This window comes from Procambarus clarkii, chromosome 55 (assembly GCF_040958095.1).
Source record: "Procambarus clarkii isolate CNS0578487 chromosome 55, FALCON_Pclarkii_2.0, whole genome shotgun sequence".
Taxonomy (NCBI): domain Eukaryota; kingdom Metazoa; phylum Arthropoda; class Malacostraca; order Decapoda; family Cambaridae; genus Procambarus; species Procambarus clarkii.
The window spans coordinates 32218950-32291038 of record NC_091204.1 but is presented as its reverse complement, the minus strand read 5'-3'; the positions used below and the strand labels follow the sequence as shown (position 1 = coordinate 32291038).

The following is a 72089-nucleotide window of genomic DNA, read 5'->3' as shown; positions in this document are numbered from 1 at the left end:
GTTTTAGGGGTTATAGACTCCAAGGGGGGTCCAAGGAGTTCCAAGGGGGTCCAAAGAGGTCCAAGGGGGTCCAAAGAGGTCCAAGGGGGTCCAAGGGGATCCAAGGTTGTCCAAGGAGGTCCAAGGTTGTCCAAGGAGGTCCAAGGGGGTCCAAGGAGGTCCAAGGGGGTCCAAGGTTGTCTAAGGAGGTCCAAGGTTGTCCAAGGAGGTCCAAGGGGGTCCAAGGAGGTCCAAGGGGGTCTAAGAAGGTCCAAGGGGGTCCAAGGAGGTCCAAGGAGGTCCAAGGGGGTCCAAGGAGGTCCAAGGTTGTCCAAGGAGGTCCAAGGGGGTCCAAGGAGGTCCAAGGTGGTCCAAGGAGGTCCAAGGGGGTCCAAGGAGGGTCCAAGGGTGGTCCAAGGAGGTCCAAAGGGGGTCCAAGGAGGTCCAAGGTTGTCCAAGGAGGTCCAAGGTTGTCCAAGGATGTCCAAGGTTGTCCAAGGAGGTCCAAGGTTGTCCAAGGTTGTCCAAGGAGGTCCAAGGTTATCCAAGGAGGTCCAAGGGGATCCAAGGGGGTCAAGGAGGTCCAAAGTTGTCCAAGGAGGTCCAAGGGTGTCCAAGGGGGTCCAAGGGAGTCCAAGGGGGTCCAAGGGGGGGGGGGGGTCCAAAGGAGTCCAATGGGCTGTGGGAATCCTATAAACGTTTCCCAGGGAAGGTGGCAACGTTCCAGAGCAGGGATGCCAGATTGTGCTACTTGTAGCCCAATTGGGTTACCAATTAGGATAATTGCATTCAATTACAAGGCCAGCTATGTATATCATTACTTATTACTTTTTCAGCGACAGTTAAAATAAGCTGTTTATTCTGAAAAACGAGTCAATCGGGAAAAAATATTTAGCTACTTTTATTGTAAAGTTTATGACATTTAGTTCTTCAGCTCGCGACTTTCGGCAATTCAAATCTGGCACCCTTGTTCCTGTGAGAACCGCGAGAACGTTTCTATCATCGACAAGTCAGAAACGTCCAACAGGAAGCTGGAAGTTCGAAGCCTCCAGCGGTCTGAGAGTACTTTACGCTGTTCCAGGAATATTTTCAGTGACTTTTCGGCTCAGGTTCCAGTATTTTCTCTGGCTTCGTACTGTTTTAGTCCATAAATTTTTGCTCAGCGATATCAGCAAATAATTTCAGCACCTTACCAGATAGTGAATAATGTTTGAAGTTGTTGATATATGTTTTGATGATGATTTATTGGGAGAAAAGTTGATTGTTTATAAGTTTAGTTGATTGTTTATGAGTTTTTCGGAGTTCTAATTTACCCCTCGTAATCTCTAACCCCCTTGTCCTAGACAACACTGCGTCACAGTCGCGTCACAGTCGCCGTCAAGGGCTGTCAGGTCGCTCTCCTCGGCGCCCTTTCAGGCACGTTGCTTGAGCTGCAAAGATTTTTATCTTTTTTGGCGCGTTCTCCCAGTTTCCATTTATCCAGTTCCCCCGTGTAAGGTGTCTCAGGTTCTCTAGCTACGCTCCGGTGCCTTCCTGTTCGCTTCTGGGAGCACGGAAATGGCTTATTTTGTCGTTCTTGTTGTATTTGTGTATTTTGTTGTATATTTTTGTTGCCCGTGATGTAAAGATAATCAGATATGGGACAGAGTAAGTGCTGGGATATGAGACAGACTAAGAGCTGGGATATGAGGCAGAGTTAGTGCTGGGATATGAGACAGACTAAGAGCTGGGATATGAGACAAAGTGCTGGGATATGAGACAGACTAAGAGCTGGGATATGAGACAGACTAAGAGCTGGGATATGAGACAGATTAAGAGCTGGGATATGAGACAGACTAAGAGCTGGGATATGAGACAAAGTGCTGGGATATGAGACAAAGTGCTGGGATATGAGATAGACTAAGTGCTGGGATATGAGACAGACCAAGAGCTGGGATATGAGACAGACTAAGTGCTGGGATATTAGACAGACTAAGTGCTGGGATATGAGACAGACTAAGTGCTGGGATATGAGACAGACTAAAATCTAGGCCTTGAAACAGACTATGTCGTCCGTCGAAGGAGAACGTCGTTGCTATGTCGACTAAATCAACGTGCGCTAAAAAAATACTCAACACCTTGAGAAGCTCAGGAAACATACTCAACGCCTTGAGAAACTCAGGAAACATACTCAACGCCTTGAGAAGCTCAGGAAACGTACTCAACGCCTTGAGAAGCTCAGGAAACATACTCAACACCTTAAGAAGCTCAGGAAACATACTCAACGCCTTGAGAAGCTCAGGAAACATACTCAACGCCTTGAGAAGCTCAACAAACATACTCAACGCCTTGAGAAGCTCAGGAAATATACTCAACACCTTGAGAAGCTCAGGAAACATACTCAACGCCTTGAGAAGCTTAGGAAACATACTCAACACCTTGAGAAGCTCAGGAAAATACTCAACGCCTTGAGAAGCTCAGGAAACATACTCAACACCTTGTATTGCTCAGAAAACATACTCAACGCTATGTGTAGCTCAGGAAACGCACAAACCCAATCATCAGGGTGTGAGTTTTCAATCGCATATAGTCCTGGAGACCATTCAGGCTTGTTTGCATTTGTGTTCCTCACGTGTTACCCCCAAAAATGAGGTGATTTGATAAAATGCTATGCCCAAGATTACCATCCGAGTGCCGGCGGGGAAGTGGTTCAAATAGCTTCGGCTATCACTTAATTATGTCCGGTCGTGATGGTCAAGTGCATTAATTAAGGCATCCTGTAGTTACCAGTTGCGTTGCTCCTGGGAGTATGGGTTCGAGTCACTTCTGGGGTGTGAGTTTTCAGTCGCATATAGTCCTGGGGACCATTCAGGCTTGTTTGCATTTGTGTTCCTCACGTGTTGCCCCAAAAAATGAGGTGATTTGGTAAAATGCTATGCCCAAGATTACCATCCGAGTGCCGGCGGGGAAGTGGTTCAAATAGCTTCGGCTATCACTTCCTTATGTCCGGTCGTGATGGTCAAGTGCATTAATTAAGGCATCCTGTAGTTACCAGTTGCGTTGCTCCTGGGAGTATGGGTTCGAGTCACTTCTGGGGTGTGAGTTTTCAGTCGCATATAGTCCTGGGGACCATTCAGGCTTGTTTGCATTTGTGTTCCTCACGTGTGCCCCAAAGAATGAGGTGATTTGATAAAATGCTATGCCCAAGATTACCATCCGAGTGCCGGCGGGGAAGTGGTTCAAATAGCTTTGGCTATCACTTCCTTATGTCCGGTCGTGATTGTCAAGCGGATTAAGGCGTCCTGTAGTTACCAGTTGCGTTGCTCCTGGGAGTATGTGTTCGAGTCACTTATGGGGTGTGAGTTTTCAGTCGCATATAGTCCTGGGGACCATTCAGGCTGGTTTGCATTTATGTTCCTCACGTGTGCCCCCAAAGAATGAGGTGATTTGATAAAATGCTATGCCCAAGATAACCATCCGAGTGCCGGCGGGGAATTGGTTCAAATAGCTTCGGCTATCACTTCCTTATGTCTGGTCGTGATGGTCAAGCGGATTAAGGCATCCTGTAGTTACCAGTTGCGTTGCTCCTGGGAGTATGGGTTCGAGTCACTTCTGGGGTGTGAGTTTTCAGATATATATATATATATATATATATATATATATATATATATATATATATATATATATATATATATATGTCGTACCTAATAGCCAGAACGCACTTCTCAGCCTACTATTCAAGGCCCGATTTGCCTAATAAGCCAAGTTTTCATGAATTAATGTTTTTTCGTCTACCTAACCTACCTAACCTAACCTAACCTAGCTTTTTTTGGCTACCTAACCTAACCTTACCTATAAATATAGGTTAGGTTAGGTTAGGTAGGTTTGGTTAGGTTCGGTCATATATCTACGTTAATTTTAACTCCAATAAAAAAAAATTGACCTCATACATAGAGAAAAGGGTTGCTTTATCATTTCATAAGAAAAAAATTATAGTAAATATATTAATTCAGGAAAACTTGGCTTATTAGGCAAATCGGGCCTTGAATAGTAGGCTGAGAAGTGAGTTCTGGCTACTAGGTACGACATATATATATATATATATATATATATATATATATATATATATATATATATATTGGTAGCAGTCTTTCCTGTAGACATATATTATTAAATATGACAGTAAATGAAAAATCAATTCTCCAAAATTCATTTTTATTTCTAGTCTGACGCGACACTTGAGCGCGTTTCGTAAAACTTATTACATTTCCAAAGACTTTAGTTAACACACACACACACACAACTATAACAGAATAGAGCTTAAACATCTTCGATTTTTTATACCTGCATTTGGGTGAGGTGATATGTTACAACAGTTTTGGATGAGGTGAAAACAAACTTTCAACACAAGCCAGAACACGAAACAATGGGTATTGAAGGTAAGAATGGAAATAATTGCAGAGGGCCTATTGGCCCATATTTCTTGATGCTTCTATATTGGAGCGGAGTCTTGAAGTGGGTAGAATATAGTTGTGCATTAATTGGCTGTTGATTGCTGGTGTTGACTTCTTGATGTTGTTACGGCCCTCTCGGGTCGCAACTGGGTTCATACTCTGATGTCGCTAGAGGAAGGGTATCCGGCCCTAAGCCAGTAGTGGCTTTCAAGGGATGAGATCTGTGACGCAAGTAACTTAAAGGGGAAGGGAAATAAAGTTAAGAACTTAAGATTATAATTGTTTCCATCACCAATAAATAATATATAAAAAGAGTGCACAGGGGGAGGGGTATTAACACTGTACAGGGGAATTACACAATCGTCTTCTCCTGAAGACTCTGGATCCAAGCTCTCGGTGCTTTCGTGGCCTCACAACGAATCCTTTGAGAAGCTGAGTCTACCCCAGCCACAGGTCAGCCAAAACACAGTTCCACTGGGGGCACCGCCGTGGAGGCCGTCAACCACAAGTCCAGCAGGTCTGCTGGCAGGTTCCGGATCAGCAACGCTGGTCAGGCCACTCCACGAGCGATACTAGGGTAGCGCCCTAGTCAGGAGCCTCGTGTGATACCACAAATCACTCTCCTGTCCTCAATACCCCAGTGGTTAATCGTCTCCAGCAGTCGGTCCCGGGTACGACAAGCTTTCACTGCCGCTTCACAGGCAGGGTAACAGCACAGTGTTCCTCCGGGAGACGACTCACAGCTGCTGCAGTAAAGCACAAGGTATGGAGACGGCTGCCTTGGGTAGACTGACTCAACTTCCATCACAGCAGTCCCAGGTCGACTCTGTAAGCAGACACGTCATCAATAACAGGGACACACTAAAGCACCTCACTTACAGGCTCAGACACAAACGCCCGACGTATCCACTCCATAGATGGCGCTGTCGTCTGAGTACCACCTCACCAGAGGTCAGCAGCGGCGGTGTTGTGAGTTGAACAGGACTGGAATCTGGCCCTTGTGGCCAGTACGCCTTGTCCTCACCAGGTGTCGTCGTCCATTTGGTGGGGGTTTCGGGAGCTGACCCACAGATGGCGCGGTCGTCACTGCTCCGTGCTCGGACGCCGGATCCGGGTCCGTAACAGATGTGTAGTGCCTTGCAGATGTCAAGCCGCCTGCTATCGCTGTATCTATCGATGATTTCTGTGTTGTTTGCTAAGATTTCTCTGGTGATGGTTTGGTTGTGGGAAGAGATTATATGTTTCTTAATGGAGCCCTGTTGCTTATGCATCGTTAAACGCCTGGAAAGAGATGTTGTTGTCTTGCCTATATACTGAGTTTTTTTAGGCTTACAGTCCCTAAGAGGGCATTTGAAGGCATAGACGACGTTGGTCTCTTTTAAAGCGTTCTGCTTTGTGTCTGGAGAGTTTCTCATGAGTAGGCTGGCCGTTTTCTTGGTTTTATAGTAAATCGTCAGTTGTATCTTCTGATTTTTGTCTGTAGGGATAACGTTTCTATTAACAATATCTTTCAGGACCCTTTTCTTCGTTTTATGAGCTGTGGAAAAGAAGTTCCTGTAAAATAGTCTAATAGGGGGTATAGGTGTTGTGTTAGTTGTCTCTTCAGAGGTTGTATGGCATTTCACTTTCCTTCTTATGATGTCTTCAACGAAACCATTGGAGAAGCCGTTGTTGACTAGGACCTGCCTTACCCTACAGAGTTCTTCGTCGACTTGCTTCCATTCTGAGCTGTGGCTGAGAGCACGGTCGACATAAGCGTTAACAACACTCCTCTTTTACCTGTCTGGGCAGTCACTGTTGGCATTTAGGCACATTCCTATGTTTGTTTCCTAGGTGTAGACTGCAGTGTGGAAACCTCCGCTCCTTTCCATGACTGTTACATCTAGAAAGGGCAGCTTCCCATCCTTCTCCATCTCGTAAGTGAAACGCAACACAGAATTCTGCTCAAATGCCTCCTTCAGCTCCTGCAGATGTCTGACATCAGGTACCTGTGTAAAAATGTCGTCAACATACCTGCAGTATATGGCCGGTTAAAAGGTTCATGTCGACTAAGACTTTTTACTCGATGGTACCCATGTAGAAATTCGCAAACAGGACACCTAGGGGAGAACCCATGGCGACCCCATCTACTTGCTTATACATGTGCCCATCCGGGCTCAAGAAGGGTGCCTCTTTAGTACAAGCTTGGAGTAGTTTCCTTAGAATGTTTTCTGGTATGTCCAGAGGACATACATGTAGGTCAAAATGTCAAAACGCAACTACTTCATGCTACAAACGAATGGAGAAACAGCAACATCGACGAAAGTCTCCGTACTCGCATCGAGCAACACCTCGATATCCTCACAGACCGACATCACCTCAGCACTGAAACAAGGATAATCAAGAAACTAACAACATTATATGGAGGACCTATGGCAATTCCACGACCAAGAGACGGTTTCCTGAACCTTGCAGGAATCAACCTCAATGACGACCAAGTCACTCTCCTAAATCTGGGTATAAACTGTCACGTTATGTCCAGACCAAGTGAGATGGCCCTGAAAGTGGAGTTGAAGATTCTGTTGGACGACATATTCGACCTCGAGGCACAAAAGAAGGTCACCACCAAAGACACCTTACAAGCAGAACTTATTGCGGAAGGAGGAAAGAATCGAGGCAACTACAGAAGCACCATACTGTCCCCCGAGCTCAAAGCGGCAGCTAAGAGCCTTCGTGAGAATAAGGAGATAGTTGTCAGGAGAGGTGACAAGTCACCAATATACGTTATTCTAAAAAAGACGAATATCTGGCGAAAATGAACCTCATACTCTCTGACCAAACTAAATTCCAAAGGGTAACGAAGGACACTACAGCCGAATTGAAAACAAAGGTCAACAAATTGATCGAAACTGTGAACGCCAAGAAATCCTTGACTCCACCTGCCAAAGATTATTGGGGAATATAAACCTGTATCGAGGGCTGGGGTTGTTGCTGTTGCGAACTCGTTGGAACCAGTGGTTAGAGGTGTTTGTTTGGGTTTAAACTGTTAGTAGATAGTGGTATGGGAATTGATTTGGAGGAAGGAGGTAATAAAAGTATGTGTTCGTGGGAGAAAAGAATTGGCAAAATGATCAGGGGAAAGAGAAGGGCCTCAAAATAACAATTCACTTAGGGTATATTACACTAACACTAGAAGTCTAAGAAACAAAATAAACGAGTTAAATGCTCTTGTCTGCACAGAAAAAATAGATATTATTGCACTTACCGAAACGTGGATGAATGTAGAAAACAGAGAACTATTAGCTGAATATCAAATCAATGGATTTAAACTATTTCACACAGATAGATATATTAGACGAGGAGGGGGAGTAGCCATATATGTTAGGGACAATTTGAAATGTAGTTTCAATGAGGGAATCAAAACTGAGCCACATACAGAAACTATTTGGACAGAATTAAACGAAAAAGCAAATAACATTATAATAGGAGTTATATATAGGCCACCAAATTTAGACAGAATGGAAGCAAAGCATCTATGGGATGAAATATCTAGAACATCTAGATCTAACAGTATTTATGTCATGGGTGACTTTAATTTTAGTGGAATAAACTGGTTGAACAAAACAGCGAATAATGAAGCAGAAGATTTTCTAGAATTAATTGACGATTGCTTTCTTACGCAACACATTAAGGAACCAACGCGGGGAAATAATATTTTAGATTTAGTGTTAACTAACAGGGAGACACAAATTAAGGACATCGAAATAGGGTGTGAGCTAGGGAACAATGATCATAAAGAAATCAGATTTAGCGTTCAATGGAATAGATCTGTAGGAGAAAATTCTGTTAAAGTGCCTGATTTTCGAAAAGCTGATTTCAATAGCTTTCTTTGGTCAAATAGATTGGAAAGTCTTAGGTATGGGGTGTGGGCCGGTATTGGAGCTAGACGTGAACCCAGCGATAGGTGACGTAAAAGGGGTTTTCGATGTGGATTCAAAATATAACCTATTTAAAAATATTCTAACCAAAGCCCAGGAATGTAAAGTACCATATAAATTGAATAGATCGAATACTAATGATCCAAAGTGGATAACAAAGGATCTGAAGAACCTTATAGGTAAAAAGAGAGCGTGGTACAACAGGATTAGGAATTGGGAAGTCAGTTTAGAACAGGAATTCGTACAACTGGTTAGAAATACTAAAAAAGAGATAAGGAAAGCAAAAAGAAACTATGAAGTTCGCATAGCAGAGCAAGCAAATACAAATCCTAAAGGGTTTTTCCAGTTATACCGGACAAAGATTAGGGAAAGTATAGATCCATTAAAAAATGAGACAGGTCAAATAACAGATAGTGATGAAGAGATGAGTAGTATTTTTAATAAATATTTTATATCTGTGTTTACTAAAGAGGAACTTAACAATATGCCTTCAGCCGAACAAGTCTATGTGGGTGGGGACGAGGACAGGTTAACTAGTTTAGCAGTTACCAGGGAGGATGTAAGTAAACAAATAGTTAAACTCAAACCAAACAAATCCCCAGGGCCGGATGAAGTGTTTGCCAGGGTGCTTAAAGAATGCAAAGAGGAGCTTTGTGACCCACTGTCAACCATATTTAATAAATCAATTGAGTTAGGCAGAGTGCCAGAGTTATGAAAAGTTGCTAATGTGATACCAATTTTTAAGAAAGGAGATAGATCATTTGCGTCAAACTATCGACTAATTAGCCTAACGTCTATTGTGGGAAAGTTACTTGAATCGATAATTGCAAATAAAATTCGTCTTCATCTTGAAAAACACAAATTAATAAATGAGTCGCAACATGGTTTTACAAATGGCCGTTCATGTTTAACAAATTTGTTATCTTTTTATTCCAGCATAGTTGAGGCAGTTCATAGTGGTAAGGATTGTGATGTTGTGTACCTTGACTTAAGCAAAGCTTTTGATACAGTGCGACATGAAAGACTGATTAAAAAAATAGAGCCTCATGGTATTGGAGGTGCTATATTAAGCTGGATTAGGGCATGGCTATTCCAAAGGAAACAGAGAGTTAGTATAAATGGGGTTAAGTCAGAGTGGGAAAATGTTGTAAGTGGAGTGCCTCAGGGCTCTGTCCTGGGACCTCTGTTGATTATAATATATGTCAATGATTTAGATTCAGGTTTGAGTAGCAACATTTGCAAATTTGCCGATGATACAAAAATCGGTAGGGAAATTAATACGGAAGAAGACTCACTATCACTTCAAGTTGATCTAAATAGGGTTTTGAAATGGTCAAAGGATTGGCAGATGCAGTTTAATGCTGATGAATGTAAAGTTTTGAGGCTAGGTAATGATGATAGAGTTACAAGATACGAGCTAGATGGTGTTGAGATTGCGAAGTCGAATTGCGAAAGGGATCTGGGAGTTATGATAAGTAAGAATTTAAAACAAAAGGATCAATGCATGAATGTTCGTAATAAGGCAAATAGGACACTGGGATTTATTAATCGAAGCGTTAGTAACAAGACACCTGGTGTGGTTCTTCAGCTATATCTTGCTCTGGTTAGGCCCCATTTAGATTATGCAGTTCAGTTTTGGTCGCCTTACTATAGAATGGATATAAATTCACTTGAACGTGTCCAGCGTAGGATGACTAAGTTAATTTTCCAAATTAGAAACCTTTCATATGAAGAAAGATTAACACAGCTTTCACTGGAAAGGCGAAGAGTTAGGGGTGACATGATAGAGGTTTACAAGTGGGTGAATGGACATAACAAAGGAGATATTAATAGGGTATTAAAAGTATCAACAATGGGTATAAACAATGGTATAAATTGGATAAGTTTAGATTTAGGAAAGACTTGGGTAAATTACTGGTTCGGTAACAGGGTTGTTGATTTGTGGAACCAATTACCGCGTAACGTGGTGGAGGTGGGGTCCCTCCATTGTTTCAAGCACGGGTTGGATAAGTATATGAGTGGGATTGGGTGGTTATAGATAGGAGCTGCCTCGTATGGGCCAATAGGCCTTCTGCAGTTACCTTTGTTCTTATGTTCTTATTTTCTAACGTATATGGCTACTCCCCCTTCTCTTCTAATATATCTATCTGTGTGAAATAGTTTAAATCCATGTGTTTGATATTCAGCTAATAGTTCTCTATTTTCTACATTCATCCGGCCCTGGGGATTTGTTTGGTTTTAGTTTTACTATTTGTTTAATTACATCCTCCCTGGTAACTGCTAAAATAGTCACCTTGTCCTCGTCCCCACCCACATGTACACTTGCTCGGCTGAAGGCATATTGTTAGGTTCCTCTTTAGTAAATTCAGATATAAAATAGTTATTAAAAATACTACTCATCTCCTCGTCATTATCCGTTACTTGACCTGTCTCAGTTTTTAATGGACCTATCGTTTCCCCTAGTCTTAGGTCGATATAACCGAAAAAAAACATTTAGGATTTGTCTTCGCTTGTCCTGCTATGCGAACTTCATAGTTTCTTTTTGCTTTCCTTATCTCTTTTTTAACGTTTCTAACTTTCTAATTTCTTGTACGAATTCCTGTTCTAAACTGACTTCCCAATTCTTAATCCTTTTGTACCACGCTCTCTTTTTACATATAAGATTTTTCAAATTCTTTGTTATCCACTTTGGGTCATTAGTATTCAATCTATTCAATTTGTATGGTATACTACGTTCCTGTGCTTTGCTTAGAATATTCTTAAAAAAGTTATATTTTGAATCTATATCGAAATCCCCTTTTATGTCACCTATCGCTGGGTTCAAACGTCTGTTGTGGGAAAGTTACTCGAATCGATAAGAACAAGAACATTAGAACAAAGGCAACTGCAGAAGGCCTATTGGCCCATACGAGGCAGCTCCTATTTATAACCACCCAATCCCACTCATATACATGTCCAACCCATGCTTGAAACAATCGAGGGACCCCACCTCCACAATGTTACGCGGCAATTGGTTCTACAAATCAACAACCCTGTTACTGAACCAGTATTTACCCAAGTCTTTCCTAAATCTAAACTTATCCAATTTATACCCATTGTTTCGTGTTCTGTCTTGTGTTGATACTTTTAATACCCTATTAAGGGGGCATATCAAACGACAAAATTCGGAAAAATCGAATATTTTTGAAAAATTTATAAAAATACTACAACGTTCTGGCAACACTTTGGCGCAAACACGATAATGTTATGATATAAATTAAAGTATTTATGGTACATTTCCATGCGTAATTGTGCAGAATCCGGTGCCCCGCGGCTGTGGCGCGCCAAGAGTATTGCGTCATACGTTCTAAACGTCAATTTTTTCGTAATAACGTCGGAAATAACTATGTATATATGACAACAAATATACACTAATTGGCAACCGTCTCCTAGTGAAGGTGAGTGAGGTACCCAGCTACAGTCACATGGTGTGTCCTGTTGAGAGAGGAGGTGTTGACGCGCGCTCCATTTTGGCTCCTGAAATCTCGCCTGTTAGCGTCTAGTGCACAATGACCTATAAACGGAGGACTCGGAAGACAAAGGAAGCCAATTTGGCACGCGGTCGCCGTCTTTGGCAGGAAAAAAAGCCGCTGTAGCACAAGGGAGAGTTATATCAAGTGAGGATGTAGGCGGCCTCCCCGCCTCAGCTGTGAGAGGCCTGACGCCGCCGCCACACGCCTTGACCCTCCTCACACACACTCCTCAGCCCCTCGATGTGTATGGACTGGCCACGACAGTGCCATCTACATCTACTGGTGTGGCAGTGCCATCTACATCTACTGATGTGGCAGTGCCATCTACATCTACTGGTGTGGCAGTGCCATCTACTGGTGTGGCTGGTGTTGCAGTGCCATCTACTGCTGTGGCTGGTGTTGCAGTGCCACCTTGAGGACCCACAATTCGGACCAATTTCAATAGGTTAGTATCTTTTAGTGTTATAATTTGGTATTTTGTAATAATTGTAATATGTATGTGCAGGATATATATATGTATCATTTTTTTTTTTTTTTTTATTTTTTTTTTTTTTTTTTTTTCGTTTGTTATCAGGGGATGTGCATGGAACTTGCACACCTTGCTCAATGGATGCTTATCTGCAAGGCTGCCAATTATGAACAAAATCTGTCGAAGTCAAGCTCAGCAACAGGTGGCCGAACTTTGATCTTATTTTACTCAGGTAAGTAATTTACAACTTCAAAGTATTTCATAGCTTTCATTTATTAATCAATTTACATGCAAATTACACCTTATATGTAGAGTTTGTGCTTCTACAAAATCTAGTAGACATTTTAGTCCAAAGTCCATTTGTTGATTTTATAAACATCATATATTGCATATTTTTCGAAGGGTAACTTTGAAAAATTATATTATTGCACTAAACACTTTATTGATAAAACTGATCACTACAATCCTTTATTATGTGCTAATTTTAATATCTGAGTGTTATAGAAATGATTTTAGTTAACAAATGTGGTCCCTAAAATTATTTGAAAATGTTGAAAATTCGTTGCATAATACGTTGTGTATTTTGTTTCTCCTTTTCTGTTTAGGGTGTGATGGTGAAACTTGGACCAGTTGCAGCCCTTTCTATAACCATTTCATAAATAAATTTATAAGCAAATTGAACAATTTTTAATTTCACCTTGATATGCCCCCTTAATATCCCCTTTGTTATGTCCATTCACCCACTTGTAAACCTCTATCATGTCACCCCTAACTCTTCGCCTTTCCAGTGAATGCAGCTTAAGCTTTGTTAATCTTTCTTCATATGAAAGATTTCTAATTTGGGGAATTAACTTGTCATCCTACGCTGGACACGTTCAAGTGAATTTATATCCATTCTATAATATGGCGACCAAAACTGAACTGCATAATCTAAATGGGGCCTAACTAGAGCAAGATATAGCTTGAGAACCACACCAGGTGTCTTGTTACTAACGCTGCGATTAATAAATCCAAGTGTCCGATTTGCCTTATTACGAACATTTATGCATTGATCCTTTTGTTTTAAATTCTTACTAATCATAACTCCCAGATCCCTTTCGCAATTCGACTTCGCAATCTCAACACCATCTAGCTCGTATCTTGTAACCCTATCATCATTACCTAACCTCAGAACTTTACATTTATCAGCATTAAACTGCATCTGCCAATCCTTCGACCATTTCAAAACCCTATCTAGATCAACTTGAAGTGACAGTGAGTCCTCCTCCGAATTAATTTCCTTACCGATTTTCGTATCATCGGCAAATTTGCAAATGTTGCTACTCAAACCTGAATCTAAATCATTTATATATATATATATTATAAACAACAGAGCCTTGAGGCACTCCACTTACAACATTTTCCCACCCTGACTTAATTCCATTTATACTAACTCTCTGTTTCCTTTGGTATAGCCATGCCCTAATCCAGCTTATTATAGCACCCCCAATACCATGAGACTCTATCTTTTTAATCAGTCTTTCATGTGGCACTGTATCAAAAGCTCTGCTAAAGTCAAGGTACACAACATCACAATCCTTACCACTATCAACTGCCTCAACTATGCTAGAATAAAAAGATAACAAATTTGTTAAACATGAACGGCCATTTTTAAAACCATGTTGCGACTCAGTTATTAATTTATGTTTTTCAAGATGGAGACGAATTGTATTTGCAATTATCGATTCGAGTAACTTTCCCACAATAGACTAATTACGTCATCGGCTAATTGGCCGATAGTTTGACGCAAGTGATGTATCTCCTTTCTTAAAAACTGGTATCACATTAGCAACTTTCCAAAACTCTGGCACTCTGCCTGACTCTATTGATTTATTAAATATGGTTGACAGTTGGTCACAAAGCTCCTCTTTGCATTCTTTAAGCACCCTGGCAAACACTTCATCCGGCCCTGGGGATTTGTTTGGTTTGAGTTTTACTATTTGTTTAAGAACTCCCTCCCTGGTAACTGCTAAACTCGTCAACCTGTCCTCGTCCCCACCCACATAGACTTGTTTGGCTGAAGGCATATTGTTAAGTTCCTCTTTAGTAAATACAGATACAAAATATTTATTAAAAATACTACTCATCTCTTCATCACTATCTGTTATTTGACCTGTCTCAGTTTTTAATGGACCTATCCTTTCCCTAGTCTTAGTACGATATAACTGAAAAAAACCTTTAGGATTTGACTTTGATTGCTCTGCTATGCGAACTTCATAGTTTCTTTTTGCTTTCCTAATCTCTTTTTTAACATTTCTAACCAGTTGTATGAATTCCTGTTCTAAACTGACTTCCCCATTCTTAATCCTTTTGTACCAAGCTCTCTTTTTACCTATAAGGTTCTTTAAATTATTTGTTATCCACTTTGGGTCATTAGTATTCGATCTATTCAATTTGTATGGTATACTACGTTCCTGTGCTTTGTTTAGAATATTCTTAAATAAGTTATATATTAAATCCACATCGAAATCCCCTTTTACGTCACCTATCGCTGGGTTAACGTCTAGCTCCAATACCGGCCCACACCCCATACCTAAGACTTTCCAATCTATTTGACCCCAAAAAATTCTTAGGCTATTGAAATCAGCTTTTCGAAAATCAGGCACTTTAACAGTATTTTCTCCTACAGATCTATTACATTCAATGCTAAATCTAATTTCTTTATGATCACTGTTCCCTAGCTCACGCCCTATTTCGATGTCCTTAATTTGTGTTTCCCTGTTAGTTAACACTAAATCTAAAATATTATTTCCCCGCGTCGGTTCCTTAATGTGTTGCGTAAGAAAGCAATCGTCAATTAATTCTAGAAAATCTTCTGCTTCATTATTCCCTGTTTTATTCAACCAGTTTATTCCACTAAAATTAAAGTCACCCATGACATAAATACTGTTAGATCTAGATGCTCTAGATATTTCCTCCCATAGATGCTTTGCTTCCATTCTGTCTAAATTTGGTGGCCTATATATAACTCCTATTATAATATTATTTGCTTTTTCGTTTCATTCTATCCAAATAGTTTCTGTATGTAGCTCAGTTTTGATTCCCTCTTTGAGACTACATTTCAATCTGTCCCTAACATATATGGCTACTCCCCCTCCTCGTCTAATATATCTATCTGTGTGAAATAGTTTAAATCCATTGATTTGATATTGAGCTAATAGCTCTCTATTTTCTACATTCATCCACGTTTCGGTAAGTGCAATAATATCTATTTTTTCTGTGCAGACAAGAGCATTTAAATCGTTTATTTTGTTTCTCAGACTTCTAGTGTTAGTGTAATATACCCTAAGTGAATAGTTATTTTGAGGCCCTTCTCTTGCCCTGATCATTTTGCCAATTCTTTTCTCCCACAAACACATACTTTTATTATTTCCTTCCTCCAAATCAATTCCCATACCACTATCTACTAACAGTTTAAACCGAAACAAATGCCTCTAACCACTGGTTCCAATGAGTTCGCAACAGCAACAACCCCAGCCCTCGATAGATGCACTCCATCCCGAGCATACATTTCATTTCTTCCATAGAAGTTGTCTATGAAAGATATTGCATTTGATTTGCAATATCTTTCCAGCCGGCAATTGACACCAAGTGCCCTCGATATCCATTCATTTCCCACTCCCTTTCTTGGAAGAATGCCACATATGATCGGGATTCCTCCCTTGCTCCTAACTAATTCTATGACTGTTTTATACCTTTTAATCAGTTCCTCACTCCTAACTCGACCAACATCATTTCCTCCCACGCTAATGCAAATAATGGGATTGTTCCCATTTCCAGCTATAATATCATTCATGTTGTTCATAATATCACCAATACCAGCTCCGGGATAGCAAACCCTTAACCTGTTCCCCCTATCTCTGGCACAAAACGTTCTATCCAAATACCTTATCTGGGAATCTCCCACAACTAAGGTTTGCTTAGCTACTTCCTTTACTCTCTGAGGGGTCTGTGCTTCCTTGCTCTTCGTTGCTTTCCCTTTTGTGCGATCCGCAGTCTCACCACAGCACTCGTCCTCCAAAACGTCAAATGAATTAGAAGTTGCTATGGCGTTTGAAGGCGGCTTTATCAAAGTCTTCTTAAGGCCCCTGTCTTTCACAACTCTCCAAGACGAGGTCCCTTTACTACTGGTCTCCTCCTTCGTTACTTCTCGTTGTTCTTTCAGCTGACGCACCTCCTCCCGCAGAGAGTCCAACTCTGTCCACAGGGCTCCCACTAGAGTCACCAGGTCCTTCACTACAACTTCCATATTGCTATGATAATATAACAACACTCAGGACCTCCGGCTAACACACCCTCTCACTGAGACTGTCTGCGCCTGACTGAGACTGTCTGCGCCTGACCTGTCTCAGTTTTTAATGGACCTATCCTTTCCCTAGTCTTAGTTCGATATAACTGAAAAAAACCCTTAGGATTTGACTTTGCTTGCTCTGCTATGCGAACTTCATAGTTTCTTTTTGCTTTCCTAATATCTTTTTTAACATTTCTAACTAGTTGTATGAATTCCTGTTCTAAACTGACTTCCCCATTCTTAATCCTTTTGTACCAAGCTCTCTTTTTACCTATAAGGTTCTTCAAATTATTTGTTAATAACTTTGGGTCATTAGTATTAGATCTATTCAATTTGTATAGTATACAATGTTCCTGTACTTTGTTTAGAATATTCTTAAATAAGTTATATATTAAATCCACATCGAAATCCCCTTTTCCGTCACCTATCGCTGGGTTCATGTTAGTAGAGTGCCTCAAGGCTCTGTCCTGGGACCTCTGTTGTTTATAATATATATAAATGATTTAGATTCAGATTTGAGTTGCAACATCTGCAAATTTGCAGATGATACGAAGATCGGTGGGGGAATTGGCACGGAAGAAGACTCACTATCACTTCAAGTTGATCTAGATAGGGTTTTGAAATGGTCAAAGGATTGGCAGATGCAGTTTAATGCTAATAAATGTAAAGTTCTGAGGCTAGGTAGTGATGATTTGCAGAGTTACAAGATACGAGCTTGATGGTGTTGAGATTGCGAAGTCGGATTGCGAAAGGGATCTGGGAGTTATGATTAGTAAGACTTTAAAACAAAAGGATCAATGCATGAATGTTCGTAATAAGGCAAATAGGACACTGGGATTTATTAATCGATGCGTTAGTAACAAGACACCTGGTGTGGTTATTCAGCTATATCTTGCTCTGGTTAGGCCCCATTTAGATTATGCAATTCAGTTTTGGTCGCCGTACCATAGAATGGATATAAATTCACTTGAACGAGTCCAGCGTAGGATACCTTAAGGTTACCTTGAGGTGCTTCCGGGGCTTAACGTCCCCCGCGGCCCGGTTGTCGACCAGGCCTCCTGGTTGCCGACCTGATCAACCAGGCTGTTGGACGCGGCTGCTCGCAGACTTACGTATGAGTCACAGCCTGGTTGATCAGGTATCCTTTGGAGGTGCTTATCCAGTTCTCTCTTGAACACTGTGAGGGGTCGGCCAGTTATGCCTCTTATGTGTAGTGATGTAGGATCTTCTTGAGGTTATCTTGAGATGATTTTGGGGCTTTTTAGTGTTCCCGCGGCCCGGTCCTCGACCAGGCCTCAACCCCCAGGAAGCAGCCCGTGATAGCTGACTAACACCCAGGTACCTATTTTACTGCTAGGTAACAGGGGCATAGGGTGAAAGAAACTCTGCCCATTGTTTCTCGCCGTTGTTGTTGAGAGAGAGGTTTTGAGAGGAGAGTTGTAGTTAAGAGAGGTTTTAGCATGTTTCTTTGAGGGTTTGGTTTGTATGTTCCCAGATTATCCACTTGTTAATCCCATGCTCACCTTGGGTGGAAGATGACATGAAAATTCAATGGGTATGGAGCTAAGTATACTTATGCTTTCTGTCCGTGTCCTTCTCATGCCCGAAACGCTTTGCGTAATAGTGGCTTTAGGCATTGTATGTACTAGCTCTACCTATAAGTCAACCAATCTTTGTAAAAATTTATTGTATGTATGTACCTTATCTAAATAAACATTTTTTTTCTTCTTTTTTTTTATTCTTATATTATTATTATTTCAAGTTGTTAGTGATGTTTGTATATTCATGTTGAATACTACATATATGTAGTAATAAAAGTACTGTTTTTGTGCTTCAAAAATCAACTTAGCATTTTTCTAATACTATAACAACTTTGTACCAACCAATTTCCATTTACTGTATCTGGAATTATTTTTGACATGTCAGAAAATACAATCTTAAATCTAATAATGCAAAAAAATTGCATAAAATTAAAATTAGCTTACAAACAACTTTCTCAAATTTATTATCACATTACCTGAGGATGACAATGATGCCATCAAAAACATTGAAACCATTGCTTATGTAACCAAAGGGTCCCTCGGCAATAACCTTTAGCAACATTTCGACGGCAAACACGGCTGAGAAGCCGAAGTTGCTCAGTTCCACAATAATTGTCAACATCATTGGCTGGTTATGGTACTCGACGCCCATGCTGAGGGTGTTGATGAGGATAGCAATAAGAATGCCCCGTGGAAAGTATCGGTGATCCACCAGCTTCTTCATACGAAGAAGCTGGTGGATCCGTGTGGATATACACACGAATTTGTGAACAAAATCTGTGGGCTAAAGAAGGCTGTTTTGTCCCCTCATCCTTCCAATCTTCATCACTCCAGTCAGACTCTGAGTCACAGGAATCAGACTCTGAATAGTAATTTGTGAAACTTGCAGGGGCTTGATCAGCAGAAAAGAATAAAGTTGGTGCTGAAAAGTGTTTGACTCCTTTGGCCAATGAAGAATAAAGTGTGTGGACGGAACGGGAGTCAATGCCCAAGTGTGTGGGCAAAGCAGCAGAAAGAGCACCACTAAGTGCCAGTAGTTCTCCACAAGTGAGAGAACCCTTTCCCCCTGAACCATTATTTGAGGGTGTTCGCGAGACAGAACGCAAGGAAAATTTATTCTTGTTAAGGGGTAGGAGGGCTGGGGGTAGTAGAGCAGGGGGTAGTAGAGCAGGAGGCATAAGAGAAGGTGGTCCTGGTGTGTGAGGTGATGGGGTAAGGGCTCACGGAAATATGATGGATCTAGAGGTTCATCGTCAGTTTGCGTAGTCTTCTCACTGTGACAGACATTTTTTGTTGCTGTCTCCCCAGCATGACCATGGAGAAGCACTACATCACTGAACATGACAGAGCTACGTCGATGCTGTCGTGGGGTACAGGTGCCCTGACCACCTGGTGATGGTGGCAAGAGCTCATTGCTGCCATCCCCACTTGTACCGCTTGAGATTTTGAGGAGAACAGGACGATGTGTGGAGGCTTGAGGATCTATGTCAGAAAATTCTGGGCTAATGCGGGGATTATTATTGTTTCTCGAGTCGTCTGGAACTTCGTGTACTTCTGGAGGTGACAAAAGCTGTGGACATGTTGAGCTTATGTTATTCATCACAGTTAAGGCTCCACCAGGTCCAATGCCACCAACAGTAGGAGCCATGGCTACTACAGTGCTTGGCACTCCAGATGCTCCACCTTCCCGACTGATAATGGCACTCTGTGCTGCCTCATATTGTCGACGACGACGCTGCTTCTTGAGGCTCAGCTGATGAGGATGATCAGACTTGTTTCTCCGGCGAAACTGTTTGTACCGAATGTAAAATTTTCTCTTTCCTCGTCTCCATAAGTGAGCAATATATTTTATAATTTCTGCATAGCATGAATTTGGTTCCGAAGTGGAACCAGATGCAAGTGTACTAGTTGACTGAAACCTGGCACGCTCCATTTTCATTCGCTCCATTTCTCGCTTCTTAGTCTCTGAAAACTGAGTAGCAATAACAACCAGGCACAAGTTGATCATGAAAGAATGACCCAATCACAATTAGTAGCATAAAATATATCCAGTCCCAAAAGGGGTGAGTATCCCCTTGCGTATGGTATGCTCACCCCAAAAGGGGTGAGCATACCATACAAATTGAACAGATCGAATACTAATGACCCAAAGTGTATAACAAAGAATTTGAAGAACCTTATAGGTAAAAAGAGAGCTTGGTACAAAAGGATTAAAAATGGGGAGGTCACTTTAGAACAGGAATTCGTACAACTGGCTAGAAATGTTAAAAAAGAGATAAGGAAAGCAAAAAGAAACTATGAAGTTCGCATAGAAGAGCAAGCAAAGACAAATCCTAAAGGGTTTTTTCAGTTATATCGTACTAAGACTAGGGAAAGGATAGGTCCATTAAAAACTGAGACAGGTCAAATAACAGATAGTGATGAAGAGATGAGTAGTATTTTTAATAAATATTTTGTATCTGTATTTACTAAAGAGGAACTTAACAATATGCCTTCAGCCGAACAAGTCTATGTGGGTGGGGACGAGGACAGGTTGACGAGTTTAGCAGTTACTAGGGAGGATGTTCTTAAACAAATAGTAAAACTCAAACCATACAAATCCCCAGGGCCGGATGAAGTGTTTGCCAGGGTGCTTAAAGAATGCAAAGAGGAGCTTTGTGACCCACTGGCAACCATATTTAATAAATCAATAGAGTCAGGCAGAGTGCCAGAGTTTTGGAAAGTTGCTAATGTGATACCAGTTTTTAAGAAAGGAGATACATCACTTGCGTCAAACTATCGACCAATTTGCCTAACGTCTATTGTGGGAAAGTTACTCGAATCTATAATAGCAAATAAAATTCGTCTTCATCTTGAAAAACATAAATAAATAATTGAGTCTCAACATGGTTTTATAAATGGCCGTTCATGTTTAACAAATTTGTTATCTTTTTATTCTAGCATTGTTGAGGCAGTTGATAGTGGTAAGGATTGCGATGTTGTGTACCTTGACTTTAGCAAAGCTTTTGATACAGTGCCACATGAAAGACTGATTAAAAAGATAGAGTCTCATGGTATTGTGGGTGCTATATTAAGCTGGATTAGGGCATGGCTATACCAAAGGAAACAGAGAGTTAGTATAAATGGAGTCAAGTCAGAGTGGGAAAATGTTGTAAGCGGGGTGCCTCAGGGCTCTGTCCTGGGACCACTGTTGTTTATAATATATATAAATGATTTAGATTCAGGTTTGAGTAGCAACATTTGCAAATTTGCCGATGATACGAAAATCGGTAAGGAAATTAATTCGGAGGAGGACTCACAATCACTTCAAGTTGATCTAGATAGGGTTTTGAAATGGTCGAAGGATTGGCAGATGCCGTTTAATGCTGATAAGTGTAAAGTTCTGAGGTTAGGTAATGATGATAGGGTTACAAGATACGAGCTAGATGGTGTTGAGATTGCGAAGTCGAATTGCGAAAGAGATCTGGGAGTTATGATTAGTAAGAATTTAAAACAATAGGATCAATGCATAAATGTTCGTAATAAGGCAAATCGGACACTTGGATTTATTAATCGCAGCGTTAGTAACAAGACACCTGGTGTGGTTCTCAAGCTATATGTTGCTCTAGTTCGGCCCCATTTAGATTATGCAGTTCAGTTTTGGTCGCCATATTATAGAATGGATATAAATTCACTTGAACGTGTCCAGCGTATGATGACTAAGTTAATTCCCCAAATTAGAAATCTTTCATATGAAGAAAGATTAACAAAGATTAAGTTGCATTCACTGGAAAGGCGAAGAGTTAGGGGTGACATGATAGAGGTTTACAAGTGGGTGAATGGACATAACAAAGGGGATATTTATAGGGTATTAAAAGTATCAACACAAGACAGAACACGAAACAATGGGTATAAATTGGATAAGTTTAGATTTAGGAAAGACTTGGGTAAATACTGGTTCAGTAACAGGGTTGTTGATTTGTGGAACCAATTGCCGCGTAACATTGTGGAGGTGGGGTCTCTCGATTGTTTCAAGCATGGGTTGGACATGTATATGAGTGGGATTGGGTGGTTATAAATAGGAGCTGCCTCGTGTGGGCCAACAGGCCTTCTGCAGTTGCCTTTGTTCTTATGTTCTTATGATTCAAAGTGCAGCCAACCACTCAATCCCACTGAAAAAACAGTCCACCGGACACCATAAAGATCATTGGTACTATTGCGAACGTGTCAAAGAACTCAACCATAGACTCAATAGAACAAGAAAGCTATACAAAAAGCAGCCAAGTGACCGCAACAGGATCTTACTTTGTGAGGTCAAGGAATATGTACATCGAGAGACCAGACAAATAAAAGAACAAAAGTGGCTGGAATGGTGTTCACACCTGAATGAACCAACCCGTTCTCACACAAGACAGCACATATATGACTTAATGCTTAAAGTCAATATGTTGAATATGAATTAGTAAATATGTGATATATTCCCAGTTACTTTTTTTACCAAGGCCCAAACTCTTCCTCACGTACCAATTTACGTGTCACAGTACCCGTCCGTCAACATAGATAGCAGAATATTCGTGATTGGTTCAATTATAAGGAAAACTTGTAGTTTTCAGGTCCCACATGGGTTGTGAAATTTACCTACTGTTGTCCATGCTCTTATAATATTACAGATCAGCTATATCCTATTGAAGGCTCGTAGTTTTGTTTTGAGAAATATTAGTTGTTCTTAGTAAATTATAATAAGCACTATAAATTATTACATAGAATAACAGTGCTTCACCAATCAATATTATATACCATAGTTTGGCTTTAAAAATCTTTAAAGAATGTTTTGTAGGAACGCTAACAGAAAACGATGTTACATTTGAATGTCTATGGGGTAAACTACTGCAAACAGGACGGTATTGTGTCTACTATACCAACTATAGCTAGGATGGGTATATTGTCACCTACCGCCTGTTAGGTGGGAAAGGGGTCCAATACCACCCTCAGGATGGGTATGAGGGTCACATCCACCCACAGGATGAGTATGGGGATCACATCCACCCACAGGAAGGGTATGGGGTCCAATACCACCCCACAGGATGAGTATGGCGTCCACTACAACCCACAGGATGGGTATGGGGCTCCAACCACCCATAGAATGGGTATGGGGCTCCAACCACAAATAAAATGGGTATAGGGTCCAATAATACCCACTGGATGTTTAAGGCGTCCATTGCCGCGCGTCGAGCTCGAAAACCGCAGCATTCATCTCAGAACCATGCCTATTTCACACAGATTCCTTAATAAACGTAAGAGTTTTATATGTCACAAGAAAGATAGAAATATAAGCTTCATTCTAAATACCTTACCATGGGCATATTTAAATTTAAAGCGAAGATACGTGTACTTTTATAATAGCCGAGCTTTAACCCCGGACAGATTGATCGACCGAGCAACTCTCTCTCAGAACAATGTTTATTTCACGTGAATTCGTTAATAAACATATATGTTTTATATGTCTCAAGAAAGGCAGACATATAAGCTTCACTTTAAACACTTTACCATAGACATATTTAAAGTTCTAATGAAGATACATGTATTTTAAAAATTACGGAGCTCCCACCCCGTACAGACTGAACGACAGAGCAACTCTCTCTCAGATCAATGTTTATTTCACGTAAATTCGTTAATAAACACAAATGTTTTATATGTCTTAAGCAAGATAGAAATAAGAGCTTCATTTTCAATACATTACAATAGACATATTTATAGCTCAAGTGAAGATACATATGTTTTTATAGTAGCGCTCAGTAGCTTGTCGGGCATGGAGTGCAGACGCCTACGCACTTGCCGATATATTGTATAATTATCAAAGATACGCTAATAAAGCCTAAAATCTTATATGCCTCCAGAAAGACCGAGATATGAACATTATTATGATTTCACCAAATGAAATATATCATGTTCGAGAACAAAGATATATCAATTTTAAATTAAGTTTCGATTCTTGCTCGGGCGAGAGAGAGGGAGCGGCTCTCGCCCCATCTATTGGAGATTCTGTCCACTAAAGACCCAAAGCTACTCAAACCCTCCTAGCATTATTTAAGTAATGAAGTAATATGGTATATTTACTATAATGTGGGTGCTGAATGCAGAACATGAGAAAACATATATTTACTCCAAACTAATATAATTTCATTATGAAATAAGTAAATAAGTAGCATCAAAGGAAGTCGACGGTCCAAGCGTCAATGTTGTGGAACGACTTATCCAAGATATATCGTTGTTTGGAAAGTGTTTGTTGGCATATCCAGTTGTCGCACTTCTCTGCACAAATTATCACAAATTTAAATTATAATGTTAACAAGTAGAATACGTATTTTTAATAAAATCTAACATAGCTAGCCAGAAAACATTTAACATTTATTAAAAAAATATATGTTTGGAAGTTAAATCGACTTCATAGGACAATAGTGTTGTTATATATACTCGTTATTCGTTGACATGCGTTCGCTACTTAAACTACCATGTACTGTACTTATGTGAAATCTCCCATGTCTCTTCGCTCATCTCACCGAACCCTACAGGCTCTGTGATATACTGCTTAATTAATTGAGATTCACAAATAAAGCTTATAATTGTATATGTTATAAAAAAGGCAGAGCTTATTTTAGTTCATTTATTATGCACCCCATACCCATCCTATGGGCGATAGTGGAGTGTTACAGAGGCGCATAATGGGCTCAGGGACTGAGCCCCACAATTCATATAGCCAAGGAAGTTATAATCTTGATAAGCTAGTTACAAAAGTCAATGCACATTGTCACATCAACAATGGGCTCGAGACCGACCACAAGTACAGTTTATAATTTAAGCAACTGACATATATGGAGGGCTAGTGTCACAATTGATTTGTTTTTCCTACACATAACCCCCTCTCCCCCATCCAATGGGCAGCGGTGGATAGGTTACAATCAAGTCGTTTTTTGCGTTTTATTCAGAGATTAGATCTTATTGGGTGAGGAAAGATATTCATATTTTAAAGAAGGCTTCTTAGCTGATGCTCTCCATTGATGGAAAATATACAAATTTTTGAAAATCAATGTTAGTTTGATCTAATATTGTAATTAACGCAGTTACCTGATGTTATTCTTCACCTATATCTTTTTCTGGTTAATCCCTATTTACATTATGCAGTTCAGGCTTCGTCGCCAGACTATAGTTTTTAGTTTAGTTAATTTATCACATAATGGGTTCAGGGACTGAACACACAATTTATTTATCTAAGCAAGTTACAATCTTGAGGAGCTAGCCACAAAATTCATAACACATCGTCACATCAACAACATGGGTTCGAGATCGACCACAAGTACAGTTTCTAAATTAAGCAAATGCCATAAGTGGAGAGCTAGTGTCACAATTGATATGTTTGTCCTGCACATTTCCACAGTGGTTTGCTTGGGTTCATTTAATTATCTTAGATATCATTGAAGAGAACCTCCTAGGTACTATACTGTATATATGCTGGTAAGAAGTATAATTATCCTGAGAAATCGTGTAAATTATGTTGTACGAGTGCTTCCAGTTAAGTAACATTGTTCATTTGTGTGCGCGTGCTTGAAGAGGAAATGTTATCCCACCCCCCCCACCCCCCATTGTAAATATTTGTGGGTTTCAGACCATACGGCCACGGCTTACCCTCGCCGCGGTCGAGGGTAAGAACACCGGATGTATACCCAGTATTACAAGTAAACATTAGCAATAACAATTATGGAAAGTTCCTTCACCTATACATAGACAAGAGACTGAACTTCAGCACCCACATACAACACATAAGGGGATGCTCTGAGAGAGAGAGAGAGAGAGAGAGAGAGAGAGAGAGAGAGAGAGAGAGAGAGAGAGAGAGAGAGAGAGAGAGAGAGAGAGAGAGAGAGAGAGAGAGAGAGAGGGAGAGAGGAGAGAGAGAGAGAGAGAGAGAGAGAGAGAGAGAGAGAGAGAGAGAGAGAGAGAGAGAGAGAGAGAGAGAGAGAGAGGGAGAGGGAGAGGGAGAGAGAGAGAGAGAGAGGGGGAGAGGGAGAGGGAGAGGGAGAGGGAGAGAGAGAGAGAGAGAGAGAGAGAGAGAGAGAGAGAGAGAGAGAGAGAGAGAGAGAGAGAGAGAGAGAGAGAGGGAGAGGGAGAGGGAGAGGGAGAGAGAGAGAGAGAGAGAGAGAGAGGGAGAGAGAGAGAGAGAGAGGGAGAGTAAAATTATCCACTGAGGTCTGATTAAGTCCTTTTGGGGACCTTAATCATTAGGACGTCCAATGATTAACGCAAAGTGAAGCGTATTCAGATGGTATATTGACAACATTCAGCATATCTCATAATGACCTAGTAGTACTTGGTGCACAAATACCTTTTCCATAGGAATCGCAAAACATAATTAAACACAACTGTACCGTACAGTGTTATATATTTATTTCAGTTTGAACAATTTTTAACATTAACATTCCAACATTCATTTTAGCAAGTTCTCTCATAATGACGTGTAGGTTAGCAATGTCAAAGGCTGACTTAAGATCTAGGAAAGTGGTATATGACCTATCAGTATGCAGGGTGAGGAATGTGGTAATACAGTGATGTACACTCTTTCCATGCATAAAGCCATATATCTAGGGAGACAACATATTATTAATTTTGTAAAGGAGACGGTTGAGAACCATCTTCTCAAGACACTTATAGAGACAACTAGTGAGGGAGACTGGGCATAAAGCACTCGGCTGGTGAGGTTTAGGAATGGGAATAATAACACTGTTGGTCCATGACTTAGGAAGCTCCCCAGTTACATAGCTCATATTATACAATTGAAGAAAGGTATTCCTTGGAACTAGCAGAAGCATAAGCAGTATGCCGTAAGTAACTCCATCCTCCCCGGGTGATGTAGCTTTGCCTTTATGTAGAGCAGAATCTAGTTTGTATTCAGTAAAAAGCATGTCACAGTCATCCTCTTGATGAAGCATGAAGTCAAGGAACCTTGCCCTATCAGTATATCTATCATTTAATTCATTCTGTGAGGGTAGAGGAAGACTGTCAAAGCTGAAAGTCGTGGCCCAAGCATCAACAAGATCATTTGCTCTGTGCAGAGGATTAGGGTACGAGATCTCTGCAGCATTTTTCCCCTTGATCTTGTTGATATCCTTCCATGCCCGACTTAGTGGCGTGTGAGAATTGAGACCACGGACAAAAGTTTCCCAGTCTGTCTGCCTCAGCTCCACCATACGTTCCCTGGCCTTAGCCAGAGCCGCTTGAAAGAGCCTAAGCATTTCAGCAGTGCGGGTCCTTCTACAAGCTAGTCCAATTATTCTGGCAGTGCGTTTTAGTGCATGCAATTTAGAATCATTATAATAAGCATAAGTGCTATGACCAGTGTAATTTGGGTTACGTGGCCTGGACGATGAATCAAGTGATTCTATAAACTGCTCGATAGTACCTGTGAGCTCATTGTTAAAATCTTCAACTGATGAAGGCTCAGATGAACTGCACCAATCTGACACACATGAGCAACAAGATTGTCTCGTTGATCGATGGGCACAGCCAGCCTCTTCCGCTTGAACACTCCACCAGGGAGGATAGAGCTTCCAATGCTTACAGTGGCTAATATGGCCAGATGATCAGACGCCATAACTGGCACTATTGACGAGGCGCACACGGTGTGGGAGACGTTGACACCGAGACTAGATCAAGAATACCTCCGTAGATATGCGTTGGTTCAAGGTCACCCACAATCTGTGCATCATCGTGGCTACCTAATAGTGACACCAGTTGGTTGCCGTTACGATTACTGAACTGCGAATTACCAATATTCCTATGGCTAGCGTTATAATCACCTTTAATGATGGTAGGCTCAGTCTGAATACAGATAGGAAGGTCAGCATAATTAAAGTTACAAGGAGTTGATTATTTAGTATAGTTGTTTTTTCTCTTTAACTGGATGATAGAGGGGGAGTCTTTAACGTGATTGGGAATACATACATACACACATGCATACATACATAGATACATACATACACACATGCATACATACATACATACATACATACATACATACATACATACATACATACATACATACATACATACATACATACATACATGCATACATACATACATACATACATACATACATACATACATACATACATACATACATACATACATACATACATACATACATACATACATACATGCATACATACATACATACATACATACATACATACATGCATACATACATACATACATACATACATACATACATACATACATACATACATACATACATACATACATACATACATACATACATGCATACATACATACATACATACATACATACATACATACATACATACATACATACATACATACATACATACATACATACATACATACACACACATGCATACATACATACATACATACATGCATACATACATACATACATACATACATACATACATACATACATACATACATACATACATACATACATACATACATGCATACATACATACATACATACATACATACATACATACATACATACATACATACATACATGCATGCATACATACATACATACATACATACATACATACATACATACATACATACATACATACATACATACATACATACATACATACATACATACATACATACATACACGTCCAGTCAGCATATAGCTATTTCGGGACAAAATCCAATACAGTTTATATTGGTGAGACGCCACTGTGATGAGGAGTTTAAATATCACAGGAACTGTAGGTTAATGTGTGACATAAGTGAGGTTAGATGAGGCATCTACAAGCATCAGCTGGAGGCTGATGGAGTGTTGTGGAGGCTGGTGGTACTATGTCCAGATGTTGGAGGGTGGATTTGACTCTCCCACCCTCCCTCCCCCTCCCCCCCCCCACATTGACCGCAGTGCGTCTAAGGTTACTTTTCACTCTCGCTTACCAAGGGTATAACCCCCGCCCCCCTCCCAACACAAACACATGCATCAGATTCTTAACTTACAATATTTATTATTTACCAATTTATGTTACTACACTGACTCTCAATTTCACAATATTGTATAAACTTTGATGAATCGCTCGTCTATGGGTCATCCAATAATGTTAGCAGACTTCTAGATGTTACCACTGCTAGGTTTAGGCTCAGCTACAAGTACCTCTGGAAGTTTGTAACATCTGATGATCTAGATTTGACTAAATGTAAACTCTGTCAGCAGAACTATTCGCATACTTTGCGTCATTATATAATGGAATGTGAAAAATCGCGGAATTTAAAGATAACAACATCAATAGTGTCCATGAAATGTGTAAGTACTTCATTCATAATGATGTGCTGCCCGAAATCTTAGCGAAGTATCCAAAATTTGCTTACTGTAGGTAATGCATACACATGACTGTAAAGCTGCCGCCCAGTTGGGTGGGTGTGGAGCACATGACTGTAAAGCTGCCGCCCAGTTGGGTGGGTGTCGAGCACATGACTGTAAAGCTGCCGCCCAGTTGGGTGGGTGTGGAGCACATGACTGTAAAGCTGCCGCCCAGTTGGGTGGGTGTGCAGCAAGACTAGTAACTGTGCGACTCCTCATAAATGTAAAGTGCCTTGTATAGTGACTGTTGTGAGCCTCTTGTTGAATCACTTGTGACACAAAAGATTACTGATGTGTGTATTTGTGGTGGTGATTAAATATGTATGTGTATGTATATATGTATACGTATGAATATGTACATGTATGCATAAGTATGTGTACATTAATAATTTTGTAACTAGCGTCAAAAGATTGTTATTTGCTTAGCTAAACGAACTAGAGGGTTCAGTTCCTGAACCGATTATGTGCCTCTGTAATCCTTTACACCACCGCCCACGGGATGTGTATTATGGGGTGCATAATAAAGAAAGAAAATGAATGGACCGAACCCCACAAATCATTTAGCTAAGCAAGTTACAATCTTGATGAGCTAGTTACAAAATTCACTATAAGTCGTCACATCATAAATGGGTTCGAGATGGACCACAAGTAGAGCATTACATAATTTATCAGTATTGTGCAGCCTGTGATCCCCGCCTGGCTGGATACTGATACCTAGGTAATTTTTATGTGTCCGGACACCGGCGATAAGGTGATATTATTTATTTAACTTAAGATATATATATTTTTAAATGTTGTCACATTAACGGCTACATCTTCCTTTCTTCTGACATATAGATTTTTAAGATTAATTAAAATATATGGAAACTAATTATACAATTTATTGGCTGGTGTGCAGGGCTTCACACTCTCAGAGCTAGCCATCAAGTAACTATCAAAACGCATATATCTTCGTTTTCACTTCAGTTATATTTATGACAAAGGATTTTAGATGTAGCCTATATTTCTACCTTTCAGATGACATAAATACTTTCGTTAATTACAATATCTAGATCAAACTAACATTGATTTTCAAAAGGTTGTATATTTTCCATCAATGGAGAGCATCAGCCAAGAAGCCTTCTTTAAAATATGAATATCTTTCCTCACCCAATAAGATCTAATCTCTGAATAAAACGCAAAAAACGACTTGATTGTAACCTATCCACCGCTGCCCATTGGATGGGGGAGAGGGGGTTATGTGTAGGATAAACAAATCAATTGTGACACTAGCCCTCCATATATGTCAGTTGCTTAAATTATAAACTGTACTTGTGGTCGGTCTCGAGCCCATTGTTGATGTGACAATGTGCATTGACTTTTGTAACTAGCTTATCAAGATTATAACTTCCTTGGCTATATGAATTGTGGGGCTCAGTCCCTGAGCCCATTATGCGCCTCTGTAACACTCCACTATCGCCCATAGGATGGGTATGGGGTGCATAATAAATGAACTAAAATAAGCTCTGCCTTTTGATAACATATACAATTATAAGCTTTATTTGTGAATCTCAATTAATTAAGCAATATATCACAGAGCCTGTAGGGTTCGGTGAGATGAGCGAAGAGACATGGGAGATTTCACATAAGTACAGTACATGGTAGTTTAAGTAGCGAACGCATGTCAACGAATAACGAGTATATATAACAACACTATTGTCCTATGAAGTCGATTTAACTTCCAAACATATATTTTTTTAATAAATGTTAAATGTTTTCTGGCTAGCTATGTTAGATTTTATTAAAAATACGTATTCTACTTGTTAACATTATAATTTAAATTTGTGATAATTTGTGCAGAGAAGTGCGACAACTGGATATGCCAACAAACACTTTCCAAACAACGATATATCTTGGATAAGTCGTTCCACAACATTGACGCTTGGACCGTCGACTTCCTTTGATGCTACTTATTTACTTATTTCATAATGAAATTATATTAGTTTGGAGTAAATATATGTTTTCTCATGTTCTGCATTCATCACCCACATTATAGTAAATATACCATATTACTTCATTACTTAAATAATGCTAGGAGGGTTTGAGTAGCTTTGGGTCTTTAGTGGACAGAATCTCCAATAGATGGGGCGAGAGTCGCTCCCTCTCTCTCGCCCGAGCAAGAGTCGAAACTTAATTTAAAATTGATATATCTTTGTTCTCGAACATGATATATTTCATTTGGTGAAATCATAATAATGTTCATATCTCGGTCTTTCTGGAGGCATATAAGATTTTAGGCTTTATTAGCGTATCTTTGATAATTATACAATATATCGGCAAGTGCGTAGGCGTCTGCACTCCATGCCCGACAAGCTACTGAGCGCTACTATAAAAACATATGTATCTTCACTTGAGCTATAAATATGTCTATTGTAATGTATTGAAAATGAAGCTTATTTATTTATTTATTTTATTTATTTATTTATGCATATACAAGAATGTACATAAGGAATGTGAGGATACAATTATGGTAATTACAGTCTTGTAAAGCCACTAGCACGCGCAGCGTTTCGGGCAGGTCCTTAATCTAAGAAAATTTTAAGGAGGTAAATACTTGCAAAATTTATAGACAAAAAAATGATAACAGATTACATGGAATGAAAAAAAAAAGATGAGAGAAAATTATAGGTACAGTATATTAAAGCACATAGGTAGCTATGATTGATTGCAATGACATCTTAAAATGGTAGTTGACAACAAATTGGTAGGCACAATACAGCAGAAACAATATAAGATTGATTGCAATGACAGCTTGAATGGTAGTTGACAAAAATTGGTAGTCACAATACAGCATATGGCTAGCACATAAAAGAAGACAGCAATGAACACAATGATAAGGTTGTTTGATATTACATAAAAATTAGGAGATTGGGTACCACTAGGTACAGAGCAAATTTAAAGCTCAGTGTAGGAAACTAAATAGATGAAGTTAGGTACTTTTTGGTTTTGCTTTTAAATAAGGCAAAAGTTTTACAGTTTTTCAATTCACTAGGGAGTGAGTTCCATAGACTAGGTCCCTTAATTTGCATAGAGTGTTTACACAGATTAAGTTTGACCCTGGGGATATCAAAGAGATATTTATTTCTGGTGTGGTGATAATGGGTCCTATTACATCTGTCCAGGGAGAGTTTCAGAGCATGGTTTGCATTTAAGAACAGGGTTTTGTAAATGTAGTTGACACAAGAGAATGTGTGGAGGGAGTTAATATTTAGCAAGTTTAGAGATTTAAACAAGGGAGCTGAGTGTTGTCTGAAAGCAGAGTTAGTTATTATTCTGATAGCAGATTTTTGCTGTGTGATGATGGGCTTAAGGTGGTTTGCAGTGGTAGACCCCCATGCACAGATACCATAATTAAGATAGGGGTGGATTAGTGCATAATATAGTGAGAGGAGAGCAGAGTTAGGAACATAATATCTGATTTTGGAGAGTATACCAACTGTCTTAGAGACTTTCTTAGTTATGTGTTGAATGTGGGTGCTGAAGTTGAGTCTCTTGTCTAGGAATAGGCCAAGAAACTTGCCATCATTTTTATTACTGATGTTAATGTTGTCTATCTGTAGCTGAATTGCATTTGATGATTTGCTTCCAAATAAGATGTAGTAAGTCTTTTCGATGTTAATGTTAGTTTGTTCGTTGACATCCATAAGTGGACTTTTTTTAATTCATTATTCACAACATTATTTAGTGTATGTGGGTTGAGGTTTGAGTAGATAAGGGTAGTATCGTCAGCAAACAATATAGGTTTGAGAATATTAGAGACATTAGGCAGATCGTTTATATATATAAGAAATAGAAGAGGTCCTAAGATGCTGCCCTGTGGCACTCCAACGGTAATTGGTAGAGTGGAAGAAGTTGTATCATTGATGGTTACATATTGGTGTCTGTCACTAAGATAGGATCGGATGTAGTCAAGGGCAAGGCCTCGGATTCCATAATGCTGGAGTTTAAGTAAGAGGTAGTTGTGATTAACAGTATCAAAGGCTTTTCTTAGGTCAATGAAGAGTCCAATCGGAAACTCATTTTTGTCAAGGGCTGAGTAGATAATGTCAAGGAGACTAATGATTGCATCATTGGTACTCTTTTGGGACCGGAAGCCAAACTGGCAGGGGCTGAGTATGTCGAATTTTACGAGGTAGGAATAGAGCTGTTTGTAAATAATTTTTTCAAATATTTTTGATAGAATGGGTAGATTTGATATTGGTCTATAATTGTTTATGTCCGCCGGATTGCCTCCTTTATGGACTGGCGTTACTCTTGCTTTTTTGAGGATATCAGGGAAGGTGTGACACTCTATAGATTTGTTGAACAGTAGTGCTATGGGTGGGGCAAGGGTATGGGAGGCTCTCTTGTACACAATGGACGGAATTTCACTGGTGTTCCCTGCCTTGGTTTTTAGAGAGTGTATGATGGACACAACATCTGCCGGGCTGATTGGTGAAAGGAGAAGAGAGTTGGGATAGCTGCCTGAGAGATATGTGTTAATATGTGTCTGAGTCTGTGGGATTTTACTGGCAAGATTAGCACCAACCGATGAAAAGAAACTATTAAATTCATTTGCCATTTCTAAATCAGTTGACGGTATATCCCCATCCTTGTAGAGTTTTATTTGGTTATGTGAGTGTTGTTTAGTTCCTAGGATACTAGAGATAGTTTTCCAGGTGTTTTTCATGTTGCCTTTTGCTTCATTGAATCTATTCACATAATATGCAAGTTTTGCCTTTCTTATGATACTGGTAAGCATTGATGAGTACCTTTTAGCTACTTCCTTTGAAACTAGGCCAATCGTAACTTTCTTTTCATATTCATGTTTCTTGTTGATTGAGTTGAGAATGCCACTTGTGAGCCATGGATTGTTTAATCTTTTGTCAGTTACTTGCTTTGTAAGAAGGGGACAATGAAGGTTGTAGAGGCTTAGAGTTTTGGAGAGGAAGAGGTTAGCTAATGAATTTATATCATGGGTATTATTGAATTCAGAATCCCAGTTAATATTGTGAAGCTCTTATTTCTATCTTGCTTAAGACATATAAAACATTTGTGTTTATTAACGAATTTACGTGAAATAAACATTGATCTGAGAGAGAGTTGCTCTGTCGTTCAGTCTGTACGGGGTGGGAGCTCCGTAATTTTTAAAATACATGTATCTTCATTAGAACTTTAAATATGTCTATGGTAAAGTGTTTAAAGTGAAGCTTATATGTCTGCCTTTCTTGAGACATATAAAACATATATGTTTATTAACGAATTCACGTGAAATAAACATTGTTCTGAGAGAGAGTTGCTCGGTCGATCAATCTGTCCGGGGTTAAAGCTCGGCTATTATAAAAGTACACGTATCTTCGCTTTAAATTTAAATATGCCCATGGTATGGTATTTAGAATGAAGCTTATATTTCTATCTTTCTTGTGACATATAAAACTCTTACGTTTATTAAGGAATCTGTGTGAAATAGGCATGGTCTGAGATGAATGCTGCGGTTTTCGAGCTCGACGCGCGGCAATGGACGCCTTAAACATCCAGTGGGTATTATTGGACCCTATACCCATTTTATTTGTGGTTGGAGCCCCATACCCATTCTATGGGTGGTTGGAGCCCCATACCCATCCTGTGGGTTGTAGTGGACGCCATACTCATCCTGTGGGTGGTATTGGACCCCATACCCTTCCTGTGGGTGGATGTGATCCCCATACTCATCCTGTGGGTGGATGTGACCCTCATACCCATCCTGTGGGTGGTATTGGACCCCTTTCCCACCTAACAGGCGGTAGGTGACAATATACCCATCCTAGCTATAGTTGGTATAGTAGACACAAAACCGTCCTGTTTGCAGTAATTTACCCCTTAGACATTCAAATGTAACATCGTTTTCTGTTAGCGTTCCTACAAAACATTCTTTAAAGATTTTTAAAGCCAAACTATGGTATATAATATTGATTGGTGAAGCACTGTTATTCTATGTAATAATTTATAGTGCTTATTATAATTTACTAAGAACAACTAATATTTCTCAAAACAAAACTACGAGCCTTCAATAGGATATAGCTGATCTGTAATATTATAAGAGCATGGACAACAGTAGGTAAATTTCACAACCCATGTGGGACCTGAAAACTACAATTTTCCTTATAATTGAACCAATCACGAATATTCTGCTATCTATGTTGACAGACGGGTACTGTGACACGTAAATTGGTACGTGCGGAAGAGTTTGGGCCTTGGTAAAAAAGTAACTGGGAATATATCACATATTTACTAATTCATATTCAACATATTGACTTTAAGCATTAAGTCATATATGTGCTGTCTTGTGTGAGAACGGGTTGGAATGAACACACCCCTCTCGGGGAGATGTGGCAGCAAATTCACCGGGCCAAAGGGAATAAAACACCTAAAGCTCCACACCCCAAGGATCCTCAACAGGAAGCCGAAGTACTGGCAACCAGGTTTGCAGAGAGAGCAGCCAGCAATCAACTTCCACCAGGTGTATTAGCAGTACAGACCGGACTAGAGGAAGAAAGGTGGCACAGAATCCTTACAGCATGTGAAGAAGTCTCTGACACTAATGCCCCCTTCACACTGGATGAACTCAATAGGGCTAAGAAAAACTCCAAGGATACATCCCCTGGAGCCGACAAAATAACCTATAAAATGATTAGAAACCTCGGCCCAGAGGGAGACGCTGCATACCTAAGGATAATTAATTGAGCCTGGACTTCTCAAACTAGACCTTCTGCTTGGAATAGAGCAGACATAGTGCCGATCCCAAAACCCAAAGATCCAGCGAATCCCAGGCCCATCTCTCTCCAAAGCTGTGCAGCCAAGACGGCTGACAGAATGGCACTCAACAGACTGGAGTGGAAAATGCCTAAACTGCACCATGATATGTATGCCTATAGAAGAGGGGTTGGCACAGTGGAATGTATTACAACTCTGTTAGCCCACTTGAATGACAGACCAGGAATGCTGATATTCCTGGACCTCGAAAAAGCCTTTGAACTGGCTAGCGCCCCAGCTATTCTCTGCTGCCTCATTGACAAAGAGGTCAGAGGCAACCTGCTCTCCTGGACCAAAAAACTGTCTCATAAACAGAGAAGCAAGAGTAAAACTTCATGGCACAGTCTCTGAGTACAAAAGACATGAAAATGGTACACCGCAAGGAGGTATTCTTAGCCCTCTTCTCTTCAACTGTTTAATGGAAAGAATAATGAGGTTGAAACTCCCACATCACTGCAGGCTGCTAAACTACGCGGACGACTTTGTCATCATCATAAAAGGAAGGGATGCGGCGCGCCTTGCACCCAAATGCTTAGACTGCATCAGTAAAGAGGCAAAAACAGATTGGGATCAAACTCAACCCCTCAAAGTCAAAGGCCATGCCCATAAAAATAGCGAAGCCCAACATCCAACTCACTGTACAGGGTCAACCAATAGAATGGGTCGACACCTATCAGTATCTAGGAATCATCCTGGACACACACATGAATTTTAATGCTGAGGTCACTTACTTGAGAGAGCGAACTGCGGCCCAGACGGCAATCCTCAGGTCGCTAACCTCCCTTTCTGGAGGAGCCAATCTGCAAGTCCTTCGCACATACTATGTACAGGCAGTCAGATCAGTGATCGATTATGCCGCACCTGCACTCACAAATCTATCACACAAACAGTGGAAAAAGCTTGAAGTTGCCCAAAACAATGCTATGAGAGCTGCACTGGGAGCCCCCATGTGGACCATGCTTGAAACTCTTAGACTGGAGACGGGTTTGCCCTCTCTACAAGAAAGAATATCACAAAGGACAGCTACAATTATCAGTAAGATAATTATTTCTTCTGATCCAATCCCAGTACGGCAGGCCTTGGTGGTTGGACTAGGCCAAAACAATGGAAACTCTTGGGTTGCAAGAGCAGGAAAAGTCCTAAACAGACTACGTTTAAAAAACATGATTCTTGATAGAGAGGGTGATCATCCACACCCAAATTACACTCCTTCTGCGCCGTGGGAAGAGCCTACTTTCAAAATAGTAATAGAAAGTCTCCCAATGAAAAAGGCTGCCTATGATCCGACAATCCTAAGGCGCATAATAGAAGAGCAAATGTATAGCATAGCAGTAGCAGGAGCCACCCACATCTTCACAGACGGATCGGTGGACACAGAATATGAGAGTGCTGGCGCTGCTCTTTGCACGACCAGCGTTCAGGCATATTGGAGACTGGGAGGACTATAGTATCATCAACCCAAACTGAGCTGTTTGCCATACAACAGGCATTCGCATATGTGATTGCACAAAACACTCAAAAAGCAATCATACAAACAGACTCAAAAGCTGCACTTCAAATACTAGGACAAAAACAGTGGAAAGATAATGTGGAAATAATTACCACCATTTTGTATCTTGGAGCAGTCGCTAAAGGCAAAGGACTCAACATAACTTTAAACTGGATCCCATCCCATATTGGAATCCCATTAAATGAAAAAGCTGATGAAATTGCTAAATTGGCAACTCGTCATCCAGTGATACATAAAACAATTCAACCCAGCCTAGAGAACATAAAAAACATCATCACCAAAAAACTCTCACATCTCAACAAAGCCTACCTACACCAGAGAATAGCTGAAGGTTTGCCATCTGCAACATGGTATCTTCAGGCAACCAAATTAGAAAGGTTAAATATCCCACAAGGAATCCACAGGGCAATAGCAGTTAAATAAAATAAATAAATATGTTTATTCAGGTAAGGTACATACATACAAGTGATGTTACATTAATGGATTGATATATAGATAGAGCTAGTACATACAATGCCTAAAGCCACTATTACGCAATGCATTTCGGGCAAGAAAAACATTAATATCTAGAACTTAATACTAAGTGAGAATAAAGAATAAAAAGTGTTGAGAACAAATACAAATAAAGATAAAAAAAAAAGGGGGGGGAACATGACTGAAAAAGCAGCACAAATACAATAGGTTGACAGTGTTGATTAAAAAAATAGACATGGGTTGACAATAGAGGAGTGAGGTAGGTTACAGGGAATTTATTAGGTAGTTTTTAGTTTTATCTTAAACTGGTTGAGAGAGGTACAGTCTTTAACATGGTTGGGAAGGTCATTCCACATTCTGGGTCCCTTGATTTGTAGAGCATTTCTAGTTTGATTAAGTCATACTCTACGAATATCAAAACTGTATTTATTTCTGGTGTGGTGCTCATGGGTTCTGTTACAACCTTCAATGAAGCTTTTGAGGTCAGGATTGGCATTACAGTTCAGCGTTTTATATATGTATAATACACAAGAGAGAATGTGCAGTGACTTAATATCTAACATATTCAGAGATTTGAGTAAGGGTACCGAGTGATGTCTGGGGCCAGAGTTGGATATTGTCCTAATAGCAGCTTTGTGTTGGGTAATTAGAGGACGTAAATGACTTTGGGTAGTAGAACCCCAAGCACAAATACCATAGTTGAGGTATGGATAGATGAGGGAGTAATAGAGAGTTACCAGGGCAGAGCGGGGTACATAATATCTGATCTTAGAAAGAATGCCAACAGTTTTTGAAACTTTTTTTGATATATTTAGAATGTGTCCCTGGAAATTCAGCTTGTGGTCGATGAGAACGCCAAGGAATTTGCCATCTAATTTGTTACAAATTTGGGTATTGTTTATTTTGAGATTTATCTGATTAGAGGATTTATTGCCAAACAGAATATAAAACGTTTTGTCAATGTTAAGGGTGAGTTTGTTGGCAGTTAGCCAAAGATGGACTTTCTCTAGCTCAGTATTTACTGTGGCATTTAGAGCAAGGAGGTCAGGACTGGAGTAAATGAAGGTTGTGTCGTCAGCAAATAGAATTGGTTTGAGGTGTTGGGAGGCATTTGGAAGGTCATTAATGTAGATGAGAAAGAGGAGAGGGCCAAGTATGCTGCCCTGAGGAACACCAATGTTGATGGGTAGGGTGGGAGAAATTGTATTATTCACAGAAACATATTGGAGCCTGTCAGTAAGGTAAGATTTGAGGTATTGCAGGGAGTGTCCTCTGACTCCATAATGATGTAATTTAAGAAGGTTTTGGTGGTTGACAGTGTCAAAAGCCTTACGCAGGTCCACAAATAACCCAACAGGAAACTCCTTTTTATCAAGAGCTGCGTGAATTAAGTTAATCATACTAATAAGTGCATCGTTAGTGCTTTTTTTGGGTCTGAAGCCATATTGACAAGAGCTAAGTATATTGTGTTTGGCTAGAAAAGAGTAAAGCTGCTTGTAGATTAGTTTTTCGAATATTTTTGACAAGTTAGGCAGGATTGATATAGGTCTGTAGTTGTTAACATCTGTGAGATCACCACATTTGTGGACAGGGGTTACTCTTGCTTTTTTTAGAATGTTTGGAAAGGTTTGGAGTTCAAGTGACTTGTTGAAGAGCAATGCAATAGCAGGGGCTAAAGATCTGGAGTTTTTTTTGTAAATTAAAGTTGGTATCTCCTCGAGGGCACTAGACTTGGTTTTAGGGGAAAGGATTATCTCAGTGACATCAGTGGAACTAGTAGGCTTTAGGTACAGAGACTGTGGATAGTTACCTGTAAGATAGTCCTTAACATCAGTACAGGAAGATGGAATATCATTTGCAAGGGATGACCCAATGGAAGAGAAGAACCTATTGAACTCAATAGCAGAATCAGAGGCTGAAAGCTGACCAACGTTATTGGAAAGGAGTGTTGGTTTGTTATTTAAAATCTTCTTTGATCCCAATATTTGTGAAATTGTGCTCCAAGTTTTTTTAATGTTGCTCTTTATTTGGGTAAATTTATCTTCATAGTAATTAGTTTTGGCTCGTCTAATTATTTTAGATAGCAATGACGAGTAATTCTTTGAGAATTCTTTGGAGACTCTTCCTAACCTATACTTCTTCTCAAGGTCCTGTTTTTTGTTAATGGATTTAAGTATTCCCTTTGTAAGCCAAGGATTGTTATGCCTTTTGCTTGTGACTTGTTTTGTAAGCATAGGACAGTGGGTGTTATAAAGGCTAAGAGTTGTTTGTAGAAAAGATTGCACTGCTAGGTTGATGGGTCACATGTTACCTAACTCGGACTCCCAGTTGACATTATCAGCAGCAGTTATAAAAATGTTTATAGCAGTTTCATTGTGCAGCCTAAAGCTTAACTCCCTTGTCTCTAGAGGTGGTTTGCTAATGTTAGTTAAGAGAAATGTGGGGTAATGGTCTGTAGTGCTATCGGTGATTCTACCTGAAGTAAGCGGAGAGGTTATGTTGGTCCAGATGTGATCTAGAGTCGTAGCAGTACTATCAGTGATTCTAGTAGGTCTAGTGATTAAGGGTATGAGGAAGCAGGAATTCATACAGTTGAGGAAGCTAACAGCAGTAGGGTGTTCAGGCTCGCAGAGGTCAATATTAAAGTCCCCTGCGATAATTAGATGGTTTTTGTTCAGTCTGTTATCTAGTATTAGATTTCTAAGGTTTGAGTTGAATTCAGACACATCAGTGTTAGGAATTCTATAGACTGCACCCACAGACAGGACAGACTCGGTACCCTTGACTCTGAAACTGGCGAAGATATACTCCCCACAGCAGTCTCTAGTTCTAATTATTTTTAAGCATGTTAGTTCTTGGTGGTAGTAAAGAGCAGTACCACCACCTCTCTGCATTTGACGACAGTTGTGAATTGCCGAGTAGTTAGGCATGTTAAAGAGTTGAGTAGTATCCTCTTTCAACCACGTTTCAGTAAGTATAATAAAAGAGAATTTGTTGTCAATAGTTTCAATCAAGGCACTAACATCATCGAAGTGTTTACCTAGGGATCTAACGTTCAAGTTGATTACAGAGATATTGTGATTATCTGTTAATACATTGTTTACATCATGTGCTGTAAAATATCTGCAATTTTGATCATTGAAGTGATGATTGTCATAGATAGTGGATAAGAGGTTTAGTTCTGGGTCTATACTTGTCTGCATAAAAAGGCTGTTTGCAGGAAAACAAGGCAAGAATGGCAAATTACAAAATAGAAAACAAAGAAAAAAGTAGATTAAAAATTCTAAAGTAAAATAAACTTAATGGTAATTTTAAGTAAAAAGAAAAAAAACTTAATGGGAACTAGGAATGTAAAAAATTAACTAAAATAATTAATAACAATAGATGACCAAAAAAGTAAAAAAACAATTATGAAACCTATAAAATGAAACGCTTGCTTACTATACTATTATAAGTACACTATAGTTGAATACTAAAGTTACACTAAAACAAACCGAGGTAGTTTAAATAGAGATACACTCAATAACACTGGATAATGAAGTTAATACTAGAGGACACAGGCAAAGCCAGTGTACTATGGAACATGGGAGTAAAAAGAAAAAAGACAATAATAAAGATGACAATATTATTCTTTTTTTTTTTAACTAAAGTTAAAACCTTTTGAAGGGAAAGGCAGAGCTAAAGTACACATAGGTAGTTAAATGAGATTATAATTTGAATTCAGGCTATACAGCAGATATCCCACAGTCATTGAGGAAAGAATTAAGGTGAGCTTCTGTGGTTATTGAATAGGTTTTTCCAGTGTCAGTCCTCCTAGCTATAATTTTACCATCTCGCACAAAACAGTGTTTGATTGACGGGGAATTTTTGCAGAAACCACGCAGTTTAAAAAAGAGATTCTGCCTGCACCTGGTCAGACATTCATTCACATAAACAGTGGATTTACTAGAGACTGCAGATGAGATAAGAATAGTTTTGTTATATATACTTGTTATTCGTTGACATGCGTTTGCTACTTAAACTACCATGTACTGTACTTATGTAAAATCTCCCATGTCTCTTCGCTCGGCTTAGACTCGGTTACAAGTATCACTGGGAATTCTCATTATCTGCTGATGTAGACCTGACCAAATGTAAACTGTCAACAAAATTATTCGCACACCCTCAGTCACTATGTGATGTCTTGCCTACAGTAAGCAAATGCTGGATACTTCGTTAAGATTTCGGGCAGCACATCATTATGAATGAAGTACTTACACATTTCTTGGACACTATTGATGGTGTTATCTCTAAATTCAGCGATTTTTTCACATTCCATTATATGATGACGCAAAGTATGCGAATAGTTCTGCTGACAGAGTTTACATTTAGTCAACTCTACCCTTATTAATATCCCCCTGTGTTATGTTCATTCATAGAATCACTTGATCCATCGTCCAGGCCACGTAACCCAAATTACACTGGTAATAGCACTTATGCTTATTATAATGATTCTAAATTGCATGTACTAAAACGCACTGCCAGAAGAATTAATTGGACTAGCTTATAGAAGGACCCGCACTGCTGAAATGCTTAAGCTCTTTCAAGCGGCTCTGGCTGAGGCCAGGGAACGTATGGTAGAGCTGAGGCAGACAGACTGGGAAACTTTTGTCAGTGGTCTCAATTCTCACACGCCGATCGACTTGGAGAAACTATGAACATGTTTGCCATAAAATTTTCGTTTTCTCTAATAGTCAAAAGCCTATTTGAGAGAACGGCATTGTATTGGATCTTCGTGGTATAACTATTGTTTTGTTGACACGACGAGGGTAATTAATCGACGTAGGTTTTTTTGTTTGTTGCCGGTCTAACGCATCCTTGTTTGACATTTTATACATATGTTCTTGTATAACATTCTATTACGAACACATTGGTACAAAAATGAAATACGTACATTGAAAATTAAGGTCAGGACAGTGAAAAGAATAAACTTTTCAAAACTAATTTCGTCGATGTGCAGTAACGGGTAACACTTCACCCACTTCCCACACTCTTGAAGGTGGGCGCGATCATGATTCTACATTTATATGCTATGTCCGTGTAGGGAATTTTATTGCGATTTTAGTGATACCAAATTTAATGCTGTAGAACAAGTATCGAGTTTACAACCCTGAAAAGAATAGAAACATTTCGTCGCTGTTTGGAGCTCACGGCTAGTGATCAATGTATAGTTATTCATTTGCGGCCGGTCTAACGCATCCTTGTGTGACATTTTATACATATGTTCTTGTAGAACAGTCTATTGCGAACACATTGGGCGCTGCCCAATAAACTCGCCCTTCGGAGCAAAATTTAAATTTTTTTTTTTTAATCTTGATGGAACATAAAATGGCCGCCTGTGTTTATGCTGTCGTCAGCTGAGGCTGTGACGTCACAGGTAAGGGAAGCACGTACTGCGCATTAATGCCTCCATCCCTCGTTATTTATTTATTTATTTATTTATTTATTTATTTATTTATTTATTTATTTATTTATTTATTTATTTATTTATTTATTATATTTATTTATATATATACAAAAACGTACATTGGGGGTTAAGAGACAACATAGAGTTTAAGTTGGAATTACAATCTTGTAAAGCCACTAGCTATATATAGCGTTTCGGGCAAGTCCTTAAACAAACAAAGTTTTAGAGAAATAATTAGGAGTAAAATTGATAAAAAGTGTTTAACAGGTACATTACAGCTTTACTTTACAAGTACAGATGACTTTAAGCAGGATAATTACAGTAAAATTGTCAAAAAATTTTTTTACAGGTACGATGCAAGAATTTTCGACACAAAAGCAGATCAGAACAATACACAATAATGAACAAGGAATCCTAAGTACAATTAGGAAAACATCTCAGGGTTATACATTGGATTACTGAAGCACAATATGAGGATCATTACAAGGAGTAATGCAGTAGAATATGCACTCATATTCTATTATTAAGTTAATATTAAGTTCCTTCCTCATGTTAAGTATCTTTGTGGTACTAGGGACATCCAAGGATTATCTTCAAGGCTTCGTTCTGCAAGTTTTCAAGCCCTTTAAGCTTTCTTTCAGTCATCAAGGCAAGCACAGGTGCAGCATAATCCACTAAAGATCTGATGTATGCAAGGTACATCATTTTGACAATTGTGACATTGGCACCATAGCCTGAGTGATAACCTGCAACATCTCCAAGAGGGCTTATGGAGCCTCTCTTTATACTGACGACAGAGTTTGAATACAACAGGACAATACAAGGCCAAGGTATTTGAATCTGTTAACATAGTCAAGCTGGGAGCCATCATACAGTTACATCTTGCGAACAGCTCCTCCCTGCCTGGGTGGACACCCGTTTAGTATCTTTGTTTCCTCTGCTGAGATATGCCTAAACCTAAGTCCTGACATAAGACTAATACAGAGTTAAGAGTGTTCTGCATGTTAGCATAACAAGTAGTGTGTATCATTATATCATCAGCATACCCAGTAGTGTGTATCATTATATCATCATGTATGATGATACATGATACAAGGGGGTCTAAATTGATCGATCGAACGATCTAAATTGGGTACTGAAATATGGTCAAAAGATTGGGGGAGGCCGTTTAATTCTGACAAATGTAAGGTTTAGAGGATAGGTAATGACAATAGAGTTAGAAGCAAAAGGCAACATGAAAAACACATGGAAAACCATCTCTAATATCCTAGGAACTAAACAACACTCCCACAACCAGATAACACTCTCTAAGTATGGCCTTACACCATCAACTGACTTAGAAATGGCAAATGAATTTAATAGCTTCTTTTCATCAGTTGGTGCTAATCTTGCCAGTAAAATCCCACAGACTCAGACACATATCAACACATATCTCTCAGGCAGCTATCCAAACTATCTTCTCCTCTCACCAGTCAGCCCGACAGATGTTGTGTCCATCATACACTCACTAAAAACCAAAGCTGGGAACACCAGTAAAATCCCATCCATTGTATACAAGAGCGCCTCCCATGCCCTTGCGCCACCTATAGCTCTGCTGTTCAACAAATCCCTTGAGTGTCATACCTTTCCTGATATCCTTAAAAAAGCAAGAGTAACGCCAGTTCATAAAGGAGGTAATCCGGCAGACATAAACAATTATAGACCAATATCAAACCTACCCATACTATCAAAAATATTTGAAAACATTATCTACAAACAGCTCTACTCCTACCTCGTAAAATTTGACATTCTTAGCCCTTGTCAGTTTGGCTTCCGCTCCCAAAAGAGTACCAACGACGCAATTATTAGTCTCCTTGATATAATTTACTCTGCCCTTGACAAAAATAAGTTTCCGATTGGACTCTTCATTGACCTGTGAAAGGCCTTTGATACTGTTAATCACAATTACCTCTTATGTAAACTCCATCATTATGGAATCTGAGGCCATACACTGGACTATATCCAATCCTATCTTAGTGATAGACACCAATGTGTAGCCATCAATAATATAACCTCTTCCATTCTACCAATAACCGTTGGAGTGCCACAGGGCAGCATTTTGGGACCTCTCTTATTTCTTATATACATCAATGATCTGCCTAATGTCTCTAACATTCTGAAACCTATTTTGTTTGCTGATGATACTACCCTCATCTACTCTAACCCCAACTCACATACACTAAATAATGTTGTTAATAATGAACTAAAAAAATTCCACTTATGGATGTCAACCAACAAACTAACACTTAACATAGAAAAGACCTACTACATCTTATTTGGAAGCAAATCTACAAATGCAATTAAGCTTCAGATAGACAATGTAAACATTAGCAATAAAAATGATGGAAAGTTTCTTGGCCTATTCCTAGACAAGAGACTCAACTTCAGTACCCACATACAACACATAACTAAGAAAGTCTTTAAAACAGTTGGTATACTCTCAAAAATCAAATATTATGTACCTAACTCTGCTCTTATCTCTCTATATTATGCACTAGTCTATCCCTATCTTAATTATGGTATCTGTGCATGGGGTTCAACCACTGCAAACCACCTCAAGTCCATCATCACCCAGCAAAAATCTGCTATCAGAATAATAACAAATTCTGCTTTCAGACAACACACAGCCCCCTTGTTTAACTCCCTAAACATGCTAAACATAATCTCACTCCACAAATTCTCTTGTGTCAACTACATTTACAAAACTCTGTTCTTAAATGTAACCATGCTCTGAAACTTTCCCTGGACAGATGTAATGGGACCCATTATCACCACACCAGAAATAAATATCTCTTTGATATCCCCAGAGTTAAACTTAATCTGTGTAAACACTCTATGCAAATAAAGGGACCCAGTCTATGGAACTCACTCCCTAGTGAATTGAAAAGCTGTCCAACTTTTGCATCATTCAAAAACAATACTAAAAAGTACCTAATTTCATCTTCATAGTTTTTTACCTTTTGGTTTAAATTGCACTGTATCTATTGCTACCCAATCTCCCAATCTTTATGTACCCAATCTGAACATCTTTATCATTGTGATCATTGCTGTCTTCTTATATGTGCTGTCAATCTGCTGTATGGTGTCTATTAATCTTGTTTAAATTACCAATCAAGCTGTCAATGTAATCAATCAGAGCGTTAATATACCAATGTGCTTTAATATACTTACTAATCTCTCTCATCTAATTTTTTTCTTGTAATGTATTTGTTATCATTTTATTAATTCTGATAGAATTTACCTACCTAAAATTATCTGTTAGATTAAGGACCTGCCCGAAACGCTGCGCGTACTAGTGGCTTTACAAGAGTGTAAATACTGTACTATGCTATGTATTCTCACAAACCCAATGTACCTTCTTGTATATAAATAAATAAATAAATGAATAAATTAGGTAGTGCCTAGTTTTTATCTTAACACTTTCTCGCTCTTGGCAAACCAAAAAAAACTTGCCCCAAGTGCCCACAGCGTTTCCGGTGATCGAGCTTCAACACTGAAAAGTGTATACTCTTTTTACTGTCCTGACCTTAATTTTTGATGTAGGTATTTTATTTTTGTACCAATATGTTCGCAATAGAATTTTCTAGAAAAACATAAGTATAAAATGTCACCAAAGCATGAGTTAGACCAGCCCTAAATAAAGAACTCTGTCGATCACTAGCCGTGAGCGCCAAATAGCGACGAAATGTTTCTATTCTCTTCAGGGTTGTCAACTCCACTCTTGTCCTACAGCTTTAAATTTGGTTTCACTGAGACCGCAATAAAATTCCCTACACGGAAAAATGCTTATAAATGTAGAATCATGACCGCGGCCCACCCGCAAGAGTGTGGGAAGTGGCGGAAGTGTTTCCTGTTACTGCACACCCGACGGCACATCGGCGAAACCCCTATTGAAAAGTGTATATTCTTTTCACTGTCCTGACCTCAGTTTTCGATGTACGTACTTAATTTTTCTACCAATGTGTTTGCAATAGAATATTCTAGAAGAACATATGTATAAAATGTCACACAAAGATGCGTTAGACCGGCACCAAATAAAAAACTAGATCGATTACACTCGTCGTGTAAACAATACAATGGTCTTACCACGATGATGTCGTTCTCCCAAATAGGCTTTGTGGCTATTAGAGAAAACGAAAATTTCATGGCTAACATGTTTATACTATCCCCAAGTCGATCGAATAAGAATTGGATCTTATAGAAATATTTTTTCAAATGCCACTTGAGCGCGGCATTTGGGTGCATTCAAGGGAAAAATATATGTCGCGCTCAGGCGACATATGGGTGCGAAAGTGTACTGGTTGAGAGAGGTAGTCTTTAACATGATTGGGAAGGTCATTCCACATTCTGGGTCCCTTGATTTGTAGTGCATTTCTGGTTTGATTAAGTCGTACTCTTGGAATATCAAAAAGGTATTTGTCTTTATTGTGTATTGTTATTATTGTGTATTATTTTGATCTGCTTTTGTGTCAAAATTTCTTCAAATTACCTGTAATCATTTTTTGTTGATATTACTGTAAATATTCTACTTAAAATTATCTGTTCCTGTAAAGAAAAGCTGTAAAATACCTGCTAACATTTTTTATCAATTTTACTGTTAATTTGTCAAAAAAATTCTGCTAGTTTAAGGACTTGCCCGAAACGCTATGCGTGCTAGTGGCTTTACAAGAATGTTAATTTAACTTATTTTCTATATTCTCTGTTAAACCCCAATGTAACTTCTTGTATATAAATAAATAAATAAATAAATACTCCAGAGAATCTGTATAAGTCTCTGGTGCGCCCCCGCCTGGATTATTGCATACAGGCATTGAGACCTTATCTTCAGAAAGACATAGCTGCTCTGGAGAAGATGCAACACCGGGCAACAAAAATCATACCAGAGCTTAGTCATCTCTCGTATCAGGAAGGGTTGAGGGCCACTGGGCTGACAACACGACAATAGGCAACATGAAAGGCACATGGAAAACCATCTCTAGTATCCTAGGAACTAAACAACACTCACATAACCAAATAAAACTCTATAACGATGGCTATACACCGTCATCTGATATAGAAATGGCAAAAGAATTTAATAGCTTCTTTTCATCGGTTGGTTTTCATCTTGCCAGAAAAATCCCACAGACTCAGACACATGTATGGCTGTGAAACTGTGTATGGCTGACTCCATACACAGTTTCAAATGTAGATATGATAGAGCCCAGTAGGCTCAGGAATCTGTACACCAGTTATTAATAAATAAATAAATAAATAAATAAATGTTTATTTAGGTAAGGTACATACATACAAGAGATTTTACAAAGTTTGTTGGATTAATAGATAGAGCTAGTACATACAATGCCTAAAGCCACTATTACACAAAGCGTTTCGGGCAGGAAAAACATTAATGACTAAAGCTTAATACTAATGGGAATAAGGAATAAAATGTGTTGGGAACAAATAAAAATAGAGGTAAAAGAGGGGGGAACATGGCTGAAAAAGCAGCACAAATACAATTACAAATTATTACAGACAATTACATTCAAACAGCGTTGTTTTGAAAAAAAAACAGACATGGGTTGACAATATAGGGGTAAGGTAGGTTACAGGGAATTTATTAGGTAGTGCTTCGTTTTTATCTTAAACTGGTTGAGAGAGGTACAGTCTTTAACATGGTTGGGAAGGTCATTCCACATTCTGGGTCCCTTGATTTGAAGAGCATTTCTAGTTTGATTAAGTCGTACTCTAGGAATATCAAAACTATTTATTTCTGGTGTGGTGCTCATGGGTTCTGTTACAACCTTCAATGAATCTTTTGAGGTCACGATTGGCATTACAGTTCAGCGTTATATATATGTATAATACACATGAGAGAATGTGCAATGACTTAATATCTAACATATTCAGAGATTTGAGTAGGGGTACCGAGGTATGTCTGGGGCTAGAGTTGGATATTGTCCTAATAGCAGCTTTGTGTTGAGTAATTAGAGGACGTAAATGATTTTGGGTAGTAGAACCCCAAGCACAAATACCATAGTTGAGATATGGATAGATGAGGGAGTAATAGAGAGTCACCAGGGCAGGGCGGGGTACACAATATCTGATCTTAGAAAAAATGCTAACAGTTTTTGAAACTTTTTTTGATATATTTAGAATGTGTCCCTGGAAATTCAGCTTATGGTCGATGAGAACGCCAAGGAATTTGCCATCTAATTTGTTACAAATTTGGGTATTGTTTATTTTGAGATTTATTTGATTAGAGGATTTATTGCCAAACAGAATATAAAACGTTTTGTCAATGTTAAGGGTGAGTTTGTTGGCAGTTAGCCAAAGATGGACTTTCTCTAGCTCAGTATTTACTGTGGCATTTAGAGTAAAGGGGTCAGGACTGGAGTAAATGAAGGTTGTGTCATCAGCAAATATAATTGGTTTGAGGTGTTGGGAGGCATTTGGAAGGTCATTAATGTAGATGAGAAAGAGGAGAGGGCCAAGTATGCTGCCCTGAGGAACACCAATGTTGATGGGTAGGGTGGGAGAAATTGTATTATTCACAGAAACATACTGGAGCCTGTCAGTAAGATAAGATTTGAGGTATTGCAGGGAGTGTCCTCTGACTCCATAATGATGTAATTTAAGAAGAAGGTTTTGGTGGTTGACAGTGTCAAAAGCCTTACGCAGGTCCACAAATAACCCAACAGGGAACTCCTTTTTATCAAGAGCTGCGTGAATCAAGTTAATCATACTAATAAGTGCATCGTTAGTGCATTTTTGGGTCTGAAGCCATATTGACAAGAGCTAAGTATATTGTGTTTGGCTAGAAAAGAGTAAAGCTGCTTGTAGATTAGTTTTTCGAATATTTTTGACAAGTTAGGCAGGATTGATATAGGTCTGTAGTTGTTAACATCTGTGAGATCACTACATTTGTGGACAGGGGTTACTCTTGCTTTTTTTAGAATGTCTGGAAAGGTTTGGAGTTCAAATGACTTGTTGAAGAGGAATGCAATAGAAGGGCTAAAGATCTGGAGGCTTTTTTGTAAACTAAAGTTGTATCTCCTCGAGGGCACTAGACTTGGTTTTAAGGGAAAGGATTATCTCATTGACATCAGTGGAACTAGTAGGCTTTAGGTACAGAGACTGTGGATAGTTACCTGTAAGATAGTCCTTAACATCAGTACTGGAAGATGGAATATCATTTGCAAGGGATGACCCAATGGAAGAGAAGAACCTATTGAACTCGATAGCAGAATCAGAGGCTGAAAGCTGACCAACGTTATTGGACAGGAGTGTTGGTTATTTAAAATCTTCTTTGATCCCAATATTTGTGAAATTGTGCTCCAAGTTTTTTTAATGTTGCTCTTTATTTGGGTAAATTTATCTTCATAGTATTTAGTTTTTGGCTCGTCTAATTATTTTAGATAGCAATAACGAGTAATTCTTTGAGAATTCTTTGGAGATGGTTCCTAACCTATACTTCTTCTCAAGGTCGTGTTTTTTGTTAATGGATTTAAGTATTCCCTTTGTAAGCCAAAGTAAGTAAGTAAGTAATTATCAAAAGAAGGCACCAAACCGGGAAGGCTATGTAGCACCATCAAATACGCAAAATAATCAGAGGGCGCTAAATATCACCAAGGATGCCAATACGAGAACAAAAACGCATAAGGCGAACGATATCAAAAGTATCCGAGTCACCAAGAATTCTATCAAGGGACAGGTGACCGCGAGGGGCGGTCGGAAAGCAAGACACACGCTCGTCCTGGAAGTCAGGACATTCAAGAAGGACATGCACGACCGTAAGAGGGACAATGCAACTAGGACAATAAGGAGCAGGGCGGCGCTCCATCAAGTGACCATGGGTTAAGCGAGTATGGCCAATACGCAACCTCGCCAGAGCTGTTTCCCACCGCCGGTTACGGTGGAAGGAGGACGGCCACGAGGAAACACAACATTTAAGAGTACGTAGCTTGTTACCAGTAACAGACAACCAAGAAGCCTGCCAACGGGTAAGGACTGAGGAATGGATAACCGGGTAAAAGTCGGAATACGGAATGCCTTTATGAGAGATGGGACAAGAGCGGACAGCTTCCTTAGCGGCAGCATCCGCACGCTCATTTAAAGACACGCCAATATGGCTGGGAACCCAACAAAACTCAACCGACTTAAATTTACTGTGAACGAGAAACAGCCAATGCTGGATCTCGACAACTACTGGATGAACTGGATTAAAGCACCCGAGAGCCATGAGGGCACTACGAGAGTCAACAACAACCACAAAGGAAGACTGACAACGAGAAAGCAGGAGACGAAGAGCATAGAGAATAGCATAAAGTTCCGTGTAAGCCAAAGATTGTTAAGCCTTTTGTTTGTGACTTGTTTTGTAAGCATAGGACAGTGGGTGTTATAAAGGCTAAGAGTTGTTTGTAGAAAAGATTGCACTGCTAGGTTGATGTCCCCTATGTTACCTAACTTGGACTCCCAGTTGACATTATCAGCAGCAGTTATAAAATTGTTTATAGCAGTTTCATTGTGCAGCCTAAAGCTTAACTCCCTTGACTCAAGAGGTGGTTTGATAATGTTAGTTAAGAGAAATGTGGGGTAATGGTCTGTAGTGCTATCAGTGATTATATCTGAAGTAAGCGGAGAGGTTATGTTGGTCCAGATGTGATCTAGAGTCGTAGCAGTACTATCAGTGATTCTAGTTGGTCTAGTGATTAAGGGTATGAGGAAGCAGGAATTCATATAGTTGAGGAAGCTAACAGCAGTAGGGTGTTCAGGCTCGCAGAGGTCAATATTAAAGTCCCCTGCGATAATTAGATGGTTTTTGTTCAGTCTGTTATCTAGTATTAGATTTCTAAGGTTTGAGTTGAATTCAGACACATCAGTGTTAGGAATTCTATAGACTGCACCCACAGACAGGACAGACTCGGTACCCTTGACTCTGAAACTGGCGAAGATATACTCCCCACAGCAGTCTCTAGTTCTAATTATTTTTAGGCATGTTAGTTCTTGGTGGTAGTAAAGAGCAGTACCACCACCTCTCTGCATTTGACGACAGTTGTGAATTGCCGAGTAGTTAGGCATGTTAAAGAGTTGAGTAGTATCCTCTTTCAACCACGTTTCAGTAAGTATAATAAAAGAGAATTTGTTGTCAATAGTTTCAATCAAGGCACTAACATCATCGAAGTGTTTACCTAGGGATCTAACTTTCAAGTTGATTACAGAGATATTGTGATTATCTGTTAATACATTGTTTACATCATGTGCTGTAAAACATCTGCAATTTTGATCATTGAATTGATGATTGTCATAGATAGTGGATAAGAGGTTTAGTTTTGGGTCTATACTTGTCTGCATAAAAATGGAATGCATTAGGAAGTGATGTGGTGGAGGCTGACTCCATACACAGTTTCAAGTGTAGATATGATAGAGCCCGATAGGCTCAGGCACCTGTACACCTGTTGATTGACGGTTGAGAGGCGGGACCAAAGAGCCAGAGCTCAACCCCCGCAAACACAACTAGGTGAGTACAACTAGGTGAGTACACACCATGGTCCAGTATGGTAATATCACAACACACCATGGACCAGTATGGTAATACCACAACACACCATGGACCAGTATGGTAATATCACAACACACCATGGTCCAGTATGGTAATATCACAACACACCATGGACCAGTATGGTAATACCACAACACACCATGGACCAGTATGGTAATATCACAACACACCATGGTCCAGTATGGTAATATCACAACACACCATGGACCAGTATGGTAATATCACAACACACCATGGTCCAGTATGGTAATATCACAACACACCATGGACCAGAATGGTAATATCACAACACACCATGGACCAGTATGATAATATCACAACACACCATGGACCAGTATGGTAATATCACAACACACCATGGTCCAGTATGGTAATATCACAACACACCATGGACCAGTATGGTAATATCACAACACACCATGGTCCAGTATGGTAATATCACAACACACCATGGTCCAGTATGGTAATATCACAACTTACCTGAGTGATTGTGAGGTGATGGTGATATAGCAGTGATAGTAATATAATAAAGATAGTGTGATAGTGATATTGAGGTGGTGACAGTGAGGTGATGGTAATATATCTGTGATAGTGAGGTTATCTTGAGATAATTTCGGGGCTTTTTAGTGTCCCCGCGGCCCGGTCCTCGACCAGGCCTCCACCCCCAGGAAGCAGCCCGTGACAGCTGACTAACACCCAGGTACCTATTTTACTGCTAGGTAACAGGGGCATAGGGTGAAAGAAACTCTGCCCATTGTTTCTCGCCGGCGCCTGGGATCGAACCCAGGACCACAGGATCACAAGTCCAGCGTGCTGTCCGCTCGGTCGACCGGCTCCTTAGTGAGGTGATATAGCTGTGATAGTGAGGCGATGATGATATGACAGTGATGGTGTGATGATGGTGATATAGCAGTGATGGTGAGGTAGTGGTGCTGTAACAGTGATAGTGATATATCAGTAAATGTAAGGAGGAAATATATTAGAATGAGGAGATATGACCCCAAATGTGGGTCCTGAGGTGATGGTGATATATAGAGGTGATAGTGAAGCTATAGTGATACAGCATTGATAGGTTGCAGTATTGAGAAGATATAGCATTGATGGTGATACAGCCGTGATTGTCAGGCATATGATACCAAAGTATAAATACCAAAGTGTTAAATACCTAAGATAGTGAAGTTATGATGATATAGTGATAAAGGTGTGTCATTAAATAACATTGGCATCAAAACACGCAGTCCATGGTGATGCAGGAGTGATAGTGATGATGGTGGTACAGTGAACTAGAGTGGCAGCACAACACCACAGTAGTGATGGTGATGGTACAGTGAACTAGAGTGGCAGCACAACACCACAGTAGTGATGGTACAGTGAACTAGAGTGGCAGCACAGCACCACAGTAGTGATGGTGGTGGTACAGTGAACTAGAGTGGCAGCACAACACCACAGTAGTGATGGTGGTGGTACAGTGAACTATAGTGGCAGCACAACAGCACAGTAGTGATGGTGATGGTACAGTGAACTAGAGTGGCAGCACAACACCACAGTAGTGATGGTGGTGGTACAGTGAACTAGAGTGGCAGCAAAACACCACAGTAGTGATGGTGATGGTACAGTGAACTAGAGTGGCAGCACAACACCACAGTAGTGATGGTACAGTGAACTAGAGTGGCAGCACAACACCACAGTAGTGATAGTGATGGTACAGTGAACTAGAGTGGCAGTACAACACCACAGTAGTGATGATGATGGTACAGTGAACAAGAGTGGCAGCACAACACCACAGTAGTGATGGTACAGTGAACTAGAGTGGCAGCACAACACCACAGTAGTGGTGGTACAGTGAACTAGAGTGGCAGCACAACTCCAAAGTAGTGATGGTGATGGTACAGTGAACTAGAGTGGCAGCACAACACCACAGTAGTGATGGTGGTGGTACAGTGAACTAGAGTGGCAGCACAACACCACAGTAGTGATGGTGGTGGTACAGTGAACTAGAGTGGCAGCACAACACCACAGTAGTGATGGTACAGTGAACTAGAGTGGCAGCACAACACCACAGTAGTGATGGTGATGGTACAGTGAACTAGAGTGGCAGCACAACACCACAGTAGTGATGGTGGTGGTACAGTGAACTAGAGTGGCAGCACAACACCACAGTAGTGATGGTACAGTGAACTAGAGTGGCAGCACAACACCACAGTAGTGATGGTGGTGGTACAGTGAACTAGAGTGGCAGCACAACACCACAGTAGTGATGGTACAGTGAACTAGAGTGGCAGCGCAACACCACAGTAGTGATGGTACAGTGAACTAGAGTGGCAACACACCACCACAGTAGTGATGGTGGTGGTACAGTGAACTAGAGTGGCAGCACAACACCACAGTAGTGATGGTGATGGTACAGTGAACTAGAGTGGTAGCACAACACCACAGTAGTGATGGTGGTGGTACAGTGAACTAGTGTGGCAGCACAACACCACAGTAGTGATGGTGGTGGCACAGTGAACTAGAGTGGCAGCACAACACCACAGTAGTGATGGTGATGGTACAGTGAACTAGAGTGGCATCACAACACCACAGTAGTGGTGGTACAGTGAACTAGAGTGGCAGCACAACACCACAGTAGTGATGGTGATGGTACAGTGAACTAGAGTGGCATCACAACACCACAGTAGTGATGGTACAGTGAACTAGAGTGGCAGCACAACACCACAGTAGTGGTGGCACAGTGAACTAGAGTGGCAGCACAACACCACAGTAGTGATGGTGATGGTACAGTGAACTAGAGTGGCATCACAACACCACAGTAGTGATGGTACAGTGAACTAGAGTGGCAGCACAACACCACAGTAGTGGTGGTACAGTGAACTAGAGTGGCAGCACAACTCCAAAGTAGTGATGGTGATGGTACAGTGAACTAGAGTGGCAGCACAACACCACAGTAGTGATGGTGGTGGTACAGTGAACTAGAGTGGCAGCAAAACACCACAGTAGTGATGGTGATGGTACAGTGAACTAGAGTGGCAGCACAACACCACAGTAGTGATGGTACAGTGAACTAGAGTGGCAGCACAACACCACAGTAGTGATAGTGATGGTACAGTGAACTAGAGTGGCAGTACAACACCACAGTAGTGATGATGATGGTACAGTGAACAAGAGTGGCAGCACAACACCACAGTAGTGATGGTACAGTGAACTAGAGTGGCAGCACAACACCACAGTAGTGATGGTGGTGGTACAGTGAACTAGAGTGGCAGCACAACACCACAGTAGTGATGGTACAGTGAACTAGAGTGGCAGCGCAACACCACAGTAGTGATGGTACAGTGAACTAGAGTGGCAACACACCACCACAGTAGTGATGGTGGTGGTACAGTGAACTAGAGTGGCAGCACAACACCACAGTAGTGATGGTGATGGTACAGTGAACTAGAGTGGTAGCACAACACCACAGTAGTGATGGTGGTGGTACAGTGAACTAGTGTGGCAGCACAACACCACAGTAGTGATGGTGGTGGCACAGTGAACTAGAGTGGCAGCACAACACCACAGTAGTGATGGTGATGGTACAGTGAACTAGAGTGGCATCACAACACCACAGTAGTGGTGGTACAGTGAACTAGAGTGGCAGCACAACACCACAGTAGTGATGGTGATGGTACAGTGAACTAGAGTGGCATCACAACACCACAGTAGTGATGGTACAGTGAACTAGAGTGGCAGCACAACACCACAGTAGTGGTGGTACAGTGAACTAGAGTGGCAGCACAACACCACAGTAGTGATGGTACAGTGAACTAGAGTGGCAGCACAACACCACAGTAGTGATGGTACAGTGAACTAGAGTGGCAGCACAACACCACAGTAGTGATGGTACAGTGAACTAGAGTGGCAGCACAACACCACAGTAGTGATGGTACAGTGAACTAGAGTGGCAGCACAACATCACAGTAGTGATGGTGATGGTACAGTGAACTAGAGTGGCAGCACAACACCACAGTAGTGATGGTGGTGGTACAGTGAACTAGAGTGGCAGCACAACACCACAGTAGTGATGGTGATGGTACAGTGAACTAGAGTGGCAGCACAACACCACAGTAGTGATGGTACAGTGAACTAGAGTGGCAGCGCAACACCACAGTAGTGATGGTACAGTGAACTAGAGTGGCAACACACCACCACAGTAGTGATGGTGGTGGTACAGTGAACTAGAGTGGCAGCACAACACCACAGTAGTGATGGTGATGGTACAGTGAACTAGAGTGGTAGCACAACACCACAGCAGTGATGGTGGTGGTACAGTGAACTAGTGTGGCAGCACAACACCACAGTAGTGATGGTGGTGGCACAGTGAACTAGAGTGGCAGCACAACACCACAGTAGTGATGGTGATGGTACAGTGAACTAGAGTGGCATCACAACACCACAGTAGTGATGGTGATGGTACAGTGAACTAGAGTGGCATCACAACACCACAGTAGTGATGGTACAGTGAACTAGAGTGGCATCACAACACCACAGTAGTGATGGTACAGTGAACTAGAGTGGCAGCACAACACCACAGTAGTGATGGTACAGTGAACTAGAGTGGCAGCACAACACCACAGTAGTGATGGTACAGTGAACTAGAGTGGCATCACAACACCACAGTAGTGATGGTACAGTGAACTAGAGTGGCAGCACAACACCACAGTAGTGATGGTACAGTGAACTAGAGTGGCAGCACAACACCACAGTAGTGATGGTACAGTGAACTAGAGTGGCAGCACAACACCACAGTAGTGATGGTACAGTGAACTAGAGTGGCAGCACAACACCACAGTAGTGATGGTACAGTGAACTAGAGTGGCAGCACAACATCACAGTAGTGATGGTGATGGTACAGTGAACTAGAGTGGCAGCACAACACCACAGTAGTGATGGTGGTGGTACAGTGAACTAGAGTGGCAGCACAACACCACAGTAGTGATGGTGATGGTACAGTGAACTAGAGTGGCAGCACAACACCACAGTAGTGATGGTGGTGGTACAGTGAACTAGAGTGGCAGCACAACACCACAGTAGTGATGGTGGTGGTACAGTGAACTACAGTGGCAGCACAACACCACAGTCACCTCCGTAATGTCACTGTGGTTGACTGCTGCCCTCACCACATCCAGGCCGCTCACCACATCACCGAAGACACATGACCACCGGCGACCACCCTGGAGGTCCCTGGTGGTGATGGTGAACTGGGCACTCGTGGGACTCCCCGGCCCACCCGAGGCCAACACAGCTCCTGCCCGGCCTGACCCCCGGTACTGCCCCTGGAGGTCAGGCAGCAGTGGGGCTCCTCCCTCACCATCATTACTCTCGTAGTCTCCGCCCGCCACCCACTCCCCCGACTGACCCTTGCCCCACACCCGCAACAGTTTAGTGTTGCGGTAGGTGTGGCCCCGCTGGCCCGTACACAACAACACAAACTGTCTGGCCAGCGGAGTGTCAGGGGTCAGCCGGATGGTGACCCGCCCTCTTGTTGACCCCGCCCACCCGAGGTCAAGGAACGCCAGGGTGCAGGAGGGCTCCAGCATGCCCACAACCTCACTATCCTGCAGAGAAATCAAATAAATCATGCTGATAACTGTATAACAAAACGTTATCATATTAGTTATCATAACTCAGTAAATCAGTAATGTCAGTAAGACAAGTGGGTGTAATAAAGTAACCTGGAGGGTGTGGGCGTGGGCGGGCGTGGGCTGACGCAGGAGTGGGTGGAGGTACAGCTGTCCGTCTTGTAGAGTTATCCTGGCGGAGCGGCGGCCATCTTGGTCTTCCTGGACGGCCACCACCCGGCCAGCCTCCACCACCCTCTTGACGGGCTCCCTCATCCTGCGGAGGTCCTCAACCTGTGGAAAGTGTCAGCCCCATTATCACCTGTGGTCAGTGTCAGCCCCATTATCACCTGTGGTCAGTGTCAGCCCCATTATCACCTGTGGTCAGTGTCAGCCCCATTATCACCTGTGGTCAGTGTCAGCCCCATTATCACCTGTGGACAGTGTCAGCCCCATTATCACCTGTGGTCAGCGTCAGCCCCATTATCACCTGTGGACAGTGTCACCCCCATTATCACCTGTGGACAGTGTCACCCCCATTATCACCTGTGGTCAGTGTCAGCCCCATTATCACCTGTGGACAGTGTCACCCCCATTATCACCTGTGCTCAGTGTCAACCCAATTATCACCTGTGGACAGTGTCAGCCCCGTTATCACCTGTGGTCAGTGTCAGCCCCATTATCACCTGTGGTCAGTGTCACCCCCATTATCACCTGTGGTCAGTGTCAGCCCCATTATCGCCTGTGGTCAGTGTCAACCCAATTATCACCTGAGGACAGTGTCAGCCCCATTATCACCTGTGGACAGTGTCAGCCCCATTATCACCTGTGGTCAGTGTCAGCCACATTATCACCTGTGGACAGTGTCAGCCCCATTATCACCTGTGGTCAGTGTCAGGCCCATTATCACCTGTGGACAGTGTCAGCCCCATTATCACCTGTGGTCAGTGTCAGCCCCATTATCACCTGTGGACAGTGTCAGCCCCATTATCACCTGTGGTCAGTGTCAGCCCCATTATCACCTTTGGTCAGTGTCAGCCCCATTATCACCTGTGGACAGTGTTAGCCCCATTATCACCTGTGGAGAGTGTCAGCCCCATTATCACCTGTGGTCAGTGTCAGCCCCATTATCACCTGTGGACAGTGTCAGCCCCATTATCACCTGTGGTCAGTGTCAGCCCCATTATCACATGTGGTCAGTGTCAGACCCATTATCACCTGTGGACAGTGTCAGCCAAATTATCGCCTGTGGTCAGTGTGAGCCCCATTATCACCTGTGGTCAGTGTCAGCCCCATTATCACCTGTGGTCAGTGTCAGCCACATTATCACCTGTGGTCAGTGTCAGCCAAATTATCGCCTGTGGACAGTGTCAACCCAATTATCACCTGAGGACAGTGTCAGCCCCATTATAACCTGTGGTCAGTGTCAGCCCCATTATCACCTGTGGTCAGTGTCAGCCCCATTATCACCTGTGGTCAGTGTCAGCCCCATTATCACCTGTGGTCAGTGTCAGCCCCATTATCACCTATGGTCAGTGTCACCCCCATTATCATCTGTGGTCAGTGTCAGCCCCATTATCACCTGTGGTCAGTGTCAGCACCATTATCACCTGTGATCAGTGTCAGCCAAATTATCACCTGTGGTCAGTGTCAACCCAATTATCACCTGTGGACAGTGTCAGCCCCATTATCGCCTATGGTCAGTGTCAACCCAATTATCACCTGAGGACAGTGTCAGCCCCATTATAACCTGTGGTCAGTGTCAGCCCCATTATCACCTGTAGCTCCAGCCCCACTCTACCTGCAGGGGGTTGGTGCTGAACCTGAAGCTGCAGCCCCCCTCTACTGGCAGGGGGTTGGTGATGGACCTGTAGCTGCAGCCACCTCTCTACTGGCAGGGGGTTGGTGCTGGACCCGTAGCTGCAGCCACCTCTCTACTAGCAGGGGGTTGGTGCTGAACCTGAAGCTGCAGCCCCCCCTCTACTGGCAGGGGGTTGGTGCTGGACATGTAGCTCCAGCCCCCCTCTACTGAAATGGGGGTGGTGATGGACCTGTTGCTTCAGCTCCCCCTCTACTGGCAGGGGGTTGGTGCTGGACCTGTAGCTCTTGCTTACCCTCTACTGGCAGGGGGTTGGTGCTGGACCTGTAGCTGCAGTCCCCTCTCTACTGGCAGGGGTTTGGTGATGGACCTGAAGCTGCAGCCACCTCTCTACTAGCAGGGGGTTGGTGCTGAACCTGAAACTGCAGTCCCCTCTCTACTGGCAGGGGGTTGGTGCTGGGCCTGTAGCTCCCGCCCCCCTCTACTGGCAGGGGGTTGGTGCTGGACCCGTAGCTGCAGCCACCTCTCTACTAGCAGGGGGTTGGTGCTGAACCTGAAGCTGCAGCCCCCCTCTACTGGCAGGGGGTTGGTGCTGGACATGTAGCTCCAGCCCCCCTCTACTGGAATGAGGGTGGTGATGGACCTGTTGCTTCAGCTCCCCCTCTACTGGCAGGGGGTTGGTGCTGGACCTGTAGCTCTTGCTTACCCTCTACTGGCAGGGGGTTGGTGCTGGACCTGTAGCTGCAGCCACCTCTCTACTAGCAGGGGGTTGGTGCTGAACCTGAAGCTCCAGCCCCTCTCTACTGGCAGGGAGTTGGTGCTGGACCTTTAGCTGCAACCCCTCTCTACTAGCAGGAGCTTAGTTCTGGACCTGTAGCTCCAGCTCCCCCCCCCCTCTACTGGCAGGGGATTGGTGCTGGACCTGTAGCTCCAGCCCCCATCTACTGGCAGGTGATTGGTGCTGGACCTGTAGCTCCAGCCTCCCCTCTAATGGCAGGGGATTGGTGCTGGACCTGTAGCTCCAGCCCCCCTCTACTGGCAGGAGATTGGTGCTGGACGTATAGCTCCAGCCCGCCTCTACTGGCAGGGGGGTTGGTGCTAGACCTGTAGCTTCACCCTTCCCCCTCTATTGGCAGGGGGTTGATGCTGGACCTGTAGCTCCATCTTCTCCCCCCCGCCCTCTACTGGCAGGAGGTTGGTGCTGGACCTGTAGCTCCAGCCCCCCTCTACTGGCAGAGGGTTTGTGCAGGACCTGTAGCTCCAGCCCCCCTCTACTGGCATGGGGCTGGTGTTGGACATATAGCTCCAGCCCCACTCTACTGGCAGGGGGTTGGTGCTAGACGTGAAGTTCCAGCCCCCTCTACTCGCAGGGGGTTGGTGCTGGACCTGTAGCTCTAACCCCCTCTACTGGCAGGGGGGTTGGTGCAGGACCTGTACCTCCTGCCCCCATCTACTGGCAAGGGAGGGGGGGTTGTTGCTGGACCTGTAGCTCCAGCCCCCCTCTACTGGCAGGGGGTTGGTGCTAGACGTGAAGTTCCAGCCTCCTTCTACTCGCAGGGGGTTAGTGCTGGACCTGTAGCTTCAGCCCCCTCTCTACTGGCAGGGGGTAGGTGCTGGACCTGTAGCTCCACCCCCCTCTCTACTGACATGGGTAGGTGCTGGACCTGTAGCTCCAGCCCCTCTCTACTGGCAGGGGGTTGGTGCTGGACCTGTAGCTCCAGTCCCCTCTCTACTGGCAGGGGGTTGGTGCTGGACCTGTAGCTCCACCCCCCTCTCTACTGACATGGGTAGGTGCTGGACCTGTAGTTCCATCCCCCCTTTACTGGCAGGGGGTTGGTGCTAGACCTGAAGCTCCACCCCCTTCAACTGGCAGGGGTTAGTGCTAAACCTGTAGCTCCAGCCCACCTCTACTGGCAGGGGGGTTGGTGCAGGACCTGTACCTCCTGCCCCCTTCTACTGGCAGGGGGGGGGGTCGTTGCTGGACCTGTAGCTCCTGCTTCCCTCTACCAGCAAGGGGTTGGTGCTGGACCTGTTGCCACAGCCCCCCGCTCTACTGGCAGGTGGTTGGTGCTAGACATGAAGCTCCAGCCCCCCCCTCTACAGGCAGGGGGTTGGTTCTAGACCTGTAGCTCCATCCTACCTCTACTGGCAGGGGGTGGTTCTGAACCTGTAGCTCCAGCTCCCCCCCCCCTCTACTGGCAGGGGGTTGGTGCTGGACCTGTAGCTCCAGCCCCCTTCTACTGGCAGGGGATTGGTGCTGGACCTGTAGCTCCAGCCCCACTCTACTGGCAGGGGTGTGGTGCTGGACCTGTAGCTCCAGCCCCACTCTACTAGCAGGGGGTTGGTGCTGGACCTGTAGCTCCAGCCCCACTCTACTGGCAGGGGTTTGGTGCTGGACCTGTAGCTCCAGCCCCCCTCTAATGGCAGGAGTTTGGTGCTGGACCTGTAGCTCCAGCCCCACTCTACTTACAGGGGTTTGGTCCTGGACCTGTAGCTCCAGCCCCCTCTAATAGCCAGAGGTAGGTGCTGGTCCTGTAGCTCCAGCCCCTCTCTACTGGCAGAGGGCTGGTGCTGGACCTGTAGCTCCAGCCCCCCTCTACTGGCAAGGGGTTTGTGCTAGACGTGAAGCTCCAGCCCCCTTTACTCGCATGGGGTTGGTGCTGGACCTGTAGCTCCAGCCCCCTCTACTGGCAGTGGGTTGGTGTTGGACCTGTAGCTCCAGTCTCCCTCTACTGGCAGGGGGTTGGTGCAGTACCTGTAGCTCCACCCCCCTCTCTCTACTGGCAGGGGTTGGTACTTGACCTGTACCTCCAGCTGCCCCTCTACTTGCAGGGGGTTGTTGCTGGACCTGTAGCTCCAGCCCCATTCTACTGGCAGGGGGTTGGTGCTGCACCTGTAGCTACAGCCCCCTCTGCTTAAAGGGGTTGGTGCTGGACCTGTAGCTCCAGCTCAACTCTACTGGCAGGGGGTTGGTGCTGGACCTGTAGTTCCTACCTTTATCTACTGGCAGGGGGTTGGTGCTGGACCTGTATTTCCAGACCCAATCTACTGGCAGGGGGATTATGCTAGACCTGTAGCTACAGGCCCCTTCTACTGGCAGGGGTTAGTGCTAGACCTGTAGCTCCAGCCCCCTCTACTGGCAGTGTGGGTTGGTGTTGGACCTGTAGCTCCAGTCCCCCTCTAGTGGCAGGGGGGTTGGTGCAGTACCTGTAGCTCCACCCCCCTCCCTCTACTGGCAGGGGTTGGTACTTGACCTGTACCTCCAGCTGCCCCTCTACTGGCAGGGGGTTGGTGCTGGACCTGTAGCTCCAGCCCCATTCTACTGGCAGGGGGTTGGTGCTGGACCTGTAGCTACAGCCCCCTCTGCTTGCAGGGTTTGGTGCTGGACCTGTAGCTCCAGCTCAACTCTACTGGCAGGGGGTTGGTGCTGGACCTGTAGCTCCTACCCCTATCTACTGGCAGGGGGTTGGTGCTGGACCTGTAGTTCCAGACCCAATCTACTGGCAGGGGATGGTGCTGGACCTGTAGCTACAGGCCCCTTCTACTGGCAGGGGTTAGTGCTAGACCTGTAGCTCCAGCCCCACTCTACTGGCAGGGGGTTGGTGCTGGACCTGTAGCTACAACCCCCGTCTACTGGGAGGGGGTGGGTGCTGGACCTGTAGCTCCAGTCCCCCTCTACTGGCAGGGGTTTGGTGCTGGACCTGTAGGTCCAGCCTCCCCTCTACTTGCAGGGGGTTGGTTCTGGACCTGTAGCTCCAGTCCCCTCTCCTGGGAGGGGGTGGGTGCTGGACCTGTAGCTCCAGTCCCCCTCTACTGGCAGGGGGTTGGTGCTGGACCTGTAGCTCCAGCCCCACTCTACTGGCAGGGGTTTGGTGCTGGACCTGTAGCTCCAGCCCCCCTCTACTGGCAGGAGTTTGGTGCTGGACCTGTAGCTCCAGCCCCACTCTACTTGCAGGGGTTTGGTCCTGGACCTGTAGCTCCAGCCCCACTCTCCTGGCAGAAGGGTTGTTGCTGGACCTGTAGCTCCAGCCCCCCCTCCCTCGACTGGCAAGGGTTTCGTGCTGCATCTGGTGCCCTATCGCCCCTCTACTGGCAGAGGGTTGGTGCTGGACCTGTAGCTCCAGCCCCTCTCTACTGGCAGGGGGGGGTTGTTGTTGGGCTTGAAACTCCAGTCCCCCTCTACTGGCAGGGGTTTGGTGTTGGACCTGTAGGTCCAGCCCCCCTCTACTGGCAGGGGGTTGGTGCTGGACCTCTAGCTCCAGCCCCCTCTATTTGCAGGGGGTTGGTCCTTGACCTGTAGCTCCAGCCCCCCCTCTACTGGCAGTGGGTTGGTGCTGGACCTGTAGCTCCAGCCCCACTCTACTAGCAGGGGGTTGGTCCTGGACCTGTAGCTCCAGCCCCACTCTACTGGCAGGGGGGGGGTTGTTGCTGGACCTGTAGCTCCAGCCCCCCCCCCCCCTACTGGCAAGGGTTTCGTGCTGGATCTGGTGCCCTATCGCCCCTCTACTGGCAGAGGGTTGGAGCTGGAACTGTAGCTCCAGTCCCCTCTACTGGCAGGGGGTTGGTGCTGGACCTGTAGCTCCAGTCCCCCTCTACTGGCAGGGGGTTGGTGCTGGACGTGTAGGTCCTGCCCCCCTCTACTGGCAGGGGGTTGGTGCTGGACCTGAAGCTCCAGCCCCCTCTACTGGCAGGGGGATGGTGCTGGACCTGTAGCTCAAGTCCCTCTCTACTGGCAGGGGGTTGGTGCAGTACTAGTAGCTCCACCCCCCCCCCTCCCTCTACTGGCAGGGGGTTGGTACTGGACCTGTACCTCCAGCTGCCCCTCTACTGGCAGTGGGGGGGGTTGTTGCTGGACCTGTAGCTCCAGCCCCCCCCCCCTACTGGCAAGGGTTTCGTGCTGGATCTGGTGCCCTATCGCCCCTCTACTGGCAGAGGGTTGGAGCTGGAACTGTAGCTCCAGTCCCCTCTACTGGCAGGGGGTTGGTGCTGGACCTGTAGCTCCAGTCCCCCTCTACTGGCAGGGGGTTGGTGCTGGACGTGTAGGTCCAGCCCCCCTCTACTGGCAGGGGGTTGGTGCTGGACCTGTAGCTCCAGCCCCCTCTACTTGCAGGGGGTTGGTGCTGGACCGGTAGCTCAAGTCCCCCTCTACTGGCAGGGGGTTAGTGCAGTACCTGTAGCTCCACCCCCCTCCCTCTACTGGCAGGAGGTTGGTACTGGACCTGTACCTCCAGCTGCCCCTCTACTGGCAGGGGGTTGGTGCTGGACCTGAAGCTCCAGCCCCCTCTAATAGCCAGAGGTAGGTGCTGGTCCTGTAGCTCCAGCCCCTCTCTACTGGCAGAGGGCTGGTGCTGGACCTGTAGCTCCAGTCTCCCTCTACTGGCAGGGGTGTTGGTGCAGTACCTGTAGCTCCACCCCCCCTCTCTCTACTGGCAGGGGTTGGAACTTGACCTGTACCTCCAGCTGCCCCTCTACTTGCAGGGGGTTGTTGCTAGACCTGTAGCTCCAGCCCCATTCTACTGGCAGGGGGTTGGTGCTGGACCTGTAGCTACAGCCCCCTCTGCTTGCAGGGGTTGGTGCTGGACCTGTAGCTCCAGCTCAACTCTACTGGCAGGGGGTTGGTGCTGGACCTGTAGCTCCTACCTTTATCTACTGGCAGAGGGTTGGTGCTGGACCTGTATTTCCAGACCCAATCTACTGGCAGGGGAATGGTGCTGGACCTATAGCTACAGGCCCCTTCTACTGGCAGGGGTTAGTGCTAGACCTGTAGCTCCAGCCCCCTCTACTGGCAGTGTGGGTTGGTGTTGGACCTGTAGCTCCAGTCCCCCTCTACTGGCAGGGGGGTTGGTGCAGTACCTGTAGCTCCACCCCCCTCCCTCTACTGGCAGGGGTTGGTACTTGACCTGTACCTCCAGCTGCCCCTCTACTGGCAGGGGAATGGTGCTGGACCTGTAGCTCCAGCCCCCCATTACTGACAGGGGGTTGGTGCTGGACCTGTAGCTACAGCCCCCTCTGCTTGCAGAGGTTGGTGCTGGACCTGTTGCTCCAGCTCAACTCTACTGGCAGGGGGTTGGTGCTGGACCTGTAGCTCCTACCCCTATCTACTGGCAGGGGGTTGGTGCTGGACCTGTTGTTCCAGATCCAATCTACTGGCAGGGGGATGGTGCTGGACCTGTAGCTACAGGCCCCTTCTACTGGCAGGGGTTAGTGCTAGACCTGTAGCTCCAGCCCCACTCTACTGGCAGGGGGTTGGTGCTGGACCTGTAGCTACAACCCCCGTCTACTGGGAGGGGGTGGGTGCTGGACCTGTAGCTCCAGTCCCCCTCTACTGGCAGGGGTTTGGTGCTGGATCTGTAGGTCCAGCCTCCCCTCTACTTGCAGGGGGTTGGTGCTGGACCTGTAGCTCCAGTCCCCTCTCCTGGGAGGGGGTGGGTGCTGGACCTGTAGCTCCAGTCCCCCTCTACTGGCAGGGGTTTGGTGCTGGACCTGTAGGTCCAGCCCCCACTCTACTTGCAGGGGGTTGGTGCTGGACCTGTAGCTCCAGTCCCCCTCTAATGGCAGGGGGTTGGTGCTGGACCTGTAGGTCCCGCCCCTCTCTACTGGCAGGAAGTTGGTGCTGGACCTGTAGCTCAAGTCCCCCTCTACTTGCAAGGGGTTGGTGCTAGATGTGAAGCTCCAGACCCCTCTACTCGCATGGGGTTAATGCTGGACTTGTAGCTCCAGCCCCCTCTACTGGCAGGGGGTTGGTGCTGGACCTGTAGCTCCAGCCCCCCTCTACTGGCAGGGGGTTGGAGCTGGTGCTGTAGCTCCAGCTCCACTCTACTAGCAGGGGGTTGGTCCTTGACCTGTAGCTCCAGCCCCCCCTCTACTGGCAGGGGGTTGGTGCTGGACCTGTAGCTCCAGCCCCACTCTACTAGCAGGGGGTTGGTCCTGGACCTGCAGCTCCAGCCCCACTCTACTGGCAGGGGGGGGGGGTTGTTGCTGGACCTGTAGTTCCAGCCCCCCCCCTACTGGCAAGGGTTTCGTGCTGGATCTGGTGCCCTGTCGCCCCTCTACTGGCAGAGGGTTGGAGCTGGAACTGTAGCTCCAGTCCCCTCTACTGGCAGGGGGTTGGTGCTGGACCTGTAGCTCCAGTCCCCCTCTACTGGCAGGGGGTTGGTGCTGGACGTGTAGGTCCAGCCCCCCTCTACTGGCAGGGGGTTGGTGCTGGACCTGAAGCTCCAGCCCTCTCTACTGGCAGGGGGATGGTGCTGGACCTGTAGCTCAAGTCCCTCTCTACTGGCAGGGGGTTGGTGCAGTACCAGTAGCTCCACCCCCCCTCCCTCTACTGGCAGGGGGTTGGTACTGGACCTGTACCTCCAGCTGCCCCTCTACTGGCAGGGGGTTGGTGCTGGTCCTGTAGCTCCAGCTCCTCTCTACTGGCAGAGGATTGGTGCTGGACCTGTAGCTCTAGCCCCCCACTACTGGCAAGGGGTTGGTGCTAGACGTGAAGCTCCAGTCCCCTCTACTCGCATGGGGTTAGTGCTGGACTTGTAGCTCCAGCCCCCTCTACTGGCAGGGGGTTGGTGCTGGACCTGTAGCTCCAGTCCCCCTCTACTGGCAGGGGGTTGGTGCAGTACCTGTAGCTCCTCCCCCCCCCTCTACTGGCAGGGGGTTGGTGCTGGACCTGTAGCTCCAGCCCCCCTTTACTGGCAGGGGGTTGGTGCTGGACCTGTAGCTCCAGCCCCCCCCCTCTACTGGCAGAGGGTTGGTGCTGGACCAGAAGCTCCAGTCCTCTCTACTGGCAAGGGGTTGGTGCTGGACCTGTAGCTCCAGCCCCTCTCTACTGGCAGGGGGTTGGTGCTGGACCTGTAGCTCCAGCCCCCCTCTACTGGCAGGGGGGCTGGTGCTGGACCTTTAACTCCAGTCCCCCTCTACTAGCAGGGGGGGTTGGTGCTGGACCTGAAGCTCCAGTCCCCTCTCCTGGCAAGGGGTTGGTGCTGGACCTTTAGCTCCAGCCCCTCTCTACTGGCAGGGGGTTGGTGCAGTACCTGTAGCTCCACCCTCCCTCTACTTGCAGGGGGTTAGTGCTGGACCTGTAGCTCCAGCCCCCCTTTACTGGCAGGGGGTTGGTGCTGGACCTGTACCTCCAGCTGCCCCTCTACTGGCAGGGGGTTGGTGCTGGTCCTGTAGCTCCAGCCCCCCTTTACTAGCAGGGGGTTGGTGCTGGACCTGTAGCTCCAGCCCCCCCCCCCGTCTACTGGCAGAGGGTTGGTGCTGGACCAGAAGCTCCAGTCCTCTCTACTGGCAAGGGGTTGGTGCTGGACCTGTAGCTCCAGCCCCTCTCTACTGGCAGGGGGTTGGTGCTGGACCTGTAGCTCCAGCCCCCCTCTACTGGCAGGGGGGTTGGTGCTGGACCTGTAACTCCAGTCCCCCTCTACTAGCAGGGGGGTTGGTGCAGTACCTGTAGCTCCACCCTCCCTCTACTGGCAGGGGGTTGGTGCTGGACCTGTAGCTCCAGCCCCCCTTTACTGGCAGGGGGTTGGTGCTGGACCTATAGCTCCAGCCCCCCTTTACTGGCAGGGGGTTGGTGCTAGACCTGAAACTCCAGCCAACCTCTACTGGCAGGGAGTTGGTCCTGGACCTGTAGCTCCTGCCTCCCTCTACTGGCAAGGGGTTGGTTCTGGACCTGTTGCCACAGCCCCCCTCTACTGGCAGGTGGTTGGTGCTGGACCTGAAACTCCAGCCCCCCTCTACTGGCAGGGGGTTGGTGCTAGACATGAAGTTCCAGCCCCCCACTCTACTGGCAGGGAGTTGGTGCTGGACCTGTAGCTTCAACCCCCGTCTACTGACAGGGTGTTGGTGCTGGACCTGTAGCTGCAGCCACCTCTCTACAAGCAGGGAGTTGGTGCTGAACCTGAATCTGCGGCCCCACTCTACTGGCAGGGGGTTGGTGCTGGACCTATAGCTGCAGCCCCCCTCTACTGGCAAGGGGTTGGTGCTGGACCTGTAGCTCCAGCCCCTCTCTACTAGCAGGAGGTTGGTGCTGGACCTGTAGCTCCAGCCCCCTCTACTGGCAGGGGGGTTGGTGCTGGACCTGTAACACCAGTCCCCCTCTACTGGCAGGGTTTTGGTGCTGGACCTGTAGCTCCAGCCCCACTCTACTAGCTGGGGGTTGGTCCTGGGCCTGTACCTCCAGCCCCACTCTACTTGCAGGGGGGGGGGGGGGGGTTGTTGCTGGACCTGTAGCTCCAGCCCCCTCCATACTGGCAAGGGTTTCGTGCTGGATCTGGTGCCCTATCGCCCCTCTAGTGGCAGAGGGTTGGTGCTGGATCTGAAGCTCCAGCCCCCTCTACTGGCAAGGGGTTGGTGCTGGACCTGTAGCTCCAGCCCCTCTCTACTGGCAGAGGGTTGGTGCAGTACCTGTAGCTCCACCCCCCCCTCTACTGGCAGGGGGTTAGTGCTGGACCTGTAGCTCCAGCCCCCTCTACTGGCAGGAGGTTGGTGCTGGACCTGTACCTCCAGCTACCCCTCTACTGGCAGGGGGTTGGTGCTGGACCTGAAGCTCCAGCTCCCTCTAATAGCAAGAGGTAGGTGCTGGTCCTGTAGCTCCAGCCCCTCTCTACTGGCAGAGGGCTGGTGCTGGACCTGTAGCTCCAGCCCCCCTCTACTGGCAAGGGGTTTGTGCTAGACGTGAAGCTCCAGCCCCCGCTACTCGCATGGGGTTAGTGCTGGACCTGTAGCTCCAGCCCCCTCTACTGGCTGTGATTTGGTGTTGGACCTGTAGCTCCAGTCTCCCTCTACTGGCAGGGGGTCGGTGCAGTACCTGTAGCTCCACCCCCTCTCTCTATTGGCAGGGGTTGGTACTTGACCTGTACCTCCAGCTGCCCCTCTACTTGCAGGGGGTTGTTGCTGGACCTGTAGCTCCAGACCCATTCTACTGGCAGGGGGTTGGTGCTGGACCTGTAGCTACAGCCCCCTCTGCTTGCAGGGGTTGGTGCTGGTCCTGTAGCTCCAGCTCAACTCTACTGGCAGGGGGTTGGTGTTGGACCTGTAGCTCCTACCTTTATCTACTGGCAGGGGGTTGGTGCTGGACCTGTATTTCCAGACCCAATCTACTGGCAGGGGGATGGTGCTGGACCTGTAGCTACAGGCCCCTTCTACTGGCAGGGGTTAGTGCTAGACCTGTAGCTCCAGCCCCCTCTACTGGCAGTGTGGGTTGGTGTTGGACCTGTAGCTCCAGTCCCCATCTACTGGCAGGGGGGGTGGTGCAGTACCTGTAGCTCCACCCCCATCCCTCTACTGGCAGGGGTTGGTACTTGACCTGTACCTCCAGCTGCCCCTCTACTGGCAGGGGGATGGTGCTGGACCTGTAGCTCCAGCCCCATTCTACTGGCAGGGGGTTGGTGCTGGACCTGTAGCTACAGCCCCCTCTGCTTGCAGGGGTTGGTGCTGGACCTGTAGCTACAGCCCCCTCTGCTTGCAGAGGTTGGTGCTGGACCTGTTGCTCCAGCTCAACTCTACTGGCAGGGGGTTGGTGCTGGACCTGTAGCTCCTACCCCTATCTACTGGCAGGGGGTTGGTGCTGGACCTGTAGTTCCAGATCCAATCTACTGGCAGGGGGATGGTGCTGGACCTGTAGCTACAGGCCCCTTCTACTGGCAGGGGTTAGTGCTAGACCTGTAGCTCCAGCCCCACTCTACTGGCAGGGGGTTGGTGCTGGACCTGTAGCTACAACCCCCGTCTACTGGGAGGGGGTGGGTGCTGGACCTGTAGCTCCAGTCCCCCTCTACTGGCAGGGGTTTGGTGCTGGATCTGTAGGTCCAGCCTCCCCTCTACTTGCAGGGGGTTGGTGCTGGACCTGTAGCTCCAGTCCCCTCTCCTGGGAGGGGGTGGGTGCTGGACCTGTAGCTCCAGTCCCCCTCTACTGGCAGGGGTTTGGTGCTGGACCTGTAGGTCCAGCCCCCCCTCTACTTGCAGGGGGTTGGTGCTGGACCTGTAGCTCCAGTCCCATCCTCTAATAGCAGGGGGTTGGTGCTGGACCTGTAGGTCCCGCCCCTCTCTACTGGCAGGAAGTTGGTGCTGGACCTGTAGCTCAAGTCCCCCTCTACTTGCAAGGGGTTGGTGCTAGATGTGAAGCTCCAGACCCCTCTACTCGCATGGGGTTAATGCTGGACTTGTAGCTCCAGCCCCCTCTACTGGCAGGGGGTTGGTGCTGGACCTGTAGCTCCAGCCCCCCTCTACTGGCATGGGGTTGGAGCTGGTGCTGTAGCTCCAGCTCCACTCTACTAGCAGGGGGTTGGTGCTGGACCTGTAGCT

At 44.0% G+C, this 72089-nt stretch overlaps 1 long non-coding RNA gene and 1 pseudogene across 1 annotated transcript; one reads left to right on the top strand and one right to left on the bottom strand.

Moving 5' to 3' along the window:
* Positions 1-11691: 11691 nt before the first annotated feature.
* Positions 11692-12991, top strand: LOC138352850 (uncharacterized). Its single transcript, XR_011222922.1, has 3 exons — positions 11692-12286; positions 12416-12542; positions 12916-12991. It is a non-coding gene; the product is annotated as an uncharacterized lncRNA (long non-coding RNA).
* Positions 12992-18653: 5662 nt separating this feature from the next.
* LOC138352982 (voltage-dependent T-type calcium channel subunit alpha-1G-like) lies at positions 18654-43407 on the bottom strand (annotated as a pseudogene).
* Between the last annotated feature and the right edge of the window lie 28682 nt (positions 43408-72089).